Consider the following 72,089-nt stretch of genomic DNA (forward strand, 5'->3'; position numbering starts at 1 on the left):
CTTTCTATGATTCTATAAAACGCATAAAAAGAGGACAGAGATCAGTCAGGACTGTTCTCCGTGGATTTTTACACTCATGCTCCATCTGCACCCATTTCTGGGGCATACGGAAACTAAAATTGGTCCCGTCAACTCCAAATAGCTTCGGAAGAGAGCATCTGAAAGGGGAAAACAAATGACATTATTTTTCCCAAGCACCCCTCCTATCAGCTGAACAAGGAGTGAGTTGGTGTCAGAAGTTATGCTTGTATAAAAGATAACTTTTATAATAATAGATTGAATACTAAATGTTAATTCACCAATAAAATGCACAATTGTTAATGAATAGTAGATGGATTCTAGATACCTTGCTATCATAATGATAGTGAGCTGATGTACCCAGTAGAGTACCTGGCTCTTAGATGCCTCTAAAATAACAAACTCTATGCTGAAAATGACCAGCAATATTGGACTGTGTGCAAGCTATTTTGCCAAATTATGGATGGGTTGGAAGAATGATAGATTTCATCCCCTGATCATCTACCCGAGCCTTACTTTACCTGTAATAGTACAGTCCAGTTTTGCTTGCTTTATTTCTTAATTGATTGCTTCTGAAACTTTCTGTTTTGAGAAGTAAAATGAGCAATCTATGAATTCTTGTTTGAAGCCACGGTCCCCAAATCCGTGCAGCTAGCGGCAGCGTAAGTCTACCAAGAGTGCGGCAGAGTGGATGGAAAGTCGGCCAGGACCCAGATATGTCAGGTCCTGGTCTCCACTGCACGTTTATGAAGGACCTTCTTTAGGGTGGAACCTCCCTCCACCTCAAACATGGCCCCTGCCTTCGGAAGGCAAGACCAGAGGAGGGATTTCCCACTCTGGGAATTCCCTAATTTCCGGCCTCCTTTACGTCGAGCAAATTGTAGGATGGGAACGACCGTGTGTGCTGGCACTTGGAGGGATACGTGTTGGGCCCACCTCAGGGTCCTGGCCCTGGATACTACTGGTGGTGCTGGCAGGTCATGCTGTATCTTCCCAGTACATGTCCCAAATCCCCTTCTCCGTCAGGATCTCTCGGTGCAATGGTGTGGGTCAAGTGCATTGTGCTCATTAGGACCCCATCCCCTGACCCCAGATACTCCAGCAGGGATGAGCAGAAGTTCCTTGGCCCCCTCCTATTTCTCATCTACATGCTGCCCTTCGCCGACATCATCTGAAAATATGTCAGATTCCACACGTACGCTGATGACACCCAACTTTATCTCACAATCACCTCTCTCGACCCCTCCACTGTCTCTCATTTGTCACATTGCTTGTCCGATGAGCAAAAACGACCTCCAACTAAATATTGGGAAGACCAAGCCACCGACTCCATTGCTCTCTCTGGCAACTGTCTGAGGCTGAACCAGACCGTTCACAACCCTGGCATCCTATTTGACTCCGAGATGAACTTCCGACCACATATCTGCTCCATCACCAAGACCGCCTACTTCCACCTCCATAACATCGCCCGTCTCCGCCTCTGCATCTGCCTCAGCTCATCTGCTGCTGAAACCCTCAACCATGCCTTTGTTACCTCCAGACTGGACTATTCCAATGGTCTCCTGGCCGGCCTCCCATCTTCCACCCTCCATAAACTTGAGCTCATCCAAAACTCTGCTGCCCGTATCCTAACTCGCACCAAGTCCCGTTTTCCTATCCCCGCTGTGCTCGCTGACCTACATTGGCTCCCGGTCCGGGAACACCTCGATTTTAAAATTGTTAGCCTTGTTTTCAAATTCCTCCATGGCCTCTCCCCTCCCCATCTCTTTAATCTCAACAACATAGGTAAAAAGAGGGATGAGGTCCTGCAAGCAGAATATAAGGAGTTAGGAAATAAGTTAAAAAGCAGGACCTCAAGGGTAGTAATCTCAGGATTACTCCCAGTGCCATGTGCTGGTGAGTATAGGAGTAGGAGAATAGATCAGATGAATGCGTGGCTGGAGGGTTGGTGCAGGAGGGAGGGATTTAGATTCCTGAGGAATTGGGACCGATTCTGGGGAAGGTGAGACCTGTACAAGCCGGACGGGTTGCACCTCAACAGATCTGGGACTAATATCCTCGCAGGGGGGTTTGCTATTGCTGTTGGGGAGGGTTTAAACTAGAGTGGCAGGGGGATGGGAACCTGAGCAGGGAGTCAGAAGAGAGTAAAGTTGAAAGCAGCAAGAGAGGGGAGGACCCAAGGGAAATTTACAATACAAATAGTAGTCCAAGAACAAGTGAAAGAGAAAAGCATAGAGCAGCAGAAAGTGTACTTTAGGCACTACAGATAAAATGAAAACTAGAAGGTGTAAAGCGATTAACTCAGCATCAAAGCTGAAGGTCAGGCTAGGGTGTGTGGCCCAACTAAGAGTTCTATATACAAACGCACGGAGTATAAGGAATAAATTAAATGAACTACAGGCACAAATTCAAATTGGAGGGTATGACATAATAGCTATTACTGAGACATGGCTGCAGGATGGTCAGGATTGGGAACTAAATATACCAGGTTATAAGGTCTACAGGAGAGACAGGGAAAATGGAAGAGGGGGAGGAGTAGCCTTAGTGATTAGAGATTTTTAAAAATTCGTTCATGGGATGTGGGCGTCATTTATTGCCCATCCCTAATTGCCCTTGAGAAGGTGATAGTGAGCCACCTTCTTGAACCGCTGCAGTCCGTGTGGTGAAGGTTCTCCCAGTGCTGTTGGGAAGGGAGTTCCAGGATTTTGACCTAGCGACGATGAAGGAACGGTGATATATTTCCAAGTCGGGATGGTGTGTGACTTGGAGGGGAACGTGCAGGTGGTGTTGTTCCCATGTATCTGTTGCTCGTCTTTCTAGGTGGTAGAGGTCACGGGTTTGGGAGGTGCTGTCGAAGAAGTCTTGGCGAGTTGCTGCAGTGCATCCTGTGGATGGTACACACTGCAGCCACGGTGCGCCGGTGGTGAAGGGAGTGAATGTTTAGGGTGGTGGATGGGGTGCCAATTAAGCGGGCTGCTTTGTCCTGGATGGTGTTGAGCTTCTTGAGTGTTGTTGGAGCTGCACTCATCCAGGCAAGTGGAGAGTATTCCATCACACTCCTGACTTGTGCCTTGTAGATGGTGAAAAGGCCAGCGGGAGTCAGGAGGTGAGTCACTCGCCGCAGAATACCCAGCCTCTGACCTGCTCTTGTAGCCACAGTATTTATATGGCTGGTCCAGTTAAGTTTCTGGTCAATGGTGACCCCCAGGATGTTGATGGTGGGGGATTCGGCGATGGTAATGCCGTTGAATGTCAAGGGGAGGTGGTTAGACTCTCTCTTGTTGGAGATGGTCATTGCCTGGCACTTGTCTGGCGCGAATGTTACTTGCCACTTATGAGCCCAAGCCTGGATGTTGTCCAGGTCTTGCTGCATGCGGGCTCGGACTGCTTCATTATTTGAGGGGTTACGAATGGAACTGAACACAGTGCAATCATCAGCAAACATCCCCATTTCTGACCTTATGATGGAGGGAAGGTCATTGATGAAGCAGCTGAAGATGGTTGGGCCTAGGACACTGCCCTGAGGAATTCCTGCAGCAATGCCCTGGGGCTGAGATGATTGGCCTCCAACAACCACTACCATCTTCCTTTGTGCTAGGTATGACTCCAGCCACTGGAGAGTTTTCCCCCTGATTCCCATTGACTTCAATTTTACTAGGGCTCCTTGGTGCCACACTCGGTCAAATGCTGCCTTGATGTCAAGGGCAATCACTCTCACCTCACCTCTGGAATTCAGCTCTTTTGTCCATGTTTGGACCAAGGCTGTAATGAGGTCTGGAGCCGAGTGGTCCTGGCAGAACCCAAACTGAGCATCGGTGAGCAGGTTATTGGTAAGTGCCGCTTGATAGCACTGTCGACGACACCTTCCATCACTTTGCTGATGATTGAGAGTAGGCTGATAGGGCGGTAATTGGCCGGATTGGATTTGTCCTGCTTTTTGTGGACAGGACATACCTGGGCAATTTTCCACATTGTCGGGTAGATGCCAGTGTTGTAGCTGTACTGGAACAGCTTGGCTAGAGGCGCAGCTAGTTGTGGAGCACAAGTCTTCAGTACTACAGCCGGGATGTTGTCGGGGCCCATAGCCTTTGCTGTATCCAGTGCACTCAGCCGTTTCTTGATATCACGTGGAGTGAATCGAATTGGCTGAAGACAGGCTTCTGTGATGGTGGGGATATCGGGAGGAGGCCGAGATGGATCGTCCACTCGGCACTTCTGGCTGAAGATGGTTGCAAACGCTTCAGCCTTGTCTTTTGCACTCACGTGCTGGACTCCGGCATCATTGAGGATGGGGATGTTTGCAGAGCCTCCTCCTCCCGTTAGTTGTTTAATTGTCCACCACCTTTCACGACTGGATGTGGCAGGACTGCAGAGCTTTGACCTGATCCATTGGTTGTGGAATCATTTAGCTCTGTCTATAGCATGTTGCTTCCGCTGTTTAGCATGCATGTAGTCCTGAGTTGTAGCTTCACCAGGTTGGCACCTCATTTTTCCATACGTCTGGTGCTGCTCCTGGCATGCTCTTCTACACTCTTCATTGAACCAGGGTTGATCCCCTGGCTTGTTGGTGATGGTAGAGTGAGGAATATGCCAGGCCATGAGGTTACAGATTGTGCTGGAATACAATTCTGCTGCTGCTGATGGCCCACAGCACCTCATGGATGCCCAGTTTTGAGCTGCTCGATCTGTTCTGAATCTATCCCATGTGCCACACAACACATTGGATGGTGTCCTCAGTGCGAAGACGGGACTTCATCTCCACAAGGACTGTGTGGTGGTCACTCCTACCTATACTGTCATGGACAGATGCATTTGCGACAGGTAGATTGGTGAGGACGAGGTCAAGTAAGTTTATCCCCTCGTGTTGGTTCGCTCACCACCTGCCACAGGCCCAGTCTGGTAGCTATGTCCTTCAGGACTTGGCCACTGTTGGTGATGGACATTGAAGTCCCCCACCCAGAGTACATTCTGTGCCCTTGCTACTCTCAGTGCTTCCTCCAAGTGGTGTTCAACATGGAGATGAAGTCACTTCAATGATAAAGGAGGATATAACGAGAGGTAAGCAGCCAACAGAGACCTTATGGGTCGAATGGAGAAATAGGAAAGGATCTAAGACTTTACTGGGAGTTGTGTATAGGACCACTGGCAACAGCTCTGAAGTGCTAGATTGTATAAATGCAGAGATTTAGACAAGTGTGTATCAAAGGCATAGTGGTCTTAATGGGGGACTTTAATCTTCACATAGATTGGGAAAAGCAGACTAGCAACTGTCAGAAAGGTAGTGAATTTCTTGAGTGTGTCCGGGATATTATTTTTACAGCAGTATGTCCTAGAGGCAACAAGGGGGCAAGCCATACTAGATTTAGTAATGAGTAATGAACCAGATTTAGTTAACAGTTTAACTGTGCGTGAACATCTATCCAATAGCGATCATAACATGATCGAGTTCAAGGTAGTGTTTGAAAGGGAAAAAAGTGAATCAGCTGCTAAGATTCTAGACTTGGGTACGGCCAACTTCAATGGGATGAGACAGAGACTGTCCACAGTAAACTGGGCAAATCTGTCAATGGGTAATACGACTGATGATCAGTGGGAAATGTTTAAAGAAACATTTAATGTGATACAGAACCGGTTTATACCCCTGTGGGGCAAGAACTCTACTTGCCAAAAAAACAGCCATGGACAACTAAAGAGGTAAGGGACAGTATAAGACATAAGGAAAGGGCATACAAAAAGGCAAAAAATGGCACAGATCCTGGCAAATGGGAAAGATACAAAGATCAACAAAGGGTCACAAAACAGATAGTAAGAGCTACAAAAAGAGAGTATGAAAAGAAACTTTCAAGGGATATCAAAACCAATATGAAGAACTTTTATAATTATATTAGGAAAAAGGTGGTCAGGAGCAGTGTTGGCCCCTTAAAAACTGAAAGTGGGGATACTGTCATTGACAATGGGGAAATGGCGGACATGTTGAATAATTACTTTGCGTCAGTATTTACAGTAGAAAAAGAGGATAGCATGCTGGAAATCCCAAGAAAACTAATATTGAATCAGGGACAGGGACTCAATAAAATTAACATAAGTAAAACAACAGTAATGAAGAAAATAATTGCACTAAAGAGTGACAAATCCCCAGGACCAGATGGTTTCCATCCCAGGGTTTTAAAGGAGGTGAGCACATTGCAGATGCCCTACCTATAATCTTTCAAAGTTCTCTAGATTCAGAAACCGTCCCTCTAGATTGGAAAATTGCACATTATTCCGCTTTTTAAGAAAGGAGAGGGAAACCAGGGAATTATAGACCAGTTAGCCTAACATCTGTTGTGAGTAAAATGCTGGAGTCTATAATTAAGGATAGGGTGACTGAACACCTCGAAAATTTTCAGTTAATCAGAGAGAGCCAGCATGGATTTGTGAAAGGTAGGTCGTGCCTGACAAACCTGATTGAATTTTTTGAAGAGGTGACTAAAGTAGTGGTCAGGGGAATGTCAATGGATGTTATTTATATGGACTTCCAGAGGCATTTGATAAAGTCCCACATAAGAGACTGTTAGCTAAGATAGAAGCCCATGGAATCGAGGGAAAGGTATGGACTTGGTTAGGAAGTTGGCTGAGCGAAAGTTGACAGAGAGTAGGGATAAAGGGTGGGTACTCACATTGGCAGGATGTGACTAGTGGAGTCCCGCAGGGATGTGTTTCTGGGGCCCTCAATTATTCACAAGATTTATTAAAGACTTAGATGAAGGCATAGAAAGTCTCATATCTGAGTTTGCCGATGACACAAAGATTGGTGGCATTGTAAGCAGTGTAGATGAAAACAAAATTACAAAGGGATATTGATAGATTAGGTGAATGGGCAAAACTGTGGCAAATGGAATTCAATGTAGGCAAATGTAAGGTCATCCACTTTGGACCAAAAAAGGATAGAACAGGGTACTTTCTAAATGGTAAAAAGTTAAAAACAGTGGCTGTCAAAAAGGACTTAGGGGTTCAGATACATAGATCATTGAAGTGTTATGAACAGGTGTAGAAAACAATAAGGCTAATGGAATTCTGGCCTTTATATCTAGAGGACTAGAGTACAAGGGGGCAGAAGTTATGCTGCAGCTATGCAAAACCCTGGTTAGACTGCAGCTGGAGGACTGTGAGCAGTTCTGGGCACCGCACCTTCAGAAGGACATAGTGCCCTTGGAGGGAGTGCAGCATAGGTTTATTAGAATGATACCCGGACTTCAAGGGTTAAGTTACGAGGAGAGATTACATAAATTGGGGTTGTATTCTCTCGAGTTTCGAAGGTTAAGGGGTGATCTGATCGAAGTTTATAATAGTAAGGGGAACAGATAGGGTGGATAGAGAGAAACTATTTCCACTGGTTGGGGATTCTAGGACTAGGGAGCACAGTCTAAAAATTAGAGCCAGGCCTTTCAGGAGTGAGATTAGAAAACACTTCTACACACAAAGGGTGGTAGAAGTTTGGAACTCTCTTCCGCAAACAGCAATTGATGCTAGCTCAATTGCTAATTTTAAATCTGAGATAGCTTTTTGCCAACCAAAGGTATTAAGGGATATGGGCCAAAGGCAGGTATATGGAGTCAGATCACAGATCAGCCATGATATTATCAAATGGCGGAGTGGGCTCGAGGGGCTGAACGGCCTACTCCTGTTCCTATGTTCCTGTCTCCTCCAGCCCTACAACCAGAGATCTCTGCGCTCCTCCAATTCTTACCTCTTGCGTATCCGCGATTTTAATCGTTTCACCATTGGTTACCGTGCCTTCAGCTGCCCAGGCCCTAAGCTCTGGAATTCCCTCCCTAAAATCTCCACCTCCCGCCCTCCTTTAAGATGCTTCTTAAAACCTACCTCTTTGACCAAGCTTTTGGTCATCTGTCCTAATACTTCCTTACGTGGCTCGATGTGACATTTTGTTTGATAATCGCTCCGGTGAAGCACCTTGGGATGTTTTACAATGTCAAAGGCGCTACAAAAACGCAAGTTGTTGTTGTGCTCCCGGGCTCTTAAGTCGGTGAAATTGTCCCCATTATAAGCAGCATCAAATAATGCCACTGGAATTTAACATGTCTTCTGTTTTTTTTTGCAGACTTGTAGAAGTGAATGGGATCTGCGTTCTAGATTCTTCAGAGGAGGAGCTTAAGTCATTACTTATAACTCAGAGTGCACAAATTCTGGTACTGAGAAATCCTGCTGCCGCCACCAGAGAAATTTAAATGGTCCTGACTGCAGTAGAACTGACTACCTGCTAAAACCAGATAAGGTCCTAGAGTTATATGGCATTTGCTCTGTTAAAAAAAATTGATATTACTACATTTTATTGCAGAGTTGCAAACAATATTTTTGCTGCTCAGTGAACTGATAGCTGAGTGTTGAAATTCAGGAGAATAATTCATAAGGTGGCCCGATGCCTCAACCTATTACTGCACCACATCACAGACTGTGGAACCCAACCTATGTTAGGGAATTCTTGGTCTTGGTTAAGCTATTAAGGTAGCACCGGACAGAAGGAGATAAACATCTTTATTTTCCCCCTCTGTTTTTGGTATATCACTTTCCTCCTCCCAGTGACGACTATGGGCAGCTTAATGAGGCTCACAGAAGAAAATATCCAGCCAGTTTATGATTTTGCTGCACATAACACAGATTTGAGAAATGTATTTCACAACATAAATGAACCATTGCATTAATTGTATATCTCAAATACTGGCAATGCATTACAAACAATTCTTAACAGTTGCAGAATTTTATCTAAACCCTGTCAACCAGTGTAATATCCTATCAGTAATGAGTGGCCAGTGATGTTTTGGCTTTAGTGGTACACCCATATAACAATGCATTGCATCCTCATCAAGACCCTGTCATTTGCTATCTCACATGCTTAATTATTTCACTTTGAAGCTGAGCTGTTAAGTGGTATGCCCCACACCGCAGGGGAAAAGTGGCAGTACCGTCAATCCCCCATCTTCATCCTCTGCTGAACTCACCAACCCACACAGCAGTAGCAACCACCATGTAATATAAGGAAGCACAGACTGCTCAGTCCTCATAATTACATACATCCACAACAAAAGATTTAATATTTACTGAGTGGTAACATTGTACAAGCACTGTTCTTCTGTGATTGTAGATGACTCAATTGTCACAGCTTACTGGTACAAATGATTGACAAAGAACGTAAGGGACAATTTGATAGACCTTGGAAGATCCACTGGGGTTTTGCATGAAGGTGGCCTATAATCCTATACTGCTTCTTACTACAAAATTAACTGTACTCAATTTACCAGAACATCAAACCTTACCTTTCATTCGGTTTGAAGAGATAACCACTATAAAATTATTTAAAAAGACATAGTTCTCTCCATGCTGCTTTGAAGTGGGAAAAAAAACTCCTGGCAAGCATTGGGAACAATTTGCAATGGGGCCCAGCAAAGAGAGCAGACTCTATACATTTGCCAATGAGACCCATACTACACAACTGTATTGGACTGGGTCTAGATTACTCTAGAATATAAAACTGGTAAGCAACGGCTTGTACGTTTGTAATATTTTAGTGTAGTAGTGTAATTTGTAACATTACTTGAAGAGGTGGTGAAAATAAAATAATGATATTTGAATGTTGAAAAAAAAATGGCCAGCTCCTTTTGGGAAAGGAGACAGTTCTGTAAAAATAAAATTATCAGAAACTGGTGCAATCAAGAAATCACCCATCTACTGCGATCTGTTTTTAGAATCCTTATTTGAACCATCTAATTTGATGTCAAGTAATCGGTAGAATGCAACCTAATATATGGGATTAGATTCTCCTGTTCCTGCACCCAAGGCTATTACATCACCCTGGGTCCAGAGAGTACGGGGGGGGGGGGGGGGGGAGAAAATCAGGCAGGGAGAAGCACATGCCCATAAGGGAGCCCAATTTTCTATTAATCCCACTTCATGGTGGATGGGGAGTTCTCGGTTGGGGTATCAGGCCTTATATCAAGACATTGAGCTGTGCTAAAGGGATAGGAAGCTCTTACCTTCACAGCACAGTGGCTTCAGCTAAGTAGAACAGGAAATGTACAGAAGATGCCCAGGGAAACCTTGAAGACTATTAGCTCTCAATTAAAAAAAGGACAGAAGGCCAAAAGAGAAAGTTGTAGGAGAGTGGGCCAACAAAAAAATTAAGTGAATTCACAAATACACACCAAGCCAACTTTACCAAAATTGTGCACTGGTAATCGACCCTACACAATTACGCAAGTGAGGCTCCAATTCCTGAATGAAGACAAGACCTCTTCAGTGAAATCTTTAAATAAATACATAAGCTGTGAATTCAGCATAGACAGGATAATAACTCTAGTCATTCCAGTGCAAACCTCAAACTGGTGGGTCAAACCATGTTAATACTATCTACTACTTTCAGTGCTCTATACCTCAAGGACAAAAATGTGAAAATAAACTAAATTTATATGGTATCATTTTTTTGCCACCACATGGAAAAAATATAAAACTGGAACTTTTCTTGGAAAATCTAAAGCAATTGAGTGTAATTTAAAGTGCTAAGGCCCTTGGGCTTCTAGCTGAATTTTTCATTAATTTGTCATCTTCACACACAGGAATTTGCTCCTTGCCCTATTTTTTTTGATTATATATTAACGATCTGGACTTGGGTATAGAGGGTATAAATTTCAAAGTTTGCAGATGATACAAAGCTCAGACTTCAGGAGGACAGACAGACTGGTGAAATAGGCAGATATAGCAGATGAAACTTAATGCAGGAGTGTGAAGTGATGCATTTTGGTAGGAAGAATGAGTGGCAATATAAACTAAATGATACAATTTTAAAGGGGTGCAGGAACAGAGACCTGGGGGTGCACAAACACAAATCTTTGATGGTGGCAGGACAAGTTGAGAAGACTGTTTTAAAAAAAAAAAGCGTATGCGATCCCAGGCTTTATTAAAAGAGGCACAGAGTACAAAAGCAAGGAAGTTATGCTAAACTTTTATAAAGCACTTGGTCAGGCCTCAACTGGAGTATTGTGTTCAATTCTGGGCACCACACTTTAGGAAGGATGTCAAGACCTTAGAGAGGTTATAGAAGAGATTTACTAGAATGCTGCCAAGGATGAGGGACTTCAGTTATGTGGAGACTGGAGAAGCTGAGGTTGTTCTCCTTAGATCAGAGAAGGTTAAGGGGAGATTTGTTAGTGCTCAAAGTCATGAATGGTTTTAACAGTAAATAAGGAGACACTGTTTCCAGTGGCAGAAGGGTCAGTAACCAGAGGACACAGATTTAGGGTGATTGGCAAAAGAACCAGAGGGCAACATGGGGAAATATTTTTTTATGCAGTGAGTTGTTATGATCTGGAATGCACTGCCTGAAAGGGTGGTGAAAGCAGATTCAATAGTAACTTTCAAAAAAAGGGAACTGGATAAATACTTGAAGGGAAAAAAAAAATCAGAGTTATGGGGAAAGAGCAGGGGAATGGGACTAAATGGATAGCTCTTTCAAAGAGCCGGCACTGGCACAATGGTCACGTCTGACCCAATGACCATAAAATTGGCTCTAATATGCGATGTTTTCCCTCGTAGGATTCATTCTAAGCTACTATTGCTCTTTTCAGACAAGAAAAATACAACTTGCATTTATATAGTACTTTGAATGTAGTAAAAACAACCCAAGGCACTTACAGAAGCGTAATCAGATAAAACAAATGGACCAAAGGAGGTGAGACCAAAAAAGCTTGGTCAAAGAGGTGAGTTTTAAGGAGGGTCTTACTAGATGAGAAGTAGTTGGAGGGGTTTAAGGAGGGAATTCCCATGCGCAAGGCCTAGATAGCAGAAGGCACGGCCATCAATGATGGGGTAAAGGGATGATGTGGAGATGCCGGTGATGGACTGGGGCGTACAAATGTAAGGAATCTTACAACACCAGGATATAGTGGAGAGGATCGCCAAGGAAAGCCTCTGAAAGCTTGTGATTTTCAAATAAAACTGTTGGACTATAACCTGGTGTTGTAAGATTCCTTACATTTGTCCACCCCAGGGGTAAAGGGATGGATACAGAAATATTTACTTCAAAAAAGGTCCTTAATCTAATTATTATGGCTGTGTCAGCCACCACGAAGGGGTTTAAGTATTGAAATGGTATTCACAGTAACTCATTTTTGTATACAATAGCTGCCCACAGATTATCATATAAATAACTCTTGCCCTTGCCTTGATTCTCAAGTGCGAATGTTCAGGTTCGTTCACAGTTGACTCCAGGGTGGTGGGTATCATTGAGATAACATAGCACGTACATGAGGAACAGGAGGGGGCTGAGGATAAAACCTTGGACCACAGCACAGATGACTGCAAACTTGGGAGAGAAACTGTCACAGGAGATATTGGGACAGAAAGGAAGAGAAGAACATGTAGTTTCAGAGGAGAAAGAGTGGAACAGTGCTTGGTCATACTGAAGGTCATATCGGTCAAGGAAGGATAACACACCATGTCCACAGTCAAACAGGACATTATGACTTTGATTAGGGTGTATTTGATACTATGGGTGAGTTGAACACTGAACTGGAGATATATGAAAGGAAATGTACGTTGTTTGGTGCAGCGGCATTAAAGAGGAAGGAGATGTTAGAAATGGGACAGTGTCTGGGGAGGACAGAGTGGTCAAGTGTGTACTTTTTAAAAAGAGGGAACTGAGAGCAAGAGTTTTGAACACCTTAGGACATCCTGCAAATTTTGCATCTTTTAACACTCCAATAAATTATATATTTTCACAATTTGCTAACAGTTCTGTTTGAGCTCCTGGAATGGATTGTTAATAGTATAAATAAAACTGTTGAAAATATTTTAATACATTTAAATATACAAATGAAGCCTCACTTTACATTGCAATGGGAACATTTAACCATTATTAAATATATGAAAGTCTAAAGCAAAACCTTTGATGATGCAATTTTTAGATTGATGCACAAAGATTTAATACACCAAAATGCAGTACAAATGATTTAACTGCATATAAAAATATTAAGTATCACTTTTATAAAACTACATTAGGTCAGTTAATTGGTAATTAATCTAACACCTTTTAATTGACAACATAGCAATTTGTCTTGTGACACTTTATTAAGAGCAGTTTGAAACTGCCAAAACCATTGATTGATCAACAAAATATTGATTACAACACAAATGAATGCCCATGATCATAGATCATTCCTTACAATGTTATTACATACTGGTTTTCTCAATTAATGCATAGTGCAAGTCAGTATCCCTTTCCAATCCACAAATTCAAACTGAACAAAAAAAATATGTACATGACTAATGTTAGGAAACCCATGTATAACAATGTTTGTCAAATTCCATTTAAGGCAATTTTAGAAATGGCTGCTAAAACAATTTGAAAATCAATTACATTACAAAGTAATGTTGGGATTAAATATCTTTTGAAAAAATTTATCATCCAAGATCTTAGGCTGATTTGTAGAATCTTGTGCGTGAAAAAAGGTAGAAGGATCATGGTATATTGGTGACATACGGATCTATGGAAGATAAAGTGCTGCAAAGAGTCCAGTCCGACATTACTTAGAACGTTCCTTCTCTGCACTGCATAAATAGAAACATTTATTTAACATCCAGCACTGCAACACACAGATTAACAATACAGCTGCAAAGCAGAGTTTTGCAATTCAATTTATCATTCGATTCTTGCGCCCTGCAGGGAGGTGGATTAATAAGCAGCTCAATATGGAAACCAAAGAGAGACCCATCAATCCTATTCCCTCCCAAATGTACTTTTTAAATTGATGTGCTCATTAAGGTGAAGGACATCAGTCCTGGAGTGTGGAACACTTTTTCTTCTCAATTCTGTCACCCAGTCATAGTCAGCACCAAGTACATCAGGTAAATGGGATTAGAGTTGAAGAGCTGGTACCACAAAGGCATGATGTGCCGATGGCCTCTTTCTGTGCTGTAATTTGTACAACTCAATACTCCCAATAGCAGGGTCAGACACAGATCTTCCTCTAACGTGTCCAATCCCTACTGCACTAGGGTGAATGGCAGAACCTCAAGTGAAATGACCACTATTGTGCCATTGGTGACAAAATAGGAGCCACCCAACAACCAGAGTCTTTCATCCCAGGAGTCTGGGCTGGATTTAAACACAGTCCTGGGGTACCAACCCAATGTACCATCCTACTGCCAGTAAAGGCATTCCTTAAAAATTGTGTTTTTGCACTATGGTGAAAACCACAGAAGTTGCAAATGGATCCAAAACGGAGAGCGAGCTTATAATAGCCAATATTCTGAACGATTATTTCCTCCTAGTATTCACAAGGCAACACATGAGCAACATACACTTCCCAAAGCAACCAAAGTAAAATTAAGGACTTGGATATAAATGAGATACAAATCCTAGAGAGGTTAAGAGAGCTCAAAACAAAATTACTATGATAGATGGTATTTATCCCAGAGTGCTGTAACAGACTAGGGAGGGGATTCATATGATGCTGATGATTATGAGTGAGTTGCTGGATACTGGTGAAATACTAGTAGATTCAAAGCAGGCCAATGTAGTGCCCATATTTTAAAAAGGGATTGAAATAGACACTTGCAATTACAGCCCATCAATCTCATCTCCATTCCATTAAAAATAACAGAATAACTTGGAGTTAACTTGGGACTATTTGTAATAACCGAGCAAATAGTTAGCCAACTTTAATTCAGAAGGGGGAAGATCAAATCTGACCAATCTCCTCGGTGACTTTGAGAAAAGATCTCAAGTGGACTACAGAAAGTCCTACAACATTGTCATATGCCTTCTGGAAGGCTAGGTACACTGTCGAGTGTGAAAGGCCATTAGATAAATTCAAAAATATTGGGGGGGGGGGGGGGGGGGGGGTATCAGGGCAAACTCTGGAAATGGATAAGGAACTGGTTGAAGGGTAAAAAGCAACAGGTACTCATTAGAAAAGTTAGGTCAAGGTGGGGGAAGTATTAAGTGGGGTACCCAGGTGTTCAATTTTGGGGACCACTATGGTATGTTGTTTAAATAAATAATCCAGACTCAGAAACCGGGTTCAAAGGGGTCAAATTTGGCAATGATACCAAAGAGGAATCAGCTCTAAAATTAGTATATAGGCAGATGAAATTTAATGGAGACAAGTGCAAGGTATTGCATGTAGGATGGAAAACTAAGCACCTCATGTACTCCATGAACAGTATTGAAATAGCTAATGATGAAACTGAAAGAGACCTAGGAACTGCACCATGACGTGGTGGGAAGGTTTGCACGCTCCCATGAGCCAGAGAGCTATGCTGACAAGAGTATAACTTCTGGTAGGGCCACCCCAGCCAGACAAGTCGAAAGGTTGGAGGCAGGCTGAAGGCAGTTTACTGCTCCTCCTGATAAGGAGTCGTGAGCCAAGCTAACACCTGTCCACGTAAAAATGCCTTTCATTACGTAAACAATCTAGAGACAAGATGAGACTGTTACAGACTTGCAAATATAATGAACTGTGGAAAACCAGAGTCTGCTGGATGTAAGGCAAGATGATACTCCGCTCGGAAACAAATGTCTTGCTCTGGACAGACAGCAGTGAAAGAAGTGGGTTGCCTCGTGCTACTAGGCACAGGAGATTAAAATTAGGAGTCTTACTGGACTCTACGCTAAACATGTCCAACCAATGCAGGGAAACAAACAAAACCAGAGTGTTGAACTATCTAACCAAAACAGCTGAACACAAGTCAGAGGAAGTCATGATCAAATTGTAGAGTGCTCTGGTCAGACCACACCTCAGGTCCTGTATCCAGTCTGGTCAACAAGACGCAAGGTAGGTACGCAAACACTGGAAGCAGTACAGAGAACAGCCACACGTTTGCCAGGACTCAGATATGAAAAAAGACTAGACACATTCAGACTTTTTCATCCTGGAAAGGAGGCATCTGAGGTGATCTTATACAAAGGTACATAAAACAGTAAATAGTATGGAGAAGTTAAATCCAGATTACTTTAAACTGAATTGTGGAAATAGGTCAAACTAGGTTCAAACCAGTGAAAGTTAACTTTAGGAGTGATGTTAGGAAGTCCTTCTCCATGCAGAGAGCAACACACACTTGGACTGGACTTCTGAAGTGGTGAAAGTGAAAACCCTGGATGCATTTAACAATTAGATACTGTAAGGCAGGGTGCTTTTGGACTAATAGGCCAAATGGTCTTCCTCATCCATAATTATCTAGTGTGACATGATGAACTGTACCAGCAAGTCCAATGTGCTGTATTGTACAAGTACTGTGTAACAAAACTGTAGTAACTAATAAAGTTAATTTCCCTGATTAGAAAAAAGCTGCTAAACAGACTTACAAGGATAAATGATGCAAGAAACTTATGAAAACAGTGAGTTTAAGGGGAAGGGGAGCAAGATATAAAGATAAACTAATCTTACACACCACACTGAATGATTCTAGGACTTACATCCACTACCGTACCCAGTATTAAATGACCAGGACATTAAAGCAAACCACTTTTTTGTTTAAAAAATGGTATTTGTGCCAAGGCTACTCAACAGTGCCTTTGTTGCCAGTCTTTTGATAGTTATGAAAATACGAATGCTTCGCTAAATCCACAATTCAATATGAATTTGAATTGATGCAAACCTAACCCCTGTAAATTTTTAACCTTTTTCTTGCATTCATATGCATAACCTGAATTCATCAACTATTCCACAGCACAGGAGCTCATTGCAAACAGTTAGCTTTTGTCAACATTTGAATTTCTAAAGCCAATTTGAAGTTAGATGGGCAAAGTTTTACCGCGTGCCACCAAAAATTGTTTTCAGAAATCAAAGAGCACTTACTTGTATTTGATCAGCCGACATCCCTGACCTATTTGTGCTGCTTCGTTAGTGAAATGGCAGGCAAACAAAAGCCAATTTCTGGGCTGCACCTTGTACGCAAACCGCATGAACATCAGAGAGTAACAGCACAATGCTGTAAAAGAGAATTAGACAGTCATTTTATATGAAGGGCACTGCATTGCTAAATGTTTACAATACACCAGTCTTCAGATTGCTGGGCAAATGCTAAACCCATGGAGATGTCAAAATGCCCGATATTAAACCAAATCTCAATATTGATGGAGTTACACAGCTTTCCTTCCTCACACATCAGGTTTTATCAACCCTAGCTATTCCTAATCAATACTAAAATTCAAAAATTAATTTCAAGGTATCAAAAAGCACACTGGTTTCCTCACATCCTCTGACTGTCAGAAGGTGAAATGGGCTATAATCATACTCAAACATAGCTTTATTCCAAAAGAATCCTCCAGAAGTATAAAAACTAGTCGATTTCACATGGGATGCTCACTTTTTTTTTCATAAAAGATTTTGTCCTCATTTTCCACTTCCAATTTGGTGTTTTCTATTCTTTCATTTTGTCTTTACCTCTTTCTGGCTTTTTCTTTATGCTTCACACACCCTGGTGAATATCTACCTATTGATTTTCTCACTCCCTTTCCATATCTCCCTTTCTAGATTTCCTTCTCTTTCATGCTTCAGTCCTTTATACCTCTCACTCACTCTCTACATCTCTTTCTATATGTCAATCCACTTTGTATACTTGAAACACACTTTCCCTTTCTTTCCACATGTCTCATTCTCTGCTCTCCTCCAACACTTGCAAAGTTTGAGAACCTTAGATTGAGAATAGTAAATGTAACCATAGTACAGCAATTTGTTTTACATTAAACCATAGAATGCCCAGAGTATCCAGTGGCTGGCAATCAAACCACCAATGACAGTACCAATGTTTACACAAAGATCTAGTTTCTTCAATTGATCCCACTGTAATTTTAAATTGCATTCAGCTACTGCCCCTAGAAAATTACACAAATTTTTACATTAACAGTATTTTTGTAAGGACGATCACCAAATATAAATCTATCAGTTCTGTTATGTTATAAAGACAATTTGGATCTATTTTTAGATCTCATCATGCCCCTTACAACTACATGGTCACCAACAATGGCAAGAGTGTCGTCAGTGATAATCTCAGCAACACTCTTGCTGTTAGAGGCAGTGGAATACTCCAGCAACAGCAGTCCATCCTCGAGTCTGGGAACAGTGGGGGCTGAGCTATCAGCCAGCCCATATAGGCTAGCTATGCACTCACTGGTATGAATGGAACTTCTCCCAAAAAATGGCGAGAGGTCTGCAGTCAGACTGGCAACTTTGAACTAACTGCACCTGGGTAATATCCACATGTTCAGTAGTGCTGAAGTGCATTTGAGAACAGGGAGGACTGCACATGCACAAATCCTGTGTATATGCAGTTGTCTTTTGTTGCTGAAAGCCCCACAGAATAAACTGCACAGATTCGATACCAATAGAAACCAACAAATTACTGAGCTGCTTCCAATAGAAGGGGTTCAAATGATACAAAAAAGTTATGTTCCTAAAGGTAACTGAAAACACCTCGAATATTAAAGACTGATTCCCAATAAATAGAACTTTGTAATGAGTACAATAATAAATGCCGTAAAGTGTTGAAATGCTTACAGAAACCAAGCATGGGCATTGGTAAGTAGGCTAAGACATAATTTTTGGACGTTGTAAAGCTTAATCTGCACTGGCTATGGTATACCGGGCCATGGATGTTGATGCCGGCACCAGTTGTCTAAAATGGAAAAGTCTTTTGTTCCTTATTAATGACATCCCTCATCTTGCTAAGGAAAAAAATCCAAAAAACTATTTAAAAATACACTAATAGGGTCATTTTAGAAAAACAAACCAATCATATCACACTTTTATACCTGCAGTTTTTGGCACTAGACAAAGGTACTACTTAAAAGGCGGTGTTGTGCTATACTTTTCTAAATAAAACAGATATTGTTGGCTTTAGTACACTGTAAATGCAATAAACTTAGTTCTGTTTATCTGTGTCACAATGAACAAATTCCAAAATAGGGACCAACTTATTTTCAATCAGATGTAGTCTATAAAAGAAGGCAGAAGGGGAGGCTACAGTTTAAATATTAGGTGATCGTTAAGTTTAAAAACTATAGCAACCTGCTCTAACACTTTCAATACTGTACTGAATCCATTTAAGCATATTTAAAAGTGAATTGTGTCAATTGCAGATCAGATCCTAGTGTTTTTTCCAAATTTAATTATGTTTCAAACTGAAAACATTGACAACCATGTACAAAAGTACACTGTACAGCAACAGCTATCAAACTTTCTCAAGCGATGGATCCTTTGCACATATCAGCACACTCCTGGGGATCTTAACTTCCAGAAGACTTAGTTATCTAAAGGAAAACAGTGCTTGAATTGCAGAGAACTTTGTTTAGAGCAACAAGATCAAAAAAAAACAAAATTCATGGATGGAGAGATTTGATGACCTCACTGACTCCAGTTTGAAAGTCTATGCCATACAGAATCGTTATGTACATTACTGACAAAACTACAAATTATAATGCCAGAAACAGTGATGGTTTTCAATATGAATTGTTACTAACTGGTTACTTTGGAGAAATAAGCCATCAAAAAGGCAGAGAAAGGTTATTTTGCCGTATAAGGCATAAATTGTGAGAAGCTGATCAGATAGGGAATGAATAAACGAGGAAAGTGGCATGTGTACACATTCATTAATTCAGCTGGAACATAGATCAATGTATGCATATTTACTAAAGATAACTGCATGGGACCTTAAGATCAGCAAACTTCTTGGCAACATATAATTCAACTATTTAAGGCTCCAATGAGACTAGCGTGGGCAAATAAATGATAGTGCCTCTCGTGTTAAAAGGATACAGATAACTGTTAATGTTGACATTAATCTAGTCTTCACTACTATAGTCTAACATTAGAAACAGGAAAAACAAAAAAAACCAGGAAATAATGCAGTGCAGAAGGCCCACTCAAGTGACAATCTCTCTGTTCAGTAAGAGTTATTACATCATTTACATACTACAACTAAACAGAATCTTCCCCATACCAGCTGCACAAGACCAAATTACTTAATTTTTTATGACTTCTACATGCACAGAACACTGAAGAGGAGTGTTCAATTTATGTCAATCATTTACTTAAAAAATGATTTAGGCACATCTAAGAGCTTACACATACAGAATCATTTTATTACAAAAAGGGAACATTGTTAGGCAGAGCATGTTCACATACTTTGCCTAAGATTGCCCAATACAGCAAAGCCACCAGTGGAGAGGCACGGAGCAGAGTTGCTTCCTCACAAAACAAAACTTAAAGAAGCACAAAGCTAACAAAACCACTTTTCCCACTCCTCCGAGAGTGACACTGGTAGAGTCATAGGAGCAAATCATTTAACCATCTCCTTGCAGATCTTAAACCAGGAAGAAAACAGACTGCAGAAATAGGACTCATTGCATTTCTGCACATCCTTTTAATTTTCCTAGGTTAAGTGTACAAGCTTAAACAGTTCAAGCCATGGATGGCTCCCTCAGAACCACTGATGCTATTTAAAACAAGATACAATTCAAGCAGTTTTGAAGCTTTCCCCACATTGTATACCATGCAGTGTTCCTATCACTACAGAGCATGAATTTATAATTTGCATACAATTAGATGGTTGAATGTGGGCTTTATTACAGATTTATTGATTTACCATTTGCTCACCGCACAGGTAAGGGTTTTAGGAAGCTTTGACTTACCAAATGTCATTCTGCCACTAATGATCTCTGGAGTTTTCTTCATATCACTAATAGCAGCAATGGGAATGCCCCAGTTAGCTACTGGACCCCAGAAGTGCTACAAAACAAGAAAAGGGAGAATCAAATCAACACATTGTTTGGTTTCACAACCATAAAATCACAAGCTTAATAATAGTTTACACTTTTTACAAAACAATTCCTTACACAATTTAAAATTCTCACAAAAAACAAGCAAAATGATTAACAGTATGTTATACTACTGAATTTTACAGTTTTTTTTTCCAACAGCCAGCGTGGGAAAGATATTGCATCCTTTTAAATGGGGCTATACAGACCCTTATAAAAGGCTGAGCAAAAACAGCAAATTGTGCCAGCGACGCCCACATCCCATGAACGAATAAAAAAGGTGCAGATCAGCCATGATCTGAGTGAATGGGGGAAGCAGGCCCAAGGGGCTGAATGGCCTACTTCTGTTCCTATGACTGCAAAGCTCAGTATCCATGACAATACCTGGAGCTAGTTTAGTCTGTAAGGCACAGTACTAGATGACAGTGCATTACCTACTGAGCCATCAGGTGAGCCCTGCCACATCACAAAATACAGCCTATGTAGACCAACAGGAAAGACTGCTGGCATGGTCGGCTTGCACTCATTTCATGCCAACTCTAATTTCAAAAGGTTATAGAGTTAAAACCATCCTTCTCTTCCCTTATTCACACATGCTAATTTTTTTGGGGGGGGGGCAGGAGAAAAGGGAGAAGCAGGAGGCCAGCTTCAGCTACAGACCTTTAATTTACAGATACGAACATTGAATTGACATGGGGGGGGGGGGGGGGGGAAAATCACAATACAAAAAAATGAAACATTGAAGTAATCAAGGAATGTATTTAAAATTTCAACTTACCGTGCTGGCAAGTGATCATCCAGAGTGACGTTTGTTTATACGGAGCAGAGAAAAAGGAGAAAAGATAAAATGAATCTTTTTGTAGTGTTAAAATGATCTAAAATATTGTAAATTCTGTACACTACTCCATATTCGAGGCAGTAGGTAAGGGCTGTGCAGTTTGTGTGTCTACGGCATGCTTCAATGAAACACACTGGAGATTACTGGGTCTTTAACAGAGTCCTGAAGATCCTTGAATTTCACAGGTTTTTCCCACATTTCCCTAGTTTGCCCACTCAGCCATCATCTGAACATATTTTACAGAAGAAAACACCTTGTACAATGATAAAATGGTCTTTTTTCTTAACAGGCAGGCGTGCACAATCAAAAAGAAATAAAAACATAATTTTTTTTTTTAAAAAGAGCCTGGTATTTGTAAAAATTTGTTTAACCAAACTATTTCAGGAGGGAGATGAGCCAAAAAGATTATACCCTGTATGTCATTTCCCTCACAATAGCGTCACATGATGGCATTTTTCAATATTACTTATATGGTGCCTAATCTATTGGTACTCCTGGTTGCATAGGTACATATCGTAGAGCTTCAGGGGCTACATATAACCTTCAAATCGATGGGGCAGAAATCGCTCGCAAAATAACAGAGCTCAACAGCACTCTGCATTATTAGTGGCAAAATGGAGGAGCAAGTTCCAGCGTTCACATATGCAGTGAAACGCGGAAATCTGAAACTTGCTCCTACTGGTTCACCAGCGATATTACAGCTTCGAAGTAAAAGGTACATCTCACGCTACAATCAGAGAAATCACTGAAAAAGCGTCAACTTGCTTGTCTGCCCAGCTGGAAAATAATTATGCCACTAAACAGGTTTGCTTAAAAATACAGGTCTAAACTAAGTTTTAGCAGCACAGCAAGTCTCAAATGATTGCCAAAGAACTAAAATTTAAACTTAAAAGTGTGGAGTCGCATTACTCCTTATTTTAGTAGTTTTTGGTCATTAAAAATTTTTTAATTAAATTTTTTTTAATAAAAACTTTTCCCTTCTGTCTGATTGAATTCAATTATTTCTTACCCTCTCTTTTTTTCACTATTTTTACATTGATTTTAATGTACCTTTCACTTCCTGGATTAAGGCTCCAAGCCAGAGACAGTGAACGCAGCTTGTCAAAAATGCTGCAATCTGATTCCCCATCGAACAGAGATCATTCCTCTCGCTTCTCCCAGGGTCCCAGCTTCACTTGAACTGACGCTGGGCTCTTCTCCGCTTCCTATTCGAGGAAGTGGCCGAAGAAAAGACCGCGGTAAGTTAGTGGGTTAGTATTAATCAATGGAGCGGTGAGGAGTGTTGGTTCACCTCTCCGAATGATTTCTGCCCCATCATTCCATTTGCATGTGTCAAATTGCTAATACTAACTGATACTGGTTTCTGATTTAGGATTTATTTACTAATGAGGCAACAGCACTAAGGAAACCTCCAGGCTCAAGAAATTCAAAAAATTAATTTAAGAGTATGATGCCAATTGGTCTGAATTGCCTAAGGCTTCAAGGGCTGGATTTCCAGAGTTTGAAGGTCACATGGCCCACAGGCTGAACATTTTTGGATTATGTTATGTTTGGAAATATAGCTTTACCAATTTTTTTTTTTGAAGACAGTAACCAGTAAAACTGCACTGATTCAAAAAGTTAATGTGCAAAATTGTGACATCTGTCCACTTCTGATGCACGTTGTTTTATTGTAACCTATATTTACCCAAAGTTTGAATTTAGAACAATGATTCTCATTTCATTGTCTTTCAGGATTTTTACAACCAAGTTATGATCTGTTAGGTTCCCCAAATTGTATTTCTTTTGGAAAAACAATAATGAACTTTGAAAAAGATTTGGATTATCGATGGCATGCTGCAGCAAACACTACGTAGTTGTACTAACAAGTGTCAAGAGGATGAATCTAGGATAGGCATCAAGATACTTTATACACTGTGCACAATGTGTCCTTATCCCAGCTGTGGTTGAAACTTTCAGCATTGACTAGATTGGATTCAGACAAGGGCTTGACGAGTCAACTCATGATATTTATTTTAAATTGCCAGGAACGTACACATAGACTTGCAGCTGAAATCAGCAGATCTCCCTCAGCTGTCACACTGGCTTGATATTTCACAGCCACAAGGTCGAGTGTCTGAACCTAAAATTAGATGAGTGCGCAATTTTGCTGCAACAAGAGTTAAGCTGGTGACTTCATAATCGCTGCTTAAAATTACAAATTGAAACAGAAATTTAACAAAATAATTTAGAAAGGTGCATTTTTAAATTTATAAAAACTGTTTTAATAAATTTCATTAATAGATTTATTTTAAAACCTGTGCTGCATTGCATTTAAAAACAGGTCAAAATTTTGGCTGTTTTGCTATGTCTACTATAAATTTGTAATTAATAAAATTCTAGCATCAACAGCCCCAACTTCTAAATATGAAAATTAACAAAGTAGATTACACAGCAATCTGAAGAACATTTTTAAACTAAAGATAACTCATTATTGAAACAATAACATAGTATCTTTAATATAGTGAGATGCCCCAACGTGCATCATAAAGTGGGCAGATTGGACATGGGGCAGAAATTGGGAGAGGTGACCAAAGAGGTGGGTTTGGAGAGGCTTCTGCAGTGAGGAGAGATGTAGCAAGATGGAGACATTTAAGAAGGAAATGTTAGATTTTGTGGCTATAATGGTTGAAGATACTGCCATGATCCGAAATCCAGGCGTGGCCAAAATACTACTAGAGTGCTGGGGAGAGGAAAAGAGGAGCTTTTCTTCATGTAATGTTACAATTTCCCCCAAAAAATGGTTAAAGAATATACATTTATATAGTGCCTTTTACGACCTCAGGACGTCCTAAAGCACTTTACAGCCAATGAAATACTTTTGATGTGTAGTCACTGTTGTAATGTATGGAAACACGGCAGCCAATTTGCACACAGCAAGGCCCCACAATCAATGAGATACATGACCAGATAATCTGTACGATCTGTTGGTTGAGGGATAAATATTGGACACCAGGAGAACTCCCCTGCTCTTCTTCAAATAGTGCCATGGGATCTTTTACATCCACTTGTGAGGGCAGACAGGTCCTTGGTTTAACATCTCAACCGAAAGACAGTACCTCCGACTGTGCTGCTACTGAGCCAAGGGGAAGTAGTATAAGTAGTGATGAAACAGTAGAAGAGGAATGGGTAGTAGGAAGGAGGGGAGATAGGGGACACATTGGAGGGAGGAGGCATTAATGGTTGGGGGAGAGGGATGGAAAGGTAGCTACTGAGAGCCAGATTTTCCCTGCAACCTCCACCCCAACTGCAGTCATACCACGACATACTACCCAATACCTCCAAGCTGAAAAAATAAATAGACAGAGAGCCACAAAATGAGTTAAGGGGAGAGAAGCAGAGGAGAAGACGGAACTGGAGGACAGACAGAGAAAGAGCAACAGCAACGAAAAGACAGGTAAGAGGGGCCATATTCTCTGACTTACCATGTGCAATGTAATAAATTGGATAGCCAGGTGGTGAAGAATAGAATACTAGAGCCTGGTCTTCAGTTGCTTCAAAGCCTTTATTCACAGAGCTCCCCATTACCCACTGTCCACCCCCTAGATAAGCTCTCAAATGGATGAGACTCCCCAATTGATATGCACCACCTGAATACAATTAACACTAATTGACAAATCATATGGCTACAATTAACATGCAACACCACAGATGATCAACTAGCATAATCTTAAAAATCTTCAGTCTATGAGCACTGTCTACATTTTCCATTATAAGTTCCGATGTAAAGATTAAGAGTGGAAACTTCCTATGTAAACTCGTCATGCTGTCATTGAAACATCCCCCACCCCCAGTGTACCTGGGTATTAATAATGGAAATATAAAAATAAGGACAGAATGCATGACTTTAAAATGGGGACTGAATTGCATTTGCACAGTTTGGTCCAGTTATTTCCCACCTCTAAACTCACTTCACCTGAAGACCACTTGCTTTTGACTTAATTAATTGTTGTTTTTAAATATTTTCGATTTTGTTGCATACTGCCAGCGCCAAAACAAAATGGCATTGTGCAGGGGCATCATTTTGCAACATATAGTATAGTGTTATTGGGAAATAAGAAATAGCTGTGTAATATCAAAGAACATAAATGTTTTAACTTTGTGCAAAGGTCAACCAAGTTTAGTTGGGCGATAACAAGATCTTGTACAAAAGAAATTAGGATCATTTACAATTTAATGCTTAACTAAGCTACTGTACGCCAGAATTTTCTGGCACTGATTCAGATACATCATATGACAAGGCAGCTTTGTTCTGATTTTTCCTCTACACACTGGTATCAGTCACGAACATGTGTTCTTAGAGATGTAAGCAACTCAATATCTGATCACAAAACAGGATACCACAATGATTGCATTTCACCAGTGTTCATTAAGCAGCAAGTCTTCAGATAGGTGAATACCTGGCAAGGTAGAACCATCCAACAGTACCATGCATCAGCTAGATGGTAAAAGATTGCACGTTACCAAGTGTTGCCTAGCATCTTGTTCCACATTTGCTGTTCACCCCTGGCAGGCCCTCACACACCCTTATAGCTCTTGCATTGTAGGACAGGCATACCCACAATTGAAAGCCTCGTCACACTCATTACTTCCAAATGCTTCACATACGAAATCCTTGTACCAAACCACAAGCATACTGACAGCCATTTGGGCTTCAGGTAGAGCATATAATAGTCATCAGTAACACCCAGTACTTTGGTGACATTTGGCATGTTATTCTGTTAAGTGGGAAAAGAAAGGAACTGCAGATTTGTTGACCAAAGCATCAGTTACCTGCTTGGTACAAATGTGAACAACAAATTAGCTGATACTGCAGTGCCAGCCAGGAATAATCCACAGATATAACAGTTAAGGGCAGTGGCATCCTTGCTTATTTTACAGATTACTGTGTTGCAAGTTAGCTGTAAATGCCCATGCCACCAGCCTGTCTATATCCTCTTGAAGTCAATCACTATCCTTCCAAGTTTTGTCATCTGCAAATTTTGAAGTTGTGCCCTGTACACCCAAGCCCAAGTAATTAATATATATCAAGAAAAGCAGTGGCCCCAGCACTGACCCCTGGGGAACACCACTGTACACCTCCCTCCAGTCTGAAAACAACTGACCACCACTACTGTTTCCTGTCACTTAGCCAATTCTGTACCCATGTTGCTACTGCCCCCTTTATTCCATGGGTTGTAATTTTGATGACAAGCCTACCATGTAGCACTTCATCAAACACCTTTTGAAAGTCCATATACACATCAGCTGCATTGCCCTCATCTACCCTCTGTTACCTCATCAAAAAAACTCTACTTTAAAGTGTCTCAGGTACAATATTTCATGCTTGAGGTGGTACAAGTTAGAAAGGGGGCATGACAAGTAGATCAGCAAGCACCAAATCATATTTGCAGATCTTGGCACACGTATCTCTCAATGATCAGTCAATTGCCTCAGCCTGCTACATGTCAGCAGGGATCCCAATTATAGAGCTGTGTCACATGCAGCAAGGGCATTTACAGCTAATATGCAATACAGTAATCTGTAAAATAAGCAAGGATGCCACTGCCCTTAACTGTTATATCTGTGGATTATTCCTGGCTAGCACTGCAGTATCAGTTAAGTTGTTCACATTTGTACCAAGCAATTTCTGATTCCAATCCATCTGGGCAAAATCCCTTTTTAACTCAATGAAATTAGCCCACCTCCAGTTAAGTATTTTCACATTTGATTGCTCTTTGTCCTTTTCCATAACTATTCTAAACCTGATATTATGATCACTGCATCCCAAATGCTCCCCCACTGAAACATGCTCCACTTGCCCCACTTCATTCCCCAGAATGAGATCCAGCACTGTTTCCTTCCTCGTTGGGCTGGAAACAGACCGATCATAACTAAGGTTATGAACTCTATTTTAAAACTGATTACTTATTAAAGCAAAAACACTTCAACAACCAAATACTAAGCTCTCCATAAAGACCACATCTTGGGCTCGCTCTAATTTCTTACGCATTTCTTTACTTACATTATTTCTCACACTGCACTCCAGGGTGCATCATCAGAATTAGCAGTGCAAGGAAGCTGAAATAGGTCTGAGAAGAAGTTGTGAATAAAAGACCAAATTTCTTTGACATTGAAAGGTTACTGAAGTTAAAAGGTTAACCAGAAGACAGGTTACTAGAAGAAAATTAGGATAACAAATATAGCACAGTATGCCGTAAGAGTGTCCAATGGACAAGTCCTCGGGATCACAAATCAATTAGTTTCAATTCCATGCCATCTTCAGAGTATTGCATTACATTCAATGCTCACATTATTACAATTAGACTAACCGTTTTCCCCACCTTGCTCATCAGTTAAAAGATTAATCAACTACAGTAAAGTAAACCCATTCCCAATCTGAAACTGCCATGTTGCCTCATTGCTCTCAAATCCCCCTCCCCATAATAATTTCACAATTATACTATGAAACTATGCAATTATGTGATCTTGTTTAGAAAAAACATCTCAGTATAGAAAACAGCTGTTGAAATGTTTGCTAGCTTACTATAATCTGTTTGTTCAGGAGAGGTATTCCTTAATTGGCACCGTTGGAAGCAGAATAGCTACAGTTCTACCAACTAAATTATATTTAACATCAATTATGTGAACTGGGCTGTCATTTTGAATACAGGCAGGATGTATGTTTCTGCCCAGGTTTTCCAAGCAGTGCAAGGTAGCTAATACAACTGGCTCAGCATTCAATTTATCATTAACTGATCCAGGGACAAGCCAACAGAATGGCTTAGGACCTGCTACATTAGTTGAAAGTCCTTTTTAAAGTAATGGGTGCCCTCCAAGATTTATCCCTCAACCACTACCACCAAAAACAGATTACTGGTCTTTTAACTCATTTTTGTTTGTGGGGCCTTGCTGTGCACAATTTGGCTCCCATATTTGCCTGCAAGACAAAAGTTAGCACTTTGGGACATCCTTAGGGAGTGAAAGGTGCCATATAAATGCAAGTTTCTCCAGAAGAAGGCTGAGGGGTGACCCAATAGAGGTCTTTAAGATTATGAAAGGGTTTGCTAGGGTGGACATAGAGATGTTTACCCTCTGTCAACCTTGGGGAGAGGGGGGAGGGGGGAGACCCAAACTAGAGGCCATAAATAAAAGATAGTCACTAATAAATCCAATAGGGAATTCAGGAGAAACTTCTTTACCCAGAGAATGTGGAACACCCTATCACAAGGAGTAGTTGAGGCAAATAGCATAGATCCATTTAAAGGGGAAGGGAAATCTAGATAAACACACACAGGAGAAAGGAATAAAGGGCATAGTGACAGCATGAGATGAAGTAGGGAGGGAGGAGGCTCGTGTGGAGCGTAAATACCAGCATAGACCAGATGGGCCGAATGGCCTGTTTCCGTGCTGTACATTGTGTAATTCTATTTAAGTTTTTGGCAGTTACGCAATATATAGTCACTCAACGGCTTACTGTCCCTCAGTCACTGCTGGAATCCTCGATTATATTTTAAGACACGCAGCGTTAACAATAGTGCACCGTGGAGTAAAGCGTGGAACATGAAACAGGCCGTTAAAAGGTCACTCAGCAGGCAAGTGTTGACCTTGAATGTAAAGTTTAAAAAGTGGGAACGACCCCGACACAGCCGGCAGCCTCGCGCCCTCACAACAAAAAACACAAAACCAAGCAGCCGAAGCCCTGGGGCACGGGAGTTAATCCGACCCCCCCCGCCCGCCCGCCCGTCCACCTTCAAACAGCCGTTAGGCCGCTGGCTGTGAGAGGGTTCCAGAACCGCCAGGCCTCCCGGTGAGACGGACAACACCCGTGAGGGGGAAGAGGGAGGGGAGGGGGAAGAGGGAGGGGAGGGGGAAGAGGGGAGGGGGAAGAGGGAGGGAGGGAGGGAGGAGGAGGGAGGGAGGGGGAAGAGACAGCGCACCTCATCAGATAGTCCCGAAAATCCTTGCTCCTGACATAGTCGACGGCCTTGCGAGCGAGCACTCCGGCCATGGTGGGCGCCTGTTTGTTTTTGGAAGCCCGATGACCCTCCCGTCAACACACCGAGCGAGCGATCGATCGAGCGTCAACCACCGGCCGCCTTCTCCCGCTCAGTGCACGCCGGGATAGCCCGGCCGCCCTGGGAGGAGGAGGAGGAGGAGAGCGAGCACTCGTCCGCTCATTGGTCACCTTCACAACCAATCCGCTCGCCGCCTTTCGCTCAAGGGCGACGAGGACGTCGGCGCGCGCACGCGCTCGGGCTGCTAACCCGGTCATGTGATGCGGGAGGCTGCATGTAGGTCATGTGATGCGGGAGGATGCATGTAGGTCATGTGATGCAGGAGGCTGCATGTAGGTCATGTGATGCAGGAGGATGCATGTCTGTCAGGTGATGCAGGAGGATGCATGTAGGTCATGTGATGCAGGAGGATGCATGTAGGTCAGGTGATGCAGGAGGATGCATGTCTGTCAGGTGATGCAGGAGGCTGCATGTAGGTCAGGTGATGCAGGAGGATGCATGTAGGTCATGTGATGCAGGAGGATGCATGTAGGTCAGGTGATGCAGGAGGGTGCATGTAGGTCATGTGATGCAGGAGGATGCATGTCTGTCATGTGATGCAGGAGGCTGCATGTAGGTCAGGTGATGCAGGAGGCTGCATGTCTGTCAGGTGATGCAGGAGGCTGCATGTCTGTCATGTGATGCAGGAGGATGCATGTAGGTCAGGTGATGCAGGAGGCTGCATGTCTGTCATGTGATGCAGGAGGCTGCATGTAGGTCATGTGATGCAGGAGGCTGCATGTAGGTCATGTGATGCAGGAGGATGCATGTAGGTCAGGTGATGCAGGAGGATGCATGTAGGTCATGTGATGCAGGAGGATGCATGTCTGTCGTGATGCAGGAGGCTGCATGTAGGTCAGGTGATGCAGGAGGATGTAGGTCATGTGATGCAGGAGGATGTAGGTCAGGTGATGCAGGAGGATGCATGTCTGTCATGTGATGCAGGAGGCTGCATGTAGGTCAGGTGATGCAGGAGGATGTAGGTCATGTGATGCAGGAGGCTGCATGTCTGTCAGGTGATGCAGGAGGCTGCATGTCTGTCATGTGATGCAGGAGGCTGCATGTCTGTCATGTGATGCAGGAGGATGCATGTAGGTCAGGTGATGCAGGAGGCTGCATGTCTGTCAGGTGATGCAGGAGGCTGCATGTCTGTCATGTGATGCAGGAGGCTGCATGTAGGTCATGTGATGCAGGAGGCTGCATGTAGGTCAGGTGATGCAGGAGGATGCATGTAGGTCAGGTGATGCAGGAGGCATGTAGGTCATGTGATGCAGGAGGATGCATGTCTGTCATGTGATGCAGGAGGCTGCATGTAGGTCATGTGATGCAGGAGGCTGCATGTAGGTCATGTGATGCAGGAGGATGTAGGTCATGTGATGCAGGAGGCTGCATGTAGGTCATGTGATGCAGGAGGATGTAGGTCAGGTGATGCAGGAGGATGTATGTCAGTCATGTGATGCAGGAGGTATGTCGGTCAGGTAAGGAGAGGAAAGTAAAGAGGAGGTTGATGCCATTTTCTAATAAAACCACAGGGAGACACAGGGTTGCCCCAGTATCATCAAACAAAAACAAAAAAAGTCCCCCCCCCTTTTTTGAGGGGGCACAACTAATAAGGAACTAAACCATAAAACAAAGGAAACTTATAAAATTAACAACAACAACTTGAATTTACATAACGCCTTAATGTAGTAAAATGTCCCAAGGCGGTTCACAGGAGCGATTATCAAACAAAATTTGACACTGAGCCACATAAGGAGATATTAGAACAGGTGACCAAAAGTTTGGTCAAAGAGATAGGTTTTAAGGAGCACCTTAAAGGAAGAGAGACGGAAAGGTTTAGGGAGGGAATTCCAGAGCTTAGGGCCTAGGCAGCTGAAGGCACGGCCGCCAATGGTGGAGCAATTAAAATCAGGGATGCGCAAGAGGCCAGAATTGGAGGAGCACAGAGATCTCGGAGAGTTGTAGAGTTGAAGGAGGTTACAGAGATAGGGAGGGCGAGGCCATGGAGGGATTTGAAAACAAGAATGAGAATTTTAAAATCGAGGCGTTCCCGGACCGGGAGCCAATGTAGGTCAGTGAGCACAGGGGTGATGGGAGAACAGGACTTGGTGTGAATTAGGATACGGGCAGCAGAGTTTTGGATGAGTTCAAGTTTATGGAGGGTGGAAGATGGGAGGCCGGCCAGGAAAGCATTGGAATAGTTGAGTCCAGAGGTAACAAAGGCATGGATGAGGGCTTCAGCAGCAAATGAGCTGAGGCAGCGCGGAGACGGGCGATGTTATGGAGGTGGAAGTAGGCAGTCTTAGTGACGGAGCAGTATGTGGTCAGAAGCTCATCTCAGGGCCAAATAGGATGCCAAGGTTGCAAACGGTCTGGTTCAGCCTCAGACAGTGGCCAGGGAGAGGGATGGAGTCAGTGGCGAGGGAACAGAGTTGGCAGCGGGGACAAAAGACAACGGCTTCGCTCTTCCTAATATTTAGTCGGAGGAAATTTTTGCTCGTCCAGTACTGGATGTCGCAGAAGCAGTGTGACAAATGAGGGACAGTGGAGGGGCAGCATGTAGATGAGAAACAGTAGGGGGCCAGGGATAGATCCTTGGGAGACTCCAGAGGTAACGGTGCTGGAGCGGGAAGAGAAGCCATTGCAAGTGATTCTCTGGCTACAACAGGGTAGATAAGAATAGAACCTGCCGAGAGCAGTCCCACCGAGCTGGACGACAGAGGAGAGGTGTTGGAGGAGGATGGTATGGTCATTCGTGTCAAAGGCTGCAGGCAGGTTGAGAAGGATGAGGAGGGATTGTTTACCACGGTCACAGTCACATGGGATGTAATTTGTCACTTTGATAAGGGCCGTTTCAGTACTGTGGCAGGCGCGGAAACCTGATTGGAGGGATTCAAACATCTATGGAGTTGCGAGCAAGGTGGTCACGGATTTGGGAGGCGACAACACATTCAAGGACTTTGGAGAGGAAAGGGAGGTTGGAGATGGGGCAGCAGTTTGCAAGGACAAAGGGGTCAAGGGTAGGTTTTTTAAGGAGGAGGGGTGACGACGGCAGATTTGAAGGAGAGGGGGACAGTACCTGAGGAGAGGGAACCATTAACCTGTGTCAAGAGATATGGGGATCGGACGGGAAAGTGGAATTGAGATCGAAGATGAGCCATGATCTTATAGAATGGCGCATCAGGCTCGAGGGGCCGAATGGCCTACTCCTGCTCCTATTTCTTATGTTCTTATGTTAACAATATCAGTTAACATGGGGGCCAGAAAGGGAAGCTGGGTGGTCAGCAGTTTGGTGGGAATAGGGTCGAGGGAGCAGGAGGTGGGTCTCATGGTCAAGATGAGCTCGGAGAGAGCAAGAAGGGAGAATTAAATAATATTATTACCTCGTGTCCGCTAGGGACTCCAGTCCCTGACGTGCCCACCGGCCCCAGAACGCCTCGAGCGTACCGGTGGACACTGCCTGCTCCTTCTCCAGGGCCACCCGGGCATGGACAAGGCCATGGAAGAGACGCAGGCAGCCAGAGAAACCACCACCCTCCGTCTCCCCCCACATCTAACCTAGAAATTTTATTGCACGTTGACATGACCAGCGGCAATTTGTGCACACACGTGAAAAGACTGGCAGACATTAATTAGCAAAGTTGCGCAAATCAACTGGAAGGTTTGGGAACATGTTGTTTGGTAACATGTTGTTTGGTAACATTAGGCAACAGACAGTTTAAAGAGATTTATGTTTTTATATCCAAGGGGAAATAAAGTTCTTGAATGCTCCTGTCTATATGTGGCAAGATTCTGCCTTCAGATGTTAGAAAACGCTGAAAGTAAGCATTCCAACAATATAATTTTAAAACTTAGTTGAGCCATAGATCTGTGTCGCTACACCTGGATCTAGGGGGGAACATGCTTCTGGACCCCCTAGGAAATCAGATTCTACACCGTCAATTCTGATTTTCCTTTTCAGAAATTTGGAAATCTAGCACTGCAAATCACAGTTTTGTTCACTGCCAACAACCTGCATTTTTAAAGCGCCTTTAACATAGAAAAAATATCCCCAAGTTATTCACGGAGGCATAATCAAAAATATGGACGCCGAACCAAAGAAGGAAATTAGGAGGAAGGGCCAAAAGTTCCGTCAAAAAGACGTTTTTTAAGGAGAGCCTTAGAGGCGGAGGGGGAGGTGGAGAGGTGAAGAGTTTTCGGGAGGAAATTCCAGAGTGTGGGGTCTGGACGGCTGAAGGCACGTCTACCAATGATGGGTGAAGAGAAGGGCAATGCACAGGATGCTGGAGAGAATTGTAGAGGGAGAGGGGGTTGTAGTGCTGGAGGAGGTTTCAGAGACGGGGAGGGATGTGGCCCTGAAGGGATTAAAATACGGATGAGAATTTTAAATATGAGGCATCGGATGACCGGGAGCGAGTGTAGGTCAGTGAGGATAGGAATGGTAGGGCAGTGGGATTTGGTACAGAGTAGGATATGGGCAGGAGAGTTTTGGATGAAGTGGGGGGATGGCACAATCAGGTTGGTGACAGGATGCAATAAGTCTCCGCCCCTTTTTCCTCTACCTAACATCCCAGAAAGAAGCAGATAAAAATCAGTTGCAGTTAAGATCATGTCCTAGCCTAAATTGATCGGACGTTACAAGGAAAGTCCAGTCTGACTTTATAACTTAAAAGCTGAAGGAAGAAGTTAAGTCACGTTCAGTATGTTCAATAAGGCTCAGTTATATGTATGATCGCAAGTTATTTTTGAATCTGCCCAACAGTTATTCAAAGCAGGGAGTTTCAGTGATTGTTTTCAGGAGTATTTAATGAGTTGAAGCAAATTACTGCGGATGCTGGAAATCTGAAATAAAAACAGAAATCGCTGGAAACTCTCGGCAAGTCAGGCAGCATCCGTGGAGAGAGAAACAGAGTTCTCGTTTCAGGTCGATGACTTTTCACCACAACTGGAAAATGTTAGAGATGAACAGCTTTTAAGCAAGTGCAGAGCCAGGGAAAAGGAGGCAGGTGAAGAACAAAAAAGGAGAGGTCTGTGATAGGATGGAGGGCAGGACTGACTGAATGACAAAAGTGATGATTGTGCGAGGCAATAATGAGGCAAGTATAGAAACAAAAGATGGGCCTAGAGGAGGTGTAAACGGTTCTAGGAGAATAGCAGACAGGGAAGGAAGCATGGAAAATCTGGCTGAGGAAAAGCCTCCTGTGGGCCAGGAACCTGGCAGAAGAAAGACAGGCAGGCCAGCCGTGCACCCAAAGGGGATCCCCACCCCGAGCATCAGCCCCCACTTCCTCCACTTCCAGGCGGCTCTATAATGTAGCAGTCTCCTCTACATTGGGGAGACCAAACGCAGATTAGTTGACTGCTTTGCTGAACACCTCCGTTCAGTCCGCAAGCGCGACCCTGAGCTTCCGGCCGCTTGCCATTTTAATTTTCCATCCCGTCCTGGCCTCTCTGTCCTCGGCCTCCAATGAAGCTGAACGCAAGCTCGAGGAACAGCACCTCATCTCTCTGCCAGGCACTTACGGCCTTAACATTGAGTTTAACAATTTTAGACCTTAACCACTGCTCCCATTTTCCCTTGGACAGCAGGTGCTGGTAATGGAGGACGGCTGCACCAGAGTTCACTGGGTGTGCAGGAAGTGTGGGCTGGTGTTTGGCGTGGGGGGAATTCCTGTGGAGACACAGGATAGATCCGTCTGCCAAAGTAGTCAACAGAAAGGTTTTCTCTTTCTTTTTCTGGGCTATCGGGGGGCCAATGAATATATTCTCAAGGTCATGGGGGGACAAGACTTAACTATGCGAGTAATTTAAAAATACACAACCTGAAGTATCTTGAGTAAGAAAAGTAGAAAAGACCCCAAAACCACTTTTGGTCTAATCGTGACACATAATTGGGAGTTGACCTGCGGTCGGCCAGAATGAAGGATATCCAGAGCCTGAGTACAAGCTATGGGCCGGGCTCATTAGTGATGAGAAAATTATTCAAATTAGGGGGCCTCTCCATAATGCAAAGTGGAGCACCTGAGCAGCTGAAGGTGAGACGCTGGTATCAAAATAAAAAGCTTCCCCTGGCTGTTGTTTTACCCCTCCTTTTTCCCTGTCTCTCCCTCCTGTTGCTATCTCCATCCGGGAGAACAATCTGTCACTCCATAGGTGACCAGCAGCTCTTCATTTTCTGCTGGAAGTCAAAATTCAGCACCTGCTCCCCACCCCTGGTATCCCTCACTGTCATGAACCATATGTGGAGATGCCGGTGATGGACTGGGGTGGACAAATGTAAGGAATCTTACAACACCAGGTTATAGTCCAACAAATTTATTTTAAAATCACAAGCTTTCGGAGATTATCCCCTTCGTCAGGTGAATGAGTGAAAAGGTTCTCAAATCGCATATCTTATACTAGGCTGAGACAGCATCACACCAATCAAAAGGTGTCGTTGTTATTCAAACAGGCCAGTCACGGAGAACAGCACGTCCCAGTACACTGGATATACATTGTGTCAATTACACAGACAGGCAGAAAGAAACCCAAAATGGCAGAGAGAGAGAGAGAGAGAATATTAAAAAACATAATTTTTTTCCCCTTTTTGCTGGTGGGGTTACGTGTAGCGTGACATGAACCCAAGATCCCGGTTGAGGCCGTCCTCATGGGTGCGGAACTTGGCTATCAACTTCTGCTCGACGATTTTGCGTTGTCGTGTGTCTCGAAGGCCGCCTTGGAGAACGCTTACCCGAAGATCGGTGGCTGAATGTCCTTGACTGCTAAAGTGTTCCCCGACTGGGAGGGAACCCTCCTGTCTGGCGATTGTTGCGCGGTGTCCGTTCATCCGTTGTCACAGTGTCTGCATGGTCTCGCCAATGTACCATGCTCCGGGGCATCCTTTCCTGCAACGTATGAGGTAGACAACGTTGGCCGAGTCACAGGAGTATGAACCATGCACCTGGTGGGTGGTGTCCTCTCATGTGATGGTGGTATCCGTGTCGATGATCTGGCATGTCTTGCAGAGGTTGCCGTGGCAGGGTTGTGTGGTGTCGTGGACGCTGTTCTCCTGAAAACTGGGTAACTTGCTGCGAACGATGGTCTGTTTGAGGTTGGGTGGCTGTTTAAAGGCGAGTAGTGGAGGTGTGGGGATGGCCATAGCGAGGTGTTCGTCGTCATCGATGACATGTTGAATGCTGCGGAGAACATGGTGTAGTTTCTCCGCTCCAGGGAAGTACTGGATGACGAAGGGTACTCTGTTGGTTGCGTCCCATGTTTGTCTTCTGAGGAGGTCTATGCGATTCTTCGCTGTGGCCTGTCGGAACTGTCGATCGAAAAGTCGAGCGTCATATCCCGTTCTTACGAGGGCCATGGGGACCAAATTCGCACCCCAATACGCCAACATTTTCATGCACAAGTTCGAGCACGACTTCTTCACTGCACAGGACCTCCAACCAACGCTATACACCAGATACATCGACGACATTTTCGTCCTATGGACCCACGGCGAAGAATCACTGAAGAGACTACACGATAATATCAACAAGTTCCATCCCACCATCAAACTCACCATGGACTACTCCTCAGAATCGGTTTCTTTCTTGGATACACAAATCTCCATCAAAGATGGGCACCTCAGCACCTCACTCTACCGCAAGCCCACGGACAACCTCACGATGCTCCACTTTTCCAGCTTCCACCCTAACCACGTCAAAGAGGCCATCCCCTATGGACAGGCCCTACGAATACACAGGATCTGCTCAGACGAGGAGGAACGCGATGGACACCTACAGATGCTGAAAGACGCCCTCGTAAGAACGGGATATGACGCTCGACTTGTCGATCGACAATTCCGATGGGCCACAGCGAAGAATCGCATAGACCTCCTCAGAAGACAAACACGGGACGCAACCAACAGAGTACCCTTCGTCGTCCAGTACTTCCCTGGAGCGGAGAAACGACACCATGTTCTCCGCAGCCTTCAACATGTCATCGATGACGACGAACACCTCGCTAAGGCCATCCCCACGCCTCCACTACTCGCCTTTAAACAGCCACCCAACCTCAAACAGACCATCGTTCGCAGCAAGTTACCCAGTTTTCAGGAGAACAGCGTCCACGACACCACACAACCCTGCCACGGTAACCTCTGCAAGACATGCCAGATCATCGACACGGATACCACCATCACACGAGAGGACACCACCCACCAGGTACATGGTTCATACTCCTGTGACTCGGCCAACGTTGTCTACCTCATACGTTGCAGGAAAGGATGCCCCGGAGCATGGTACATTGGCGAGACCATGCAGACACTGCGACAACGGATGAACGGACACCGTGCAACAATCGCCAGACAGGAGGGTTCCCTCCCAGTCGGGGAACACTTTAGCAGTCAAGGACATCCAGCCACCGATCTTCGGGTAAGCGTTCTCCAAGGCGGCCTTCGAGACACACGACAACGCAAAATCGTCGAGCAGAAGTTGATAGCCAAGTTCCGCACCCATGAGGACGGCCTCAACCGGGATCTTGGGTTCATGTCACGCTACACGTAACCCCACCAGCAAAAAGGGGAAAAAAATTATGTTTTTTAATATTCTCTCTCTCTCTCTGCCATTTTGGGTTTCTTTCTGCCTGTCTGTGTAATTGACACAATGTATATCCAGTGTACTGGGACGTGCTGTTCTCCGTGACTGGCCTGTTTGAATAACAACGACACCTTTTGATTGGTGTGATGCTGTCCCAGCCTAGTATAAGATATGCGATTTGAGAACCTTTTCACTCATTCACCTGACGAAGGGGATAATCTCCAAAAGCTTGTGATTTTAAAATAAATTTGTTGGACTATAACCTGGTGTTGTAAGATTCCTTACATGAACCATATGCTAAGAGTGCTAGAACAATATTCAAATGAGCTGACCGCATCGGGCAATGCCAGCTTATTTGCACACAGACATGATTGAACTGCGTTGGCACCAACAGCGCTGTGTGGGGACCACATTATCAGCCCCTTTGACACCTGGATGAAATTCCTTTGCCAGCTATTTTAACAAAGGCTGATCCTTTAATTGGTATCAACACTGCAAATATTACAAGTCAGCAGAACTAATGAGTATATTTTCCATTGGCAGCATGACAGCAGCATGATCGATGCAGCGTGCCCACCTGTCCTCCACGCAGTTGTTCTGGCCAAGCGTTCCAGATTGGGGTAATTATCCATTCATAGCGAGGTCTTAGTGTTGATTCTGCTGACTGCTGGGAGCGCCCATCGGAACAACAACCATTTAAAGGCAAGGAACCAATTAAAGGTAAGTTACTGAATGTGAAGGGCAAATAAAAAATGGATGCAACAAAAATGTAGAGGCAGTAAATGGAGTCTCTTAAGTGACAGAATTGGTGCGGATCCCAAATGCTCATATTTGATGGATGGCAAAGTGAAGGCACTGTTGCCATTGATGGGTGCGAGGGAGGTTTGCCTTGCTTGGCGTTGAGGGCGCCCTCCCTATAGTATAGCGGTGCAGTTTGCCTGTCAGATGGTAGCGACCGTGGTCAACAAAAGGAGCAGATGTGAAACAAGGTGGCAAGGTAAGTAAGGCTACTCAATAGCAACATATAACAAGTAGCTGCCCTACATGTGCATTCAAGAAAGTATTTCATGTCAGTTTGCCTGTGCGAAGCCCTCGGCCGGAGGGGATTGATAACCTTAAAAAAGAATCCTGGCTTTTGTTGGAGTTGAAGATACTTTTAAAAAATGTTTTCTTTGGTCCGGGAAGGATCCACGGAATGTTAGTCACTTTAACGTAGAAGTCGATTAAATTTAGTCACAGTTGCAACATCTGTGTCTGAATCTATCTTTAATAACTCTGGCAAGAAGATTTAGCTAATTTCACTTGGTTTGGAGTTTAGTTCTGTATTAATTGGCTCAGGGCATAACTATTAAATTACGCTGAACTAGTTATGTAAGGCAGTCCAGAACAAGCTGCACCGGCATCTTATGTACCTTGTTTGTGTATTGTAGAAATCTGATCTTTTTTTTTATTCGTTCATGGGATGTGGGCGTCGCTGGCGAGGCCAGCATTTATTGCCCATCCCTAATTGCCCTCGAGAAGTTTATATAGATGTGAGAGGAGAAATTGGTTCAATGCCCTCTAATGTATTCAGACTGAATATTTGAAGTTCCAGCAGTATATTCTTTATGCATGGGATATGCTCGAACATCTACACACTTGACATCTTAAAAGAGCTTCAAACAGCAAATCATTCTAACTCATGAATGATGCATGATCATTTATTTACACACTCGCCGGGATGCAGCACTTGGGTGTCATCGAAAGCCCTCTGAAAACTTCTAACATCTCAATGCTGCTCCTCCACTTGCAGGACACAACAGGAGGACACAGACTCCAGCTAGGGGACTCTTTAAAGAGGCCACATTGAACGTCGTTGGTGATGAGGGCACAGAGGGAGTTTGAAGCCAGAAACCTCCCCCGAGGAGTGGGCTAGTACTGTCTTGGTTAACCTTCCTGCTCTGTTTCCCTCCTACGCACTCACTCACTCCGTACAGGTACTTCCATCCGTACCTCTTTCCCAGCCATAGCCCCTTTCACCTCCCCCCTCTTCTCCAGGACCACGGCTCCCCTCAATCATTCTTATCCAACATTACTCGTTGTGTTCTCTCCGTCAGCTATCCCAGGCTCGAGTCCCTCTCAGATCAACTCACAGCCTCCCTTGATATCGTTCGCTGTGACACCCATTATTCATCCTACCCCACACCATTACATTTGCCCAATCACACGCTTCCCTGCTGACCTACATTGGCTCCTGGTCCCCTAATGCCTCAAATTGTAAAATTCTCACCTTTGTGTTTAAATCTCCCCACAGTCGCGCCCCTCCATACCTCTGTAACCTCCTCCAACTCCACAGTCTCTTTCTGCTCCCCCCCCCATACTCTACATTCCTCTGACTCCGGCCTCCTTCCTTTTACCCCTGACACCTTCCTTTGCCCCACCATTGGTGGCCGTGCCCTCAGCCGCCTAGCTTCCACTCCCTGGAAGCCACTCCCTATACCCCTCTGCCTCTCCACCTTCTTCCCCTCCTTTAAAACCCTCCTCTTTGGTCACCCTTCACAATCTCTCCTTTGACTCAGCGCCCATTTTCCTTACACTTCAATGAAACGCATATGTCATCACCATTACCAGTGCCAGCTTGGCTCAGTCGGTGGCACTCTGAGTCAGAAGATTGTGGGTTAAAACCCCACTCCTGGTCTTGAGCACATAATCTAAACTGACACATCAATACAGTATTGAGGGAGTGCTACACTGTAGGTGCCACCCTTTGGATGAGATGTTAAACCAAGGCCCCAATTGCCAGGTCAGGTGGATGTTAAAGATCCCACTGCACTATTTGAAGAGCAGGAAGTTCTCCCTGGATCCTGGCCAATATCCTGCCCACAATAAAGACCCCTAAAAATAGATTAACTGGTCCGTTCATCTCATTGCTGTTTGTGGGGCCTTGAAGTGTGCAATATGGTTGCCACATTTGCCTACGTAAGTGTAACGGCCCTTCAAAAATTAATTCATTGTATGGGAATTATTTTGGGATGTTTCTGAGAAGTGTGATAAGGTGCTTTGTAAATACAAGATCTTCCTTTCTTTGCTATAGCTATAGCTTGCCACTGGATGGCACAAGACACACATCTGCCTTTTAGTCTAACTCTATCCTTAACTTTAACATTTTTCATTTTAGATGCAGCTGCTGTGGAAGTCCTGACTGTACATTATTTGCAAGAGGCAGATAATTGGGGAGAAGATGCAAATGATTTGCTAATGATGCACCCAGTGTATTTAAAGACCTGCTGCAGATTCACGGTATGCTGAATGGATTGAAATTGTAAGAAAGACACAAAACAAATAGAGCTCATTATTGAGTAGGTCTGCCAACACCTTATGCCTTTTTGGGCTTAAAATAACTCCATGACAGGGAAGAAATAAATTAAAGTAAAAGTAAGGGGTAAGTTTATGAGTTCACATCCCTGATGTAGTATCGCTTACCAGAGCATCTATCAGGAATTCGGGCACAATACATGCTGGGACCACAAACTGGTAAAATTACTTCTATAGCTTAATAAGCAGTTCCATTTCCATCAAATTCAGGACAGTAGTTGAGATGCAGAAAATAGGGATGACGTAAATAGGCAGCCCTAAGAAATGTTCCAGTACTCTGACCAAGGTACAGAAAGTTCCTATCATATACCCAGTGTGTACTCCCGCACCCCCCCCCCCTTCCCACAGTGGAGATTTTAGCGAGTGTTTAGCTGAACCATACAGATCATGAAGCTTCCAGGTTCGATTCCCACTTAACCTTCCACATGGCCGTCCCGGAAAGTGGCGGTAAGTAGGGTAGACAGCAGGGAAATCCTCCCCCATTGTCATTTGCCCGTGTATTTTGTTGCTGCATCAATCTTCTAAAATCCAACAACTCCAAGCGAGAGAACACAATATTTTATCCGAATAACAATTAGCTTCATCTGGAGTATATAGGAGCTCTTTGCTTTTGTTCTGATTTCTGGTCAATGCATACTTATCTTGAAGATGGTTCTGCTCGAAACAGCCAGGCACTATCTTTCTGATGTGACATTATTCATCGTATTTGCAGTCTGTTTGAGGAGCCTACAAAAATTTGCTTGACTTCATATTCAGAGTCATTTTCTCCTCTTTCTTAACTAAAAATTCCCAGGTACTTAATTTGTTCACCCGCCCTGCTACAATTTTGCTAACTTTAAAAATGTTGATACAAGTTTTCAAAGTCAATTTTGTTTCTTGTTAGTTTTTTTTCCTAATACCATTGTCCAGTATTCTAATAACTACTTTCTCAGACTAAAGTAAAAGTAAGGGGTAAGTTTATGAGTTCACATCCCTGATGTAGTATCGCTTACCAAAGTCAATTTTGGTTCTTGTTAGTTTTTTTTCCTAATACCATTGTGAACTTTAGCATACAAGGCTACGGACCAAATGCTGGAATATGGGATTAGAGTAGACAGGGCTGATGGCCGGCGCGGACACGATGGGCCGAAGGGCCTCTATCCGTGCTGTATAACTCTATGACTCTATGACTCTATGACTTGGCTTTCTTTCTAGCCAAGGTGCAGAGGCTCACAACATATGACTCTTATTGTTTCATCTGAATTTTGGTTCTGGTTTCTCCAATAAAGAATTCTTCCAGTTTACCTAAGAACAATATTAATGCCAGTCTTGCCTTCATCTGTCTTAAATTCATGACTATCAAGTATTTTCAGTGCCTGCCTGTAAAGATTGGTAATTAGTACAGCAGTTCTGGCATCTTTTGGCTGATTACCGATATGTTGTAAAATCTTGCAGTTGTCCCAAATTCTCCTTAAGCTTGTCCAATTGTTTGCCAGCTAGCCTGTCATCTCTGATTTTACTGGGAATTAAATATTTCCAGTATTCAATTCATGGGCCTGTAGAGAGGCTGCATTCCCGATACTTAACATTTGAATTTTTTAAAATTTTAAATGACTTTCCTGCTGATATAATACAGAGGAGGTTACAATAAGACAAAAACCATGCAAGGCCAGAACTGGATCAATTACATACAGAGTAAGTACGGCGTCGACTTAGAGCAAAGCACAGTTTTTTGCGGAAATCTGGCTTTTTTTTCCCCCCAGTTGAAAACTGCTTCAACTGGACCCGCCGGTCCCTAGGCCCGCTGGCTGGGCAGTGCCAATATTTCCTGCCCCTCCCACCTAGCAGGTGCCCCATCTCGCGACACTGGAGCAGGCACCTGTGCCACTTTATTCAAATAGCCTGATGCCAGGAATCCCAACAGGATCGGGGCACCTGGGGCCAGTGGACGGAAGTGTCCTACTCTGCTGTATTCGGAGTGGGATCACAGATTTTCAGGGCCTGAGTGACTTACCTCCCATTCTCTCACCATGCCATGTGTGTTAGTACAGGCGAGTAAATAAATGACAAAACAATCTCAAGCCAAAAAAAAAAACACGTTCAGTCATATTAACTAAACCACTTACAGCCGTTAATCAAACAACCTCAAGGTCAGAGGGAACAGCCAGAGAACTTCCTGTACTTGATTACGGGTACAAGATTACAACAAAATTGATACAACATTGTGAGCAAATCATTTTGTCATAGAGACAATGGCCTTGATATTAACCCCCACACGACGGGCATGAGGAGATCATGGGAGAATGTTTCCCCAACCCAGTGCGTCCGCGCGAATCGAGGCGTGCTGCGTCCCGTCTTGGAGAGTCGGACTCTTCGTTATCATATTTCCATCAGGCTCCCGCAGTGCGATTGGGAGCCTGATTTAAATTTTACAGCTGCCCCGACCGGGTTTCCCAAGGCTCGGAGAAACCCGGCAGCGAAATGGAGCTCCAGAAGGTTATAGCTTTTTACAGCACTCCTTGTGGGCCCTGAGGAGCAGGAGCGACCCCCCCACCCCCCCGACAACCCCGCCACCGCCTCTCGGCCTCTCAAGCAAACCTTTGGCCTCCCTTCTGCCGATCGCGGCCTCTGTCTAGCCCCTGCCTCCTTCACCGAACCCCCCCGACCTCACCGGTTCCGACCTGAAACCTGCCCCGTGATCGCGATTGCCGGGGATCGTCCTCGGCTGCGACCTCCTGCCGCTGGATTTCCCGCCCGGTTGCAGGCCAGCCGATCAATTTGGCTGTCTGCCGGGCGGGAAATGGAAGAAAAAATTATAATGAGGTCCTGCCGTTAAATTTGGCAGGACCGCTGCGTTACTGGCCTTGCCGGGTGTACCCCGCACTCCCCCGCACCCTCCCCCGCCTCCCTGTAAACATCGGGGCCAGCGACTAGTTAGTAACAGCAAACTATTGTGGAGCAGAATAGTCTCCTTGTTTGTGGTTAGACCTTGAGTAATCCACCCTGATGTCCAGTTAGGATGTGTTTGTTTCAATTACCTCAAAATAAGAGACGCGTGATGAGACTTCATGTCCATTTTAAAAGAATTAGTTGAAGAGTTACATGGCTAAGACTGGACTGGTCGTTACTCAAACCATTGTTGGATATTTCTGAGTTGTAAGAAGTCAAATGGGGCAGAGATCGCATCATATGGAAGGTAAGTGTCCTTAAGGATAACACTTGGTCCATGTGATCTCCTGGACTGGTTTCGATTGCCTGAGGGGATCGGAGAGGAATTTTCCAGAGTATTTTTTCCCTTATTGGCCCTGGGGCTTTTCACTGGGTTTTTGCCTCTCCCATGAGATTACATGGCTGCGGGGGTGGGTGTGAGGAGGTGGGGGGGAGGTCGGGGGAGGGAAGAAGTATTTAGTCATGATGGTCCAGCCATCATGGTGTGGGACAGGCTTGATGGACCAGCTGGTCTTTTACTGCCCATCGATTTTGTATATTCATAAATGCTGTTAGTTTCTTCTTGTAAAGAAACTTGTTTTAAAACCAAGACATACTTTGGCTACAATCTCCTATCATTGCATCACCACCAATGTTTCTCTCTCCAATTCTATTAGTGTGATTCATTCTGGAACATCACTGTTATTAGCCTAGTCACAAGTTTGGCATCGCCTAATCACTACTTGCTCATTTAGCTCATCTTCTTTCCTGTTCTTTTCAACCTCGGTGATCTCCTGACTTATAAACCTTAGCCCTTTAAGTTTATTTCTCAATTTACAAACAACTGGACGCCTTTGAAAAGGATGCTGTCACAAGAGGAGGCCCCGAGCTTTCTGCAAGAATATCCAGGAAAACTTTCAAAGCTTCGATGAATAGCCTGATGAGCTAAAGGAGGAGGGAAAGCAAGAAAATGCACAAAGCAAGATTCTCAGAAGTACACACCATTATTGGAAAGGTCCACAAACACAAAAAAACTCACTTTTTAGGCTTAGAGCGGGAAAAAAAAATCTCCAGTGAAGGTCAAGAAAGTAATACATAGCCCAATAAGAAAGGGCACTTCCACCAACCAAGTGGAGTCAAGGTGAAGAAGATACAGGTTGGTGCGAATAGATGGCTTAAAGAGAAACTGCCCCACCTTTCAGGGGTGAAAAGGATTTGTTTCCCAATTTTTCTCCAAACAACGGAAAGTATATCCGATAAAATTCAGAGCATACTCTGAATTCTGTAGAATGTACTTAAATACATATGTGAGGATATATGAGCTGGTGACCTCCATCTGTTGCTCCTGTTCTAGTCCTGTAAAGGTTCACTTCTGGTTGAACGTGCCAGTTCTGATGAGCAGACCCACCTGATACATTAATTTAACTTTCTTTTTATAGCGGAAGAAAATGCAAGCAAATAATGATAATCAGATATTTAAATCCTGTTGCCAGTCTTGTCTTCAGTTACTTTTAGGAAAGTGGTATTGTTAATTTTCCAAAAAATATATTTATCAAAACAACATAACCTATTTCAGTTATTCAGTAGCCGGCCTTTGCCAGTGATTTTAGCTAAGAGTCATGACATAGCCATGGGTATTGGCAACCACAGTGGTAGTTGTCAGCTATCACAGACTACCCACTTACTGAGGAAATAAAACTTACCAATTTCAGAAACATTTTAATCTCTGAAGGAGTGTGTTGTAATACGTACATGTAATCAATGGCCATTTGGCTAACCTGTAATTGCACGAAAGTCATGCTGGGTGGTGCTGGGGAATAAATAAGTTGATTTACTCTTCTCTTGGAACAAATGCTGTTGTGTGTGAATTATTTAGAAAGGGAAAGCGAATAAGTTGCTAAAATATCATAGGTTGAGTGCCCTGAAAATGTGCTGTGTGATATTAGTAACAAACATGTTAAATCATCTGTATGAAATTCCTTTGTTTTCTCTTTTAGAATCATAAAGATTTACAGTAGGGAAGGAAGCCAATTGGTGCATTGCACCTACGCGGGTTTTGTGAAAGAGCTATCCACTTAGTCCCATTTCCTTACCCTTTCTCCAGTCCCCATTTTAATTAAGCTATTAAGATAAATTTGTTAAAATGGGCAAAGGTATTTTATATGAACTGCTATTAACATCGCAACAGCACAATTTCAAAAAGCCCCACGACAGAATGGTTAGACAACATGGCTCCTGGCTGAATCACTCCACTGACCTTCCTTCAAGTGCTGACACAATATAGTATAATCTCTGGCAAAATGGCACGTGCCTCGAGCTTGACTAGTAAGTAATAATTAAGCCAGGAGGCAAAACTTTTCCCCATTCGCGTTCATTCATTCCCAGTTGGTTAAACATAGTCCAACAACTGGCAACAGTGATGACTACTGATGTGATAAGGCTGGCTTTTATACGCTTATTGCAGAATATTTGACACAATGATGAATCAGGTGTCTGCAGTGTTTCAGTTGAGAAAGAGTAGTTTCTGAAAATAGCATTATGAATTTTTGGGGAATGCTTCCCTTATATAATTAGGTTACTAAAAATAACTCAGCTTCAGTTTTCAATAAGCAGAAAAGAATCTGCTCAAGGTCATGTTCTGGAAACATGACATATCTGCAATTCAGAGGCACAAGGTGCACAAAAACACTTAAGTCCCATTGAGAAATTACAAATGTAGAGCTTTTTAGTTTCTGGATACAATCCACTGAATGTACATTTACTAAAACAACAGAACAGTCGAAAAATTGGCAGCTCTTTACTGAGTGCAACTCCATGCTGTTCAGGAAATGGCTGTTACTGTTTTCATTGTAATAACAAAGTCGCCTCAAAGGTGAATTTTACCCGCAATTAAAGTATTCAATTTTAAAGTTATTCATTACTTTGACCATTTTACATCACCTCTTAGCCATCAACCTTGTTTTTCAGGTTCCAGAGTTTATTTACATTATCCTAACTTGCTTTAGGTTTTATGTGGTGATTTTGGTTGTTGGTTGGAGAGTGGGGCTACACAGCAGGTACAGCATGGTGCATGGGCAGTAACAAGGGATGCTGCGACATCGACAAGTTATCGATATTGCTGCTGTTCAAATGCACTTTCCCCTAAGGATCTTGCAGGTGGAAGCTGAATTGGCAGTGCTGTCATATCTAATAACGAATCACAGAAATGGTGCCTGTGTTGTTAGGGTGAGCTTTTAGCGATGATGTATTCATTTGCAGGATTCACATTTTTTGAGTTAAGCATGACTGAAGGTATCCTTCAGCAATGACGTCGCTAACAAAAAAATCTGTCAGCTTTCCGTCTCTCTGACGAACCCTTGAGCCACCTGTCAAGTGGGTACTTTGGGAAAATATCCATTATATCCCTGTAATTCAGGTAATCAGTACAATCCGGTCTCAGTTATTAACCCAGTGAGTGGGCATAGCATGTCTGAATTGTTAAAGAGTTGTCAATATAACTCTCAAACCCAGAAGGATTCCAGAAAGCTAGCCGTATGTTGAATGAAAGGGAGATAATGATACCACGGTCTCATGGAGCAGGGCGGTCTCACACATCCCAAATTAAAAGAAGATTACAAGAAAGAGGACATGAAGGGTCAATTTAACTCAATTGTTAGGGATACATGGGCAGTAGTCCATAAGTTGGCTTCCATAGTAAGTGGGATCTTCAATAAAGAAATCATTCCAGGCCATCCACATCCTAACTATATTGCAATACAATATTGGAAAATGTGAGGTTATGCACTTTGGTAGGAAAAATCAGAGAGCAAGTTATTATCTTAATGGCGAGAGACTGGAAAGTACTGCAGTACAAAGGGATCTGGGGGTCCTAGTGCAAGAAAACAAAAAGTTAGTATGCAGGTGCAGCAGGTGATCAAGAAGGCCAACGGAATGTTGGCGTTTATTGCTAGGGGGATAGAATATTAAAAAAGGGAGGTATTGCTGCAGTTATATAAGGTATTGGTGAGACCGCACCTGGAATACTGCATACAGTTTTGGTCTCCATACTTAAGAAAAGACATACTTGCTCTCGAGGCAGTACAAAGAAGGTTCACTCGGTTAATCCCGGGGATGAGGGGGCGGACATATGAGGAGAGGTTGAGTAGATTGGGACTCTACTCGTTGGAGTTCAGAAGAATGAGAGGCGATCTTATTGAAACATATAAGATTGTGAAGGGGCTTGATCGGGTGGATGCGGTAAGGATGTTCCCAAGGATGGGTGAAACTAGAACTAGGGGGCATAATCTTAGAATAAGGGGCTTGCTCTTTCAAAACTGAGATGAGGAGAAACTTCTTCACTCAGAGGGTAGTAATTTGCTGCCCCAGGAAGCTGTGGAAGCTACACCATTAAATAAATTTAAAACAGAAATAGACAGTTTCCAAGAAGTAAAGGGAATTAGGGGTTACGGGGAGCAGGCAGGAAATTGGACATGAATTTAGATTTGTGGTTAGGATCAGAGCAGCCATGATCTTATTGAATGGCGGAGCAGGCTCGAGGGGCCGATTGGCCTACTCCTGCTCCTATTTCTTATTATGTTAACTATCACGATTTAGATAGTTAGGGGTGATCCGATTGAGGTTTATGAGATGATGAGTAGATTGTGTTCCAGTTTACAGTTTATTCCAATTCAATACGTTAGGGAGGACCAGGGGTCACAATTTTAAGTTGTATGAGGTCAGATCTGGGTTAGACGTCAGGAGGCGATTCTTTTCCCAGAGAATAGTGGACCTCTGGAACAGGCTGCCGGCTCGTGCAGTGGACGCCAATTCGCCGAATTCCTTCAAGCGAGAGCTGGGCCTGTTTCTGGCTGGGGCGGAGATCAAAAGGTAGGTAATGTAAGGATAGAATCCAGAGTGATCTCCTGGGCTGGTTTCAATCGCCAAAGGGGTCGGGAGAGGAATTTCCCAGACTTTCCCCCCCCCCCCCAAATTGGCCGGGGGTTTTGTCTGCTTTATCGCCTCTCCCAGGAGATCACGTGGTGTGGGGTGGGGTGGGGAGTGTATATATTGTGATACACAAGGTATCACGATTGTCTGGGACAGGCTGGATGGACCAAAGAAAGGGTCTTTTCCTGTCCATCATTGTTCGTATTTTGTGTGGCAGTCTGGAGCTGCAAATAGATGCTAGAAAGCACAGAGGAAACAGAGCGAATGTAGGTGTGTACAGGTACTGTAGCTAAATGAAGGGAAGAGAGCAATGAGTTGGGTGGGTATTTGGCTGAGAGAAGGTTTTATAGTGATGTTCGTATTTCTGTATAAATGGTCCTACATATTTTGTATTTTACCAAAGAAATGGTGTCAAACACAATTGTAAGGGAATGTTTTTGTGTTTCATTTTTCAACATAAAAGCGTTTTTTATATCTTTATGTTAGAAAGAATGGAAGGTTACTGTGAAGGGAGAACAGCAGGAACAAGGGCTTGTCATTTTCATTGCAGTGTGTTGCCACACTTAAGGCAATTTACGCTTTTGAAATGCACTGACGCATTGCAACGTGAATTCTGTCACTGTAAATGCTTCATGGAAAAGTGTTGAAATAACTACAGGTGACACTGAAAAGGATCAAGGTTTCAATAGGCTTGACAATCAACAGCCTAGATATTCCACAAGGGCACGAATCCCACTGAAAGTGTGATAGGTGGGACTTCTGCCTGCCCAACTTCATGAGCACTGACCCCTGCTGTAGTTTGTGGGATCATTTCAGTAACGTGAGTGAGCACCAGACTTTTGAAAAAGCCTGTCATTGGCACCCTTGACCGTATGGGGAGGCAGTAAGTAATAAGACATCCTCACAAAACCTTTGGCTAAACAGAAGAAATATCTGTCCATAAAAACGTCGGAAGCATCTGCTATATGGCACAAGTGTCCTTGCTGTATGGATCTGATGTGGGAGTGCTGTTGTAGGAGGTTAGGGACAGGATGTAGGCACTGTTTGTGCCAGACAGATGGAGGGCCCCAAAGAGAATTGCTCAGGCTCAGTGCTGGGGAGGGGACCAGGGTAAGTTGGTGCTGACTCAACAAGTCCTCCCACTAAGTGCAGGAAGAGGATTTTTGGCCTGTACTAAACTTGTTTGCCACTGACAGTGACCTCCCTCTCGTATTATGTTGAAGTGCTTGAATGACTTACCATCACTCGATCTTGCTTACAATCATTGTAACTTCTTTTCCTCTTCTCCTCCTGCGGATCTTACACCATGACTACATGGGGGACAGGCTCCATGGACCAGCTGCCCATTATTTTGGTATGTACGTGCCCATGAAGTAATGCAGTGCTCTTTACACACCCAGCCTTCACCTGGAAGTGTTCCTTCATTCCCATCCTTATATACATTCACCCCACAAAAAAGCCTTTCCTTGGAATATCATTGCTTGTGGGTTGCACACTGACACCTGGATTTTACTGCAAGGTAATGGTAACCGAAGCTGATTTGGCCCTTTTTGCTTTCTTTTTCAAACCCTGATAGAACTCTACGGGGTCTTCTGATGATGCATTTTTTTTTCATAGTGGGTGTTCTGGTAATTCCACTCTGGCAAGAGCAGGAGGAGGAGGAGGCAGAGGAGCAGGAGGTGGAGAGTAGGTGGTGGAGGAGGAGGAAGCGGAGGAGGAGAAGGAGGTGGAGGAGGAGCAGGAGGCGGAGGAGGAGGATGAGGCGGAGGAGGAGGCGGAGGAGGAGAAGGAGGAGCAGGAGGCGGAGGAGGAGGAGCAGGAGGCGGAGGAGGTGGAGCAGGAGGAGCAGGAGGCGGAGGAGCAGGAGGCGGAGGAGGTGGAGCAGGAGGAGGAGGCGGAGGAGGAGGAGCAGGAGGAGGAGGCAGAGTAGGACCATGGAGGAGGAGGGGAGCAGGAGGAAGAGGAGGAGGAGCAGGAGAAGGAGGAAGAGGAGAAGGAGGAGGAGGAGCAAAATTAGGAGGCAGAAGCAGGCAAAACTGCAGCTGCAAGGACATCAAACAGAAGGAGGCAAGCTCGCAAGAATCTTACCCTCCCAACAGAGTTTATAGGCCCAGGACAACACACTTGCGGCTTTATGAGGAGTAGTGCAAAAGGAAGCTGCACCTCTCTAGGGAGTTGTGTCACTTTCTACAACAAACTGCGACAGCGAGCACAGCACTGCCTGTTCCAGTCAAGGTCACTGCAGCCCTCAACTGTTTTTCCCTCAGCCTTCTTCCAGGCTGCCACAGGGTATACGAGTAACATCAGTCAGTCTGCGGTTCATGCTTACATTAAGCAGATGGACTGATGCCATGTTTGCCAGAGCAAAAACTTTCATCACTTTCCCCCCATGGGCACCCAGAAGCAGCAAGAGAGGGCTGTAGGGTTTACACAGATTGCGGGCTTCATTAACTGCACCCACATCACCCCTGCAGTCTCCTCAGACATCCCCCCCACCCCCTCCATTGCTTTGATGAATGGCCACCGACCTGCACGATGCGCTGTTAGTGATCGTGCAGGTCGGTGGCCATTTTCCTGGCAGCCGCCATGACACCTTTATATTGCGTGACTTACCTGCTGTGACACTTCTCACGGTGAAGAACCCGCTTAAACGTTGAACTTTAATTTTAAAAATAAATTAAAATGTGGAGTGGAGGCAAGAACCATGGAATTATACAAGAAACAACCGGACGGTGTAATGGTGAGGAGATCTTTAGGTCTTTCTGGATGGATGAACTAAGATGGGCCAAACCGCCTTTCTCATCTATAACTATCTTGTGTCTCCAGCTAGGAAGTGCATGTCGGATGAGGGGATAGGATCAGAATTTGCTGTGATGTCAATGCACACGCTGACTGGACTTAGACATTAAATATGGTCACTTGAGTGAGCAATGAGAGCACTGCTGCTGTTAATGATATATGTGTCAAAGAATGAAACAGTTCCGCCTTGTTTTAGCTTACTAGTTACTCATAGTTAGAAACAGCGTTAAAAATTTTTTTTAAATAGCCACGGTCAGAATCTTATCCCAAGCTTAACTCGAGACGAATGTTGCAAGTTTCACCAGTCATCTGCAAAGCTTGAGGGAGGAACGAAGCTACTTTTTGCACAATCGCAGACTGCAGTTTGCTCAGTTCTGGGTGTCACAGCCAGTTATTCTCAAATGCGGTTGACAGTTATACAAATTCAGGAACATTTTAAGAAAACGTAATGGGGATCGGGCGGGAAAGTGTGAGGTCGAAGATCAGCCATGATCTTATTGAATGGCGGAGCAGGCTCGAGGGGCCGTATGGCCTACTCCTGCTCCCATGTCTTATCTTCTAATGTAAATCGAAGAGTCAGCTTGGAATTTCCAAGTGATATAGTTCAAACGCAGCTCCCACAGTGATCAGCAATAGACAAAAAAGAAACACAGCGTCCATAAAATATATTTGAAAAACAAATATCTTAGCATTTAGATTCCAACCTTTTAATGTTTTCCTTTCGAGGAGATACTCAAGGATTTCTACATAAATATATATGTATATTATATATTACTGTTCTTTATTTGCTTGGTCATATTTTGCTAAATAAATTCATTTAATGCTTAAACATAAAACGAGGTCTGATGTTGCAATGAAAAACTGAGAAAAATGTATTTGGGAAACTCAAAAGTATGTCACACATAAGAAGATAACTTTATTCCTGTATATTTGTTCTTAGAGAGTGCTTATCATTTCCCATAACTAAATAAGCACTTTAGTAATCTACACAGCAAGTATGAATATATGTTATAGCTTTGAAAATTTTCTAAATCTTCTATACTGTAAAGAAGCATGTTGGAATACTGCTATTTTCATTGGCAAAATTGATCAAACTAACAGCATTTTATATGTAAAATTCACAATTCATTTTTAAAATCCATATAAATTTAAATTTGGTACAATAAGCAGAAGAGCAGTAAAACTAAAGCTTTCAAAAAGGATTGATATCTATCAGCTTTCTTGGAGACAATCTACTTTCCAGTACAAGTAACAGTTATTATGTATGTATCTCATTCCAGCTGACAAAAAGGATTTATGCATTCATAAAATACGGCTGACAAAAGCTTGAAGCAAGAGAAGCGATGGCATGAGTCACAAAGCTCCTTTTTAAATACATGTGGTAACAATCACCACCGTGCTTATTGAGATTCTAGTGTGATAAAGTGCATCACCTCTAAGAGTCGCTCTGCTGCCCGTATCCTAACTCGCACCAAGTCCCGTTCACCCATCACCCCCTGTGCTCGCTGACCTACTTTGGCTCCCGGTTCAGCAAAACCTCAATTTTAAAATTCTCATCCTTGTTTTCAAATCCCTCCATGGCCTCACCCCCCCCACCCCCTCCCTATCTCTGTGACCCCCCTCCAGCCCTACAACCCTCCGAGATCTCTGCGCTCCTCCAATTCTTGCCTCTTGCGCATCCCCGATTTTAATCGTTCCATCATTGTCGGCCGTGCCTTCAGCCACGTAGGCCCTAAGCTCTGGAATTCCCTCCCGAAACCTCTCCGCCTCTCTATCTCTCTCTCCTGCCTTAAGACGCTCCTTAAAACCTACCTCTTTGAGCAAGCTTTTGGTCACCTGTCCTAATATCTCCTTATGTGGCTCAGTGTCAACTTTTGGTTGTTTACGCTTCAGTGAAGCGCCTTGGGATGTTTTACTACATTAAAGGCGCTATATAAATGCAAGTTGTTGTAGTCTTATAGACAGCATTACTATTTATTTTTACCATTGGGGTGATTTAATACTCAAATATTCATTTACTCAGTTCTGATGAAACACTCCGATGAATAAGACTAACCTGTTGAGCGGGCCTGATTTTTCTCTTCTCAATGTCTTGTCAGCATCTGTTTCCAGCGGAGGAGAAAAATGAGTGGAGACCCATTATGCTGAGTGTCCACCCCATTAGAGCATGACGTGCATTTTCCGCTGACATAATGACAAGAGCACAGCATCCAAGTGCAACGGTAAAATGCTAGTTCCATGTAAATGATATAGAAGTGGCCTTAAAACGTCTTCCGAGCCATTTCTCTCATCTTATGCCGGGCAGGGGGTCTGGTATTAGGGGTGCCCAAATGAAGAGGATGTCAAAGGTCACCTAGTAACACTTGACAACGGAAGAAGTTTAAAAAGGTAGACTGGCATTGTTTGCTGAGTTAAATTAAAGTGAGCTGCAAAACAATAGGGAATTGTAGAGTAGTGAGGTGCAATTATCCTTCACTGTGTGGGACCAGGGAGTCAGAGGAAGTACTGGGGGAGTGAGGCTCATTTCTTGCTTGTCACCTTGCTGTCACACAATATGTTTGGTCAAAGAGGTAGGTTTTAGGAAGAGGAAGTTGATGAGCAAGAACTGTCAGATACCCACAGGCACCTTGCCAACAGAATTTATCGGCTGAGTGCAATTGTTTGGACTTTATTACAATCAGGTTCAGACTCACCAGGGACGCCAAAACTGGGTTTTGTAACTTGCTGCAGAAGCATCTGCAGCCAGGAAAGCAAAGTAGTCATGGTGGTGCCAGTGGGACTGAAGGTGACAGCTGCTCAAGCTTTATTTTTTGCTTCGGGCTGTCCTCACGGGGCCAGTGCGGACACCAGTAGCGTCAGTCAGTCTGCAATATATTGCTGTGTAAATCAGATGACAAGCATTCTTTGGCAGAAGCAAACAATTGCCTCACCTAGCTGGTAACAGCTGTGAGAAACTACCTTCCAAAGTCCAGGATCCAGTCAGCAAGAGTCAAATGCAGAGCTGTACCATCTGCCATGAGGACACTTGCTGCTAACACGTGCCTCAAGACTGGCACAGCTAGTTACAGAACTGGTCAGCTGAGGCTTTCTTTCTCTTCAATTATTTGGCTGTCACATCGTAATTGTCTGCCCAAACATCACTGGCAAAGGCTGCTAAAGGGCTGAAGTGCCATTTTGAGCCATTCTAAAAGCTTTGAGAATTTTCTTCCCCCATTGTGACACTCTACTTTAATTCTCCTCATCCCTTTAAATTTCACTTACACATAATTATTCCCTCCTGCAACTAGTGTGCTCCGTAAACTTGACCTGGCCTCCACCCGGATCTGTGAAAAAATGGTGTAAATGAGCTGAAGCAAGAAATCCGAGTGTTATTAGTACATTAACACTCAGACATAATTAGCATTAGTTCTTAACCTTTTAGCCTTGACTTGCATCACTACAAGAAAATTGGCCCCAGTGAGTATTATCATAGTATCACAGTATGGTACAGCACAGGAGAAGGCCATTCGACCCATCGTGCCTATCCAATTAGTCCCACTCCCCCCTGCTCTTTCCCCATAGCCCTGTACGTTTTTCCCCTTCAAATATTTATCCAATTCCTTTTTGAAAGTTACTATTGAATCTGCTTCCACCACCCTTTCAGGCAGTGCATTCCAGATCATATCAACTTGCTGCGTAAAAAAAATCCTCCTCCTCTCCCCTCTGGTTCTTTTGCCAATTACTTTAAATCTGATAACCGACCTTTCTGCCACTGCAAACAGTATCTCCCTATTTACTCTATCAAAACCCCTCAAAATTTTGAACGCCTCTATTAAATCTCCCCTTAACCTTCTCTGCTCTAAAGAGAACAATCCCAGCTTCTCTAATCTCTCCACATAACTGAAGTTCTTCATCCCTGGTGCCATCCTAGTAAATCTCCTCTGCACTCCCTCCAAGGCCTTGACATCCTTCCTAAAGTGCGGTGCCCAGAATTGAACACAATACTCCAGCTGAGGCCTAACCAGTGATTTATAAAGGATTAACATAACTTCCTTGTTTTTGTATTCTATGCCTCTATTTTAATGCTTCTTAAATATTCAGAGTACATTCAGGAAAATCAAATTTTATGTCTTATTAGCAATTCAAATTCCTTTGTCCACAGGGGAAGTAAAACAATAGGACGGGCATCGTCAAATTTTGCCAGTTGTATTTCTGTATTTAGCTCCCCTCTCTGATGCATCACAGCTTCAGCCTTTTAAGTACCAGGAGACTCTTTCAATTTTCAAGAATTGCACATTTTTTTCTTCCACACAAAAGACACTCAGGTTACTGAAGATGCTTTGGCCTGCTTCTCCCACTGTCTTTTCACTGCCCCATTCTGCTTGTCTCCAAGACTCATCTTCGCTCCACCATTGGCGGCCGTGCCTTCAGCTGCCTGGGCCCTAAGCTCTGGAATTCCCTCCCTAAACCTCTCCGCCTCTCTACCTCTCTCTCCTCCTTTAAGAACTACCTCTTTGACCAAGCTTTTGGTCACCTGTCCTAATATCTCCTTATGTGGCTCGGTGTCAAATTTTGTTTGATAATCGCTCCTGTGAAGCGCCTTGGGACGTTTTACTGTGTTAAAAACGCTAAGTAAATGCAAGTTGTTGTTGTTGCTGCATCCACTCCAATACAGGCGAAAGGAACATCTTTCACATTCTGCTCTCTGAGATGGTCCTGGGCAGTTCCATGTTTTTGCAGCGACTCCCTGGCTGTCACGTCCCGAAAATGTAAGAAATAACAAACGACGAGATTAAACCTTTCTGTTCGCTGCTTCAGTTATTTATGCATTAGTGTGCATCCATCATCAAGCTTTGAAAAGGAATACATTAATTAAATTATATTTATGCTAATAATACAAAATTATCAGCCAGATCATCAAATTTCAGGAATTTTGCCATGATGTTGCTTACTTTATGGGTAATTTGGGCAAGTTAAATGAAATATAATTTGATGAAATTTATTCTTTCCTCTGAAGCATGCTTAATCTATAGAACGAAGATTGAGCAGGCCGCAACTGCAATTCCTCTGAGAGAATGCTCTGAAAGCTTTGGTCAATCATAGATTCTTACAGTGTAGCTAAATATTGCTAAAAGCATCTGTCAGAAAGATCATCCCTTACCCTCATCAGGACACAGCTGGAGATTGCCAACTGGAGAGGTTGCTAGAGTATATATATGGCTTAGGACATTTTCACGGTTCCTCAACGATTTGCGCTGTATTTGTCCCGTATCTCTACATTTCCGTAGGCACGCAGAAACCAGAAACTTTTATCTTTTCATGACAAATTGTTCTATTTTCCACCTGACTGAGGAAGCTTTTCTCATTATTTTTTTTCCCCCTTTCTGAAATCCTGACTTGCTCACATACAGACAATTCATGCATTTGAAAGTCAGTTACGCTCCATCCCATTTAACATGATTTTAGTGCAACGTTATCCTTTGTTGTGTCTTCCACATGCAGTGTCACCCTTTCCTTTTAATTTACCATTTCCAAGGCCAGCTTTCTCATCTCACAAATAAAATTGCATTTGCATAGATCTATATAATTAAGCCTTCTCATTGAGTCATACGTTTGAAAATACATACAGGAAAGTTGACTCCAGCTCTTTAGAAATACCCTGAAACTTCGTTGTGACACTCGGGTCAATTTTAACTCTGCCAGGCAGGGGTGGGTGGGTGCGCAGTTAAGATGGAGTGGGAGATTTATCCATTCCTTTCCCACCCCGATCTGGCCGACTGCTATTTTGAATTGCAGGCAGCAAGGACCCCAGTCTGAAGCCGACGGGGTCCTTTAAATATGTAGATTGGGCTCTGATGACATCATCGGGGCCCGATTGCTATTTTAACCTGAGGCTCGAGCGCCTCCGAGTTCCCACAAGGAAATCCTTGGGACTTCCCGTGCTCCCCCACCGCGATTTCTCTCCCCGGCCCTTTACATCATAACAGGGACTGCTCCCCCTCTCCCCCACCCCAGTCCCTGGCAACAGTCTTCGGGTTGTCTGATTTTAATGGCTGGGCAGCCGCTTCTCGGCTGTTTTGGTCAGCGAGTGAGACCCGGCCATTAAAACCGCCCGAGCCTTACTACATCGCTGCGGGAACTGCCGGCTGCTCTCTAGGCCGCACTCCTGCCCAGGGGTGAAAATCGACTCCGCCTTCTTTGGAAGCCACACAGAAACAAAAAAAACCCTTTTTGATTGTGAACGACATATCACCGTCGAACATTCCGCTGGTGGTGAAAGAGCCAGAAATACTCTCTTATCAAAAATAGGAGTATCAGTGCAGCACATCAAGGAGCTACTGGACTGGACCTTTGTCAGTCACCTTCACCCTTTTACCCCCTTTGACCAAGTAATGTTACAGACAAATTAAATAATATAAGTATTTTTTTTTAGAGTTTATGACAAGAGGCATGTCTCAAATTAAGCAGTTTTTTTTTAATTGGCTCATATGAAAGAAAGGCTGAATTTGATTCATCCAACACTGTAAAGTAACGGTTTAATTATCTTCATGAACTATGTGAGTAAATCTCGAGTGAGTTTGTGGACATCATTTGGGAGGGGGGATGGGGGCGATTTTCGACTGCCGCCCGAAACAGGCACAAAGTCGGACGAGCGATCACACCAACCGCGTCAAGCCAGTGTTAGGAGGCCTGAGCCATTTTCGGGCCTCCTTTGACTGAGGCCCTCCCGTTGCAGCTTGCCATGGTCTGGGGGGAGGGTGGGGAAATCAACTGGCTCCCATGTGGTGCTAACCAGCAGGTGGGGCCTGGAAAGTTTTTTTGGGGGGGGGGGGATGTCGAGCACGAGCCATCAGCCGGGCCACAGTATTTTTTGTGGCTCCTGTAGGAATACTTCTGCCCCACAACAAATTCTCCCATAAAAAATTTCTGGGCCCTTTCTTGAGTGACCGCCGCCAGCAGTCCCTTTGGACCACGTCACCTCCTGGTACAAAACGGGCAGAGAATGCGTGACACGCCTGAAAATTACAAGAGGGGGTGGTCCTAAAACCGAGTTGGGCCACGATTTGCACATTCAAATGGCCTCCTGCCCAAAATAAGTGGACATGCTGCTCGCCCATGTACAGGCCTAACTGTAAATTGCATCAGGTGGGCCTTCAGCATCAGTTGGGCTGGCTGAGGTGACCCCTCCCCCTCCCCCACCCCAATTTTCAACTGCCGTCCGTCCATTTTTCCAGCGAGAAACAGGCGACTGGCAATTGGAAATGGCCCCCTATGTCACAGCCTTTTGTTTGATATATTCGCATAGGTCACGCAAAGGGCAAAACCTGCTGCTCAACCATCAAGCGTTGCCAGATGTCACTGGACATTTCAGTCCCTGCCACACTGCTGCTTAACCAGGAGGGAACTGGCTAGTGGGAAGTGGGTGATCATCCCATCAGCCTCTGTACAGTCATTCTTACATTGAAGCCTCCGTCATATGATGGGTGGTAATCCAGCCTGTCATCTCTCCTACACTTTCAATCCTCTTCATTCATTATAACATCCTTTGTTCTTCTCATCCCCAGTCATCATAAGACTCTCCCACCATCCCTGCCCCCACACTTCCACTCCGTGCCTTTGCGCATTGCCAACTGCTCTGCATGTTTCAGTAGCTTTCCGTACTTTTCTAATTTTGTCACCCCTCCCTATCTCTGTAACCTCCTACAGCCCTACAACCTGCTTCTGACTTGGGCCTCTTGTGTATCTCCCCTCCATTTGTCCCACTATTGGCAGCCATGCCTTCACCTGCCTAGGTCCCACACTCTGGAATTCGATCCCTAAATCCCTACTCCTCCATCTGCCTCTCTTCTCCTTCTCAAAATCCATCTCCTTGACCAAGCTTTTGGTCACCCCTCCCAATATCTCTTTCTTTGGCTATGTCTTTTTTCCTTACACCTCTGTGAAGCACCTTGAATGTTTTTCTACATTAAAGGCGCTATATAAATGCATTCTACAAAGACACAATAACTACAAGGACACAAAACATATAGTTGGGTATGGGGCCATTCTCAAGATAGTCGGTATCTCTGGACTATTTCATGCTGAGGTTGAATGTCAATGAAATCCCTTCTCAATGCAGCCGTGGTGTGGCGAATCAATAATGCAGAGTGATATTTTTCAAGTGCACCCTTGAGGTTTGCTTTATATTATTGCCATTGTCTCCCAGGGAACTGTCAGCTCCACCGTGTGGGAAATGAACCAGAGCAGATAAGAGAAGTAAGCTTAGGGGAACAACTAGGTAATAGCGATCATAATATAATATGGTTTAAAATAATGATTGAGAAAGACGTAAGACAAAGACCAAAGTAATAGATTGGAAAAAAAGCTAATTTTGAAGGGATGAGACTGGAACTAGGGAAGGTAAATTGAAAAAAACTTTGACAGACAAAGAGAGAGAACCGCAGTGGGAAACTTCTAAAACGGTGACTAATAGAGTTCAGGAGAAATATATTCCTCTAAAAGGCACAAACATACTAACCAATAATGAAACAACATGGGTGAATAAAGAGATAAGGGTAAAATTGAAACTAAAGAAAAAGGCATACTCTAAGTGCATAGACAGTAAAAGAAAGGATGACAAAAGGGAACAAGAAGAGGTTAGGAAAGGAGTCAAAAAAACAATGAGGGAAAGCAAAGAGGAACTACGAAATTAAATTATCAAGGAACATAAAAAGAAATAGTAAAGAATTCTACAGACACATAAATAACAAAAGAAAAATCAGAATAGAGATAGGGCCACTAAGGGATGCACAAGATAAACTCACAGGTAATGACAGCGAAATAGTAGAAATATTGATTAGTTATTTTGTTTCAGTTTTTACCAAGGAGACTAACAAGGTGAGCAGGACATTAGAAGAAGAGATCAAAAAAGGCATGGATGGATTGCATTCACGCATATTAAAAGAAGTTAGGGAGGAGATAGCAGAGGCACTATTACATATATATTAAAATTCATTAGAAACGGGAATAGTGCCAGAGGACTGGCGAACAGCTAATGTGATTCCTATATTTAAAAAGGGAGATAGAACAAGTCCAGGGAAGCTTGACCTGTTAACTTAACGTCGGTGGTAGGAAAGATAATGGAATCTTTAGTCAAAGATGTAATAGAAAAACATCTAGAGAATGGAAATATAATAAAGAATAGTCAGCACGGATTCCAAAAGGGAAGGTCATGTTTGACCAACCTTATTAAATTCTTTGAATACAAAGGAAGAATGCATCAAAATGTATGAGGACATTAATAAACTTCCAGAATGGGCGTATAATTGGCAAATGAATTTCAATATAGATAACTGTGAGGTAATGGTAGGAAGAATAAGGAGGCTACAAACTACTTGGATAATAAGAGTCGAAATGGGATAGAGGAGCAAAGGGATACAGATACACAAATCTCTAAACGTAGCGACGCAGGTTATTAAGGCCAGAAAAAAAGGCAAATCAAGCCCTGGGGTTCATTTATAGGGGAATAGAATTGAAAAGCAGAGAAGTTATGTTAAACTTGTATAGAACCTTGGTTAGACCATGCTTGTGGTACTATGCACAGTTCTGGTCTCCATATTATAGAAAGGATATAGAGGCACTGGAGACGATGCAAAAAAGATTCACAAGGATGGTACCAGAATTGAGAGGATATACTTATCAGAAAAGTCTGAACAGGCTGGGACTCTTTTCTCTAGAAAAGAGAAGGCTGAGGGGTGACCTGATTGAGGTCTTTAAGATTATGAAAGGGTTTGATAGGGTAAACATAGAGATGATGTTTCCACATGTGGGGGAGTCCAAAACTAGAGGTCATAACTATAAAATAGTCGCTAATAAATCCAATAGGGAATTCAGGAGAAACTTTACCCAAGGAGTGGTAAGAGTGTGGAACTTGCTACCGCCAGGAGTAGTTGAGGTAAATAGCATAGATGCATTTAAAGGGAAGCCAGATAAACACATGAGGGAAAATTGAGTAGGAGGATATGCTGATGGGGTTAGATGAAGTAGGGAGGGAGGAGGCTCGTGTGGAGCATAAACACCGGCATAGACCAGTTGGGCCAAATGGCCTGTTTCTCTGCTTTAGTTTCGATATAACTCGATGTAACTCGATGTGTGCGCACTCTTTATGCACACACATCGAGTGGGGTAGAAATTGGTATGTGCTTTGCCCGTTTTTGGGGTGTTTCAGAAGTTTCTCCTGAATTCCCTATTGGATTTATTAGCGACTATTTTACATTTATGACCTCTAGTTTTGGTCTCCCCCACAAGTGGAAACATTTTCTCTATGTTTACCCTATCAAACCCTTTCATAATCTTAAAGACCCAGGCGGGTGCCTAAAACCAGCGTTAGACCCCTTGAATATGTAAACGAGGGGCCTAATACCCGATGAAAGGCCCCATTTCAATATTAGTCGGCGATGAGCAGGAGCAGGCCCGACATCTGCTCCACTCAACGTTCTTCAGCAGCCCTTGAAAAACACCAAGTCCTCCCCTGACTCCACAGGCATCACGATTATCTCACCAACACCCCCACCCCCGCCCCCATCACCACCCCTCCCATAGCTGGCGATCTGCCTGGGGACATGCAGCAGATATCTGCAGATTTCGATCAGGCCTCGGTCCTACCTGTTCCAGCACAGGGATCTTTCCCTGCGCCCAGTTCGCGCTGGTGCTATGCAATTTCTACCTCTGCATGTCTACACTGGATGAAAGCCTGGTTGCCCGGGCTCTGTCAATTTTCAACTCAATTTACATCAATTAACAACCCCTTGTCCCTTCCCTTCTTCCTACCACTCCACACCTGTCGCAAACTCAGTGAGGCTGACTTTTGCAATGACCGCCTTTCAGCTGCTCGTCTGCTGTTGCGCCATATTCTTAGCAACCTCGAGGGCCTCACTGTAGCTCTGTGTGTACATCCCGAAAAAAACCCTGCCGCCCGATGGGATGAGCTCCAAGTTAGGCACTCCCTGTCTCCATTCTGTGCACCTGATGGATCCCACTGTATCTCACTGTATCTCACTGTATTCCACTGTATCACACTGTATCACACTGTATCTCACTGTATCACACTGTATCTCACTGTATCTCACTGTATCGCACTGTATCTCACTGTATCTCACTGTATCGCACTGTATCACACTGTATCTCACTGTATCGCACTGTATCTCACTGTATCTCACTGTATCGCACTGTATCTCACTGTATCTCACTGTATCTCACTGTATCGCACTGTATCTCACTGTATCGCACTGTATCTCACTGTATCGCACTGTATCTCACTGTATTCCACTGTATCGCACCTCTCACAGATTCGCCCCGGTTAGCAGCACATCAGATGTCCCCCAGAACCTCAACTAGCTAATGCATTGGACAATGTATGATCTACTTCTCTTCTCCATGATGCCCCATCTCATCCATAATAAACAACAACTTGCATTTATATAGCGCCTTTAACGTAGTAAAACATCCCAAGGTGCTTACTGGGCAGCCATTGTCACCCTCAATCTTCTTTTCCAATGGTTTTCATTTACCATGTTACCAATTCATACCTGCCTCTTGTCTTTTGCTTGCTCCACCGTCTTCTCAGTCTATAACCAATCTTTCCTTTGCAACTGCTTCCATTACCTTTGTGAAGTTTCTTTCCTCAATCACTAACTGTGCCTCTTCCTCAGGATTCCACTTTCTATGTGCACCTCCTCCCACCCCAATCCCTGTATTTACACTGGAACAGGGTGATTTTCCTCTGATTTGTTGTGGTATTGTGAATTCCGTTACCATTATGTAAGGTGTTATTGTACACAGCTGCATTGTGTCTTCTGAGGCTGGCAACTGTTGCTACGATCGAGTGGCAGGATGAGGGCGGAGGGGGGGTTGGAGCAGCGATTACACAAAATACCCTCGGGTGCATCATAAGACAGGAGATCTGCTGAATGCTTTAACTGCTGTGATGCTGGGACATAATGTGACCCCTGCCTGTAGAAAGTTCATGGCAGGTAACTCAGCATTATAGAAATGAGATGGTTGGTCTGCAGGCATGAGGGACCTATATCTCGCTCCAGCCGGATGGCTTAGTTTTCATCACCCACCCTGATGTGTATTTTGTTTACGCCACACATCATGGTGTTTCTGATTTTTAAAGGACGAGTTGCGCTTTGTTGTCTGTTTATGATTTTTGTGGGACCTTGTGCTGGCCAAAGGCAGGATAGCTGGTGGGCTGATAGCACGGGTACTTGGGTTGTCAGTGCTTCGAGTCATTACTGGATCAAAGAAAGAAAGAAAGAACTTGCATTCATGTAGATCTTCTAACGATCTCAGGACATCCCAAAGCGCTTCACAGCCAATTAAGTATTTTTGATGTAATGTAATGTAGGGGAACAATGGCAGCCGATTAGTGCACAAGGTGCTACAAGCAGCAGTGAGATAAATGACCAGTTAATCTGTTTTAACGATGTTGGTTGAGGGATAAATATTGGCCAGGACTCTGGGAGAACTCCACAGCTCTTCTTCGGAATAGGATCTTTTACATCCACCTGAGAGGGCAGACGGGGCCTTGGTTTAACAACTCATCCAAAAGATGGCACCTCCGACAGTGCAGCACCCCCTCAGTACAGCACTGGAGTATCAGCCTGGATTATGTGCTCAAGTCTCGGAGTGGGGCGTGAACTCGCAATCTTCTGACTCAGAGGTGTGATCAATCCGTGACTACTATGCCCTGTTTTTCTCACTGAGAGCATTGGTTGAGTTCTGTAAATTAAGGTGAATCAGGAAAGCTAAATAGAGGGCAGCGAAAGAGGGAAGGCAGAGCAGAGGAGAGAGATCCACATGCAGGGCAAGAACAGGCTGACAAAAGATGGAGAGCAGGCATTAAAAATTAAACAATCGTCAGCCACCAGGCTTGGTGGGAGAGGGTTGGATAGACAGCGAAATGTTCCAAAATAGCCCCAGCTATATAGCACACAAAAGCCACAAACAACTGAGTGTACGTCACTATGGTGAACCCCACAGGAATGGTATTCATTATAGCAACAACACCAGTAATTCATTAAAACCAATGAGCAGCAGGAGAGATAGGTAGAATACAGCACCAAGCAAATGGGGATCATTGTAACATTCGACGACAGTGTAAAACGGGTGATAGCGGATCTACCGCCCATTGTATGCTGCTCCCGATTTTCTACTGCATTGACATCAGTTGAAAGGAGAATCACGAGCAGTGTATCATGAGCAGCCAATGCGCTATTGAATGTTAAAAGTACCCACTAGCCTTGAAAACACAGAAAAGATCAGAAAATCGGCTCTTTAAAAAATGTCTTTTCAATGCACCAGCATTTGTGACTGGATTCCATACAAATATTGGGCTGGATTTTGTTGTCAGCGGCCGACGAACGGTGCTAGCTGTTCGTTAGACTTGCCCTTGCCCATAGACTGTCTGTGAGCTTTGGCACGGCAAGTTCCTGGAAATTCGAGAGCCAGTCAGTGCCGCGCCCCCTACAGGGCATCTGGGATCTGTGTGAACAGGGCAAGCAGCTGTGTATCTCCTTAACCAATCAGACTGAAGCATTGTTAATAAGCAGCGTAGAGTCTGAATCAGGAAGTGTAAGTTAGAATAGTGAATTCAATGTCAAATCGGGTACAGAGAGCGAAATAAAGAGAGGGAAAGAAAGAGTGGATTAAGTGACAGAGATAAAGAAGATGGAAAGAAAAAGTAAGAACTTTTTGTTTTGAATTTTTTTTTAAATGTCCAACAATAATTAAAAGCTGAAGGAATGAGATTCCATACTTATAAAAGTTAATTTTCAGTGCCAGAGAGGTTGTTTGGCAGTAATTAAGACTTACCACGCCGTTAAAAGGATACTTAGACTTGAAATGACTGGACTTAACTTTTGTTGGCGAGTTTAGTCCGTATCTACGAGGTCAGTACAGGAACTTCACGTCCGTGAGTCAGACGGTGAGATGCCGTTTTCTCGCAGGTTCTGGAGGAGCATCGCATCTCGGACAGCAACTTGTGGATTTCCGCCTTTAACTGCGCATGTGCGGTCGCCGGAAGTCACTGTCCGATTTGCACAAAAATAACGGTGAGCGCTGATAGCCTCCCCGTCATTTTTACGGCAAGATCCAGCCCATTGTACCTAAACATAGACGCGGTGCGATGTTGTGCCATGTCTGGCTCAATCAGCTGAAGAAACACGGTCACACCAGCACTCCTGCATTTGGTGGGAGTCTCATACGTGAGATCACAACTTCCCACCCTGCTCGCAGTCGCACAATTCCATGGATTGTGCCCATAATTCCCAGCTTCCGTCCAACGTTTCTCCTGCTTTCCCTCACTGTCCAGCTCAAGAGAATTTTATGGAGGTTGGGCCATCCCAGCGTTCATAGTTCAAGGGAAAGGGGTCTTAATGTTAACTAAATGTATCAGCGACTCAAAGCAGATACGTCAGCAGTAATGGGATATTGACTTGGTGTAGACTAATGATGGGCCATTCCTGTAATGCACAGATTGCTTCATTTAACCAAGTTTTTCTTTTTGGCGCAAGGGGGCGGCTCAGATATGTGGCTCCCTCGTGACTTAAAATATCACGTCTAAGATTTGCCCGATGTCGACAGATTTTAGAACTTGAAAAACACACGTTAATTTTCTGCTCGCACTTAAAACAGATTGCGCTGATTAACAGCTGTCATCAGCTTACAGGAACATGAATTTCCAGGGATTTATGAAAAACAGATTTTTTTTTAAACAACACTGAACGAGAATGAAGAATAAGTTAACGGGAATGTAAATTATAGTGGAGTTTGAAACAGGGAACTTTCCGAAATATGCCTTTCAAATGGTTTGACCTTTAAATCTTTCACAATGAATACCAGTCATTGCTTAATATGTAGCCGTGCTGATTTAGAAATCAGTTTGTTTCTCAATCAACAGTGTAGAAAAATAACTTTAAACTCATTGGCCCCAAAATTCCTCTGGTTGCAAATCTGACAGTTCCGCTGAAATTGTGCCCAGCGGTGTTTTCGAGTTGGAGTTTTCAGGGTCACTGGGCGGGTCACCTAATTACCATTGGCAGGTGGGCTCCAGCACCACTTACGGTGCATCTCTGGCAACTACCTGCCCATGCCTACTGGAAACTCAGATGCCCGCCATGGCGGGGTGGGGGCGTTTGCTGAAGCCAGCCACTAACCTTGCCAATGGTCCTATCTGCCCGCTTCTGGGCAAATAAAAAAAAGTTACGTTCTTCGGGAGTCCAGACCGCATACTTGGCCTGATCACTACTGGTGGGGCCCACATATGCCCTTGTGGAGGCACATACACCTCCAATCGGTCAGTGCCCCAGTCGTCACTGCTTTACTGGGTCCTATTTCAGCCTGAGGACCGAGAACTCCTGGTTCATGGGAGGCTTCGCCCCTGAACCCCCTCCGCTGGCCATTCCATCCCTTCCGAGGCAGTCAGGAAATTCCCAGAAACGGTAAAGACCTGGTGCGACAGGGTCTTCGCCATTTCCCGGAGATTCCGTCAGCCTCCCGACAGAGACACCACGCAACTCTGCATAAGTGACATCGGATGCAACCTCAGAAAGCAAAGATCCCACAGTGACTCGAGCAAAGGAGACTCATGGTACAAGTCCTTCAGAATTAAGCACTGTCCTTTCATCCAGATCGGGGCAGGGACAGTGCAGGTTGTTAATTGTATGATTTGTATCAATGAGTGTTAATTGTATTCAGGTGGTGGGTATCTCTTGGATTCTTTCTATAGGACAGCTTAGCTAGGGTATGGGATGTGTGCAAGAGGAAACTCTCTGAATAAAGGCTTGGACGCAACTAAAGACCAGGCTCGAGTAGCCTTTCCTTCACCACATGGCTTTAACACGTGTGAATCCCTTGCTCCATTTTAACTGCACCCCTCCACCCAGTTTCCGCTGGGCAGGAGGGGTTAAAATTCCCCCCGTTCTTTTATGAATCTGTTTTTGTTTGAGTCGGAAACAGAGCCATAAGAATCATTTTGACCATGATTGTATAAGCCAGTGACAAAATGAGGCATTTTGACAGGATTTATGTAATTGGATTGTGTGCTTTACAAAGAAGCATTGCAAACTTTGCCAAACTCTTTCCAATGAAGACAGCGTCTCTTGAAAGAAGAGCATTTAAATTCCCTCTGCTCAGTCGCAGTTTGTGCTGTGCCAAGCAAATAGGTCAGAACCCATCAGCTACGTTATGTGGATGTACAGCGATGTGATGTGATTTACAATTTCATCATGCCCTCTGATTACTGTTTGCATAGTCAAATGGTTTAATTTCCATTTAATGTCAATGCTGTACTCTAGAAACACCAGGAAACCACTGATCTTTTTTTATAAAGTACTTTCTCCATTTAGAATCATAAAACAGAAAGACTTGCATTTACCTCAGGATGACTCAAAACGCTTTACAGCCAATGAAGTACTTTTGAAGTGCAGTCACTGTTGTACTGTAGGAAACGCGGCAGCCAATTTGCGCACAGCAAGATCCCACGAACAGCAATGTGATAATGACCGGATAATTTGTTTTAGTGATGTTGGTTGAGAGATAAATATTGGCCAGGACACCGGGGAGAGCTCCCCTCCACATACAGCACAGATGGAGGCCATTTGGCCCAACGTGAGAGTGCTGGCTCTTTGAAAGAGCTGTCCAATTAGTCCCACTCTCCCGCTCTTTCCCCATAGCCCTGCACATTTCTCCTTTTCAATTATATATGCAATTCCCTTTTGAAATTTACCATTGAATCTGTGTCCTCTGGTTACCGACCCTCCTGCCAGCGGAAACAGTTTCTCCCCATCTACTCTATCGCAACCCTAAATAATTTTGAACGCCTCTATTAAATCTCCCCTTGACCTTCCCTGGTCTAAGGAGGACAATCCAAGCTTCTCTAATCTTTCTACATAACTGAAGTCCCTCATCCCTGGTATCATTTTGGTAAACCTCCACTGCATCCTCTCCAAAGCCTTGACAATGCCTTGGAGAGGACGTAGATAGTGCCGAGGCCAATTCCCGCCTAAAGTGTGGTGCTCAGAATCGGACGCAATACTCCCGCTGGGGCCTAGCCAGTGATTTATAAAGGTTCAGAATAATGTCCTTGCTTTTTACTCTGTACCTCGATGAGTAAATTCAAATCTATTAGTAAATCCCATCTGCTTTTTTTAACAGCCGTCTCAACCTTCAAAGACAGTGACCTCGCTATTAACTCCCCCACGACGGGTGGGAGAGGGTCAGGGGTGGGGGTTTAAAGGCTTAAGTGTGGGGAACGTGTCCCCAACACGCCTTTTTTTACGGCGGTGGATATCTGGGTATCCGAGTGTCCCGCCAGGGGTCAGGAAACCGGGCAGTGAAAGGGGAAACGGGAGTTGCCCGCTCCTTAAGGTAAGTGCCTTTTTCAGCACTCCTTGTGGGCCAGGAGGAGCAGGAGTGCCCCCCTCTCCCCTTCCCGGCCCCTCAAAGAAGCCTTCGGCCTCCCCCTCTGCTGATCATGGCCTCTCTCTCTCTCCCCCCTCCCGATCACTGACCTTCCCCCCTTCCCGATTGCCTTGGACCCTCCCTAAGGGTCCCCGGCTACGGCGTCTGGTTGCTGGCGTTCACTCCCTCCCTCCTGCCTGCCTGCCAGGCTGTCTGTTTGATCGGCTGCCGGGCGGGAAACAGAACAAAAGTCGTTAAGTTCGGCAGGATCTCCGCCATTTTCGGCCATTTTCAACCTCCCCTCCCCGCAAATATCGGGGCCATTGTCCAATTAAAATAATAAAATTCTTCGAAGATTCTCTCAGGAAAACTCTCACTGGAGCTCAACCTTACAAGTTAGGGATTAGAAACAGGGAAGTAAAATTAACCAAACATGAATCCAGACTCCAATTATTCAGAGTGTTATGAGCAAAAAAAAAAATTTGTGACTATCTTTCCGACATGAAATCCTGTTCTGTCACACACTTAGTGTGTTTGCAAATCCGGTGATGGTACCGACATCTTTCCGAGATAGTCTGCATCGTCTTGACCTTTTCTCTTCCATCAAAGTCCCATGTGATTTTCGAATTTATTCTTCCAGGACCGAGCACAAACTATTGTAGGTTTTCCTGTTTGCCATGAAGGAACGTGAGAATGTGTCAGAGCTGTCACTGTATCAGGAGCCAACTGATTGAGCCTTGATAACCAACAGTTTGACGAAATGGGGAAAAGCTGAGAGCCCGGGCTCGTTCACGGTTACCTGCGGCTCTCAGGATTGATGAAGTACGCAGTAAGTCTCAGGTCAGAGTCCTAATGCAGTATTGATTGAGTACTTCATCAAAGGCATTGTCATCCTCAGACTGACTCTTTACTGGAACTCCAGCTCTCTCCTCTGTTGCCTTCATTAATACAGCTGCCTCTTATTGTATTCCAAGAGCAGCCCCATTAGTACTCGTAGCTTTATTTTGATACCTCTGTGCAGGTGAGCAATAGGTACAGGCAGCAGTGTAGGTCTGGCTTATTTGTTTGTTACATTTTAAAATAGTTGGTGGGGGTTGAGGGGAGGGAGAGGAGGGAGATCTGACGGAAGAGAATGTGATGGATGAGGTGGCGGATATGGCGGATGACGGGAAGAGCTGAGGGGGATTTGTGTGGTGAATCCAGCTGCCAGTTTTATACTGGCGAGGATCTACATGGATCTGGATCTGCACCGGGCTGAGGCCTACCCTTGAGTTAGGCCTAGTATCGATTCAGAACTAGAAGGTTTTCTCTCTATTGTAAGTAAGGCACTAAAAGTGTAATCGGTTTAGTGCAGGCACACGGAGAAACACTGTTGTAGAAGTGTGACAGAAGGATGTCATTTATGTGCTCCTCATATCTCATTTTTCACTATGGCTGGTCCTGCACCATCCATTTTATTTTGACTGAGCCAGTTAAGATGGCCTTGCCCAGGTGCACACCATGAGGAAGTTTAGAGTATAAAAAAAGCACACTTAATCCTCAAACGAAAAAAAAATGGCAACATGGGGATTCTACTACTGTAAAAATTATTGTTGATCATTTAACAACCCTTTTTCCCTTTGTTTCCTCCCTTCCTTCTCTTCTTCATTTCCCCTCTCAAACTTTGGAAAGAGCTGATTGCTGAAGTCCTGACTTGCAATCTCAGTCACAGTTTAACAAGGTGACCAGAAACTTGGTGGCATGCATAATTCGTTGACCTATTTGGTATAGAGAAATGTTGGCTAGCCTTACCTTGACAGACTTAAGCTTCTGCTCCACGGCCTTTGACTGTTGGACATAGTTTGCTAACTTACGCCAAGCAGAATGAAGGAGCTCCTACGGGGTTAATCACAGGGCAATCCTCTTTTCAGCACTTCTTTCAGAAGCGGCTCCCGAGCAGCATCTGGAAAGAGAAGTGCCCTGCATTGTTGGCCAGTCGATTTGAGTAAACTGACCAGCATGGAATGGTAAGGAAGATGGACTTACATTTATACAGCATGTTTCATGTCCTCAGAACATCACAAAGCGGTTCGCAGCCGATGAATTACTTTTGAAGTATAATCCCAATTTTCAGCAAGCCTGGGGTCACCATCTTACATAGAATTACATAGAATGTACAGCACAGAAACAGGCCATATGGCCTAACAGGTCCATGCCGGTGTTCATGCTCCACACGAGCCTCCTCCCTCCCTACGTTGCAGACGCGCCACCCACTTAGTGCCTGTTTCCGGCGCGACACCAATTTCCCGGCCCACGTCTTGCCGTTCTGCGGCGGGACGTACTGGAACACTAACACACTGACCGGGAAATCGGCAAACCAACACGACGTGGGTGGC

General features: G+C 43.9%; 1 protein-coding gene across 1 annotated transcript; it reads right to left on the reverse strand.

Annotated features, from left to right (window-relative positions):
- Positions 1–13,118: 13,118 nt before the first annotated feature.
- Positions 13,119–29,839, reverse strand: mpc1 (mitochondrial pyruvate carrier 1). The gene is made up of 5 exons (XM_067989450.1): positions 29,624–29,839; positions 24,771–24,774; positions 20,702–20,798; positions 16,869–17,001; positions 13,119–13,617 (listed from the first exon to the last, which is right to left on the reverse strand). Exons 1-5 carry the CDS (start codon positions 29,692–29,694, stop codon positions 13,593–13,595), a joined length of 330 nt encoding a protein of 109 aa, XP_067845551.1. The 5' UTR covers positions 29,695–29,839; the 3' UTR covers positions 13,119–13,592.
- Between the last annotated feature and the right edge of the window lie 42,250 nt (positions 29,840–72,089).

Source organism: Heptranchias perlo, chromosome 8 (genome assembly GCF_035084215.1).
Source record: "Heptranchias perlo isolate sHepPer1 chromosome 8, sHepPer1.hap1, whole genome shotgun sequence".
NCBI lineage: Eukaryota > Metazoa > Chordata > Chondrichthyes > Hexanchiformes > Hexanchidae > Heptranchias > Heptranchias perlo.

What these genes read in the sequence shown, in the direction of transcription:
- mpc1 (XM_067989450.1), bottom strand. Translation starts at nt 29,694, where the DNA reads ATGGCCGGAGTGCTCGCTCGCAAGGCCGTCGACTATGTCAGGAGCAAG. An exon ending in TAGTGGCAGAATGACATTTG is followed by an intron (nt 17,002 to 20,701) that starts GTAAGTCAAAGC and finishes TCTCTTTTACAG; the next exon opens with CATTGTGCTGTTACTCTCTG. An exon ending in TGTCGGCTGATCAAATACAA is followed by an intron (nt 13,618 to 16,868) that starts GTAAGTGCTCTT and finishes CTATTTATGCAG; the next exon opens with TGCAGAGAAGGAACGTTCTA.